Genomic DNA, 62240 nt, shown 5'->3' with positions numbered 1-62240 from the left:
TTATTACGGTTAATAATTTTCCGATACTGTTGATTGAGAGATAATAATGTTCTTACTGGCAAAAAGGGATAAAAAATTAGATTCTTAGCAGAATAAAAGCAACGTCAGGGTTTGATGACTGTATTTACCTAATTTCCAGACAAGAAACAGTCAAACAAACTGAAAGAAAGAACCACACGACTCCAAAAGAAACAAAGAGTTTCACATCAGCAGGCGTTTTTTGATAATAGTGTTGATTCTGAAGTTAAAAAAGCTGTTTTATAAAAGCATACATTTGGTTTCTTGAAGCTTAATAAGCCAAAGAGTTTCAAAAAGTTTTTCTTTGCATTAGGAGCTGCAGGCAGCGAATAACTCCTCAAGGCCGAGTGTTTTCTTTTGTACAGAGACAGACAGGCGTACAGGCAGCTCATATAAAATCCTGATTGAATTGGGTGTCCTCATTAATAAGTCTTTACAGTTTGTTTACTTTCACGTCATATCTACAGAGCAAGGGATTAATTGACTTGGTATTGACAAAAGCAAAACTTATTGATGCTTTTGTTTGTTATAGTGCAGGTGAAGTACAGTATGATAAGTGTAAATGGGCTAAAAGGACTGAAAAATCTATAACTTGACTCTGTCTGTGAGGCTGAAAGTTTAAGACAAGGTGCTGACTGGAACAGAAGGGACACAAATATGAAAAAAAAAACACAAAAATGTGAGTATGGAAAATGGGTCAGAAATAACTGAAAGGGTCACTACTGTAGTGTTTTCATTGTAAAGATTATTGTGAATGGACTGCAACATAGTATAGCAGGATAACCTGAAAATACACAAACATGGGGCACCGTTGGCATAGCAGTCTAAGCATGTGCCCCATGTACAGAGGGACACAGAGGTTGTAGGTTTGATTCCAGCTTCAACGATTTGCTGCATGTCCTCCCCCTCTCTCTGCTCCCCACATTTCTTGTCTGTCTTCAGCTGTCCTATACATTCAATTCAAAAATATAACTTAAAAAAAAAAAAATTCAAATCGTTCTCAAATTTGCACTTAAAAGTGAAGTTTTTTTTAAAGTTGGTCACTAATTTGGCCTTTCTCATTTGACATGTTTTGGATAATTCATTAAAGACATTAAAATATGACTTAAATAATCACATGTTTATCCGCCTTGCAACTATAACCCATTTCAATTTGCTATTGTTGATTATATTAATAAAATAAATCATATATTACCTGATATTAGAGGAAAAAGCCAAAAGCTGTTTGCTTATATTTGGATCAAAAACCCTGAAATATCAGACAAACTAATATTGATGACATTAGGAGGACAAGAGTTCTGTCTCAAAGGCTGGAAGAGTTCCTCTTAAATGTGATATCTTCAGTGTCCCACATTCTCATTTGTTAATGTGTTTTATTTCATGTACTTTTATTTTATTTTGACAGGCTGTCATTTACTAAGACGGCTCAATAAGCAGCAGAAGTGCGAGTGTGCATGTGTGGGGGAGTGACCTATTTTTTGTGAGCATCAACAAACAATAGCATAATGTCCATTGTTTGACTAGAAGCTGCGTCTATTCATTGAGGGACGCTCAAACATGAGGGTTTTATTATATCGTATTATGGCGTGGGTGTGAGTGAGCGGGTCGATACTTCCCTTCCTTAATTTGAGAGGATAATCTGAGTATTAAATGATTCCTAATGGATCCATTCCAACATAAATGAGGGCGATCGTTGTTAAAGCAAACGTTTTAAATTGAGGTTCGTCCTACATTAAAAAAAAAAATACATTAAAATGTGGATAATTTAAAAAAATGAATCCAGCTCCAACACCAGCATGAGATTTGTGTAGGCACATATTACAGTTTCCTGTCGTTGTGAAGCCTTCCTGAGATTGTGGGATTTTTTCTGAAACAAAAAAACATGAATGATTCCTCCTAAGGATAATGAATGGGCTGCTGAAATAAGGCAAAGGGAGCGACCGCAAAGCCATGAATGAACACGCATCCTGTAAATGAAAAAGAAGTAGGACGTTCTCCGTGCCATCACACGCCTGTCGTTCCTCCCCTATGCCAGCAGGCAGCAGTATTTCTCCCTCCAAAATAAAAACCGCTCGTCTCCGGACTGTTTGATCACATGCTGGGAAGGTTTGAAGTTGCGGCTTCATGTCACTCTCATGCGTACCGACAAAGTGAATGGCACACGGGCGCAGAAGTGACACCGAGAGAGGGAGAAGACTGTCTAACCAGAGCTGAAGCAGCGCACGGGGGAGAAGAAGAAGAAGGAGAAGAAGGAGAAGAAGCAGGAGGAGGAGAAGCGCGCGTGGGGAGGATGAAGATGAAAGCCGCGGGAGGCTGTGGTAGTATCCCACCACCGGCGTCTCCAAAACGCAGGCTTTAGGACGCACGGGGGAAGTCGTTGAATTTGGACCAGTTGAGAAAGTTTAGCGGCTGTATACAATGGTTATAAATGGGTCTCACCTGAACAGCTCGTCGGAGGACCCCAGTGACACCGTCCTGAACCGCCCGCCGTGGGTTACCACAACTTTGGGGTGCTTTCTCATCTTCACTATCGTGGTTGACATCCTGGGCAACCTCTTGGTCATCTTCTCCGTGTATCGGAACAAGAAGCTGAGGAACGCAGGTGAGTGAAAGAAAGAAAGCGTGCGCGTATGGAGACGGTGCGTGTGTGCGCGTAATAAAACTCAGCTGCGTTTAAAAGGAAAACAAAAACAAAAACTCATACATTTTCAAAGTGGTAATTGTCTTCAACTACAATAGCAGGACATGTGCTGTTGTTTGACATATTAAGCGCGTCACATGAATGGTGTTGAGTTTATTATAGGCGTGTTGTTATTGTGAGTGATGGAGACATTTTATTTTGGTAGTTTTAAGCGGCTGTCCATCTTTAACGCGAGCTCGTCATTACAAATCCGAGCCACGGCGAACATGCCAGTGCACGCGACATAATACAACGTCAGATCACAACAAAATCGAGGTTTCAGACGTTTTGTAGGTTCCTTTATATTATCCAGTACGATATTTCATTCTAATTTCATTATAAATACTATTTTTTTTCGTTTGAAATTGAGTTATATGTAATGTTTGTTTTTTTTCTGCGTGGCTGAACCGGCACCAGAAGCATTTCATTGATTTGATCTGTAGGATAACTGTGTACGTACCAAATACAAACTTGATTTGAATGTAACGGTGACATAATATTCTTATTAGTAGATTGTGATGAGCAGCTCAAATCGACCTCGACTTGCCTACTCGTGAAGCAGATATTTCTCTGATCTAACCTAAGTGCCCCAGAAGCAAAGCAGGCTCAAAGGAAAGAGAAACACTATAGCAATTATTGACACAGTCTGAAGCCACGGGGAAAGCCCAGCGCTGCTTACACTAATGCTTCCCAGGCTTTGCCACCATTGATGCTTCTTCAGCTGGAAGATTTAATTCAATAACAGTGATGACAACATCATTTTGAATGTATCACCGGTTTGATGTTGAAACTTGTGCCATGCATGAGTGTTTTTTATATTGCATTGCACACCACTTTAGTGTGGATTTAATTATGATATGGGCTGTGGATTAAAATTGCTTGCCCCTTCAGTTTGGACAACATTGACACAGTGGTGTGTTTGTCTTGCTTGGTGAAGGTGGTAAAACGCTCATAATTTAATAGTCAGAGAGCTGCCCAAACCCCCCCGAGGAGAGTCCCCTGACGTGCTGAGCTCTGCACACCAAACTGGCAGCTAAACATATCATGGCTGTCATCATTTGCAGGCTGTAGTTGGGCGATTTGCTAAACACACTCCTGACATTACCATTTCACTCAGCACAGAAATGTTAGGGTCAGAATAGATTTACATCATGTGGATAGAGAGCACAGAGAGCCTCCTGTGAGAAATATAAAGCACATCAAGCATGTACAGGGAAGTGATTGACTCGGAATGAGATTTCTGCAAGCTCCTATCGCTTTATAATAATCAGCATGCGATAGAGAGAGCATTTTATTCTGAAATACTTCCTGGATTTGAGTGTCTTAAAGCCAAGCTGTCTTGAAATCAAATTTGCCTGTGAAATGAGAATGTAAGCAAGATGTATGAAGTATTAATGTGCGATAAATTGAGTAACAAAGTATCGGACAAGAGGAGAGATACATTTAGGGAACTGCATCTTTGAAGTTGTTCCCTTAATTATTTCTAATCACATGTAAGGAGGTCATAATGCAGCAGCAGCAGGAATTTAATCAAGCATGCAGTTAACTTACATTATCTGCATATTCAAGCCTTTAATGTTGCGTATGAGCATTAAGCACTACCAACTCAGAATAACCACTTATTTATTCAGCTCATTGAACAATTCGATTTTCTCTTTTTTTTGCTACACTGAATTGCAACTGAGCATCCCGAGGAAAAGTCCACCGTTTGAGGATCAAAAGGGAGCTGATGAGCAAACCCTTGGCTTAATTGTGTTTTGCAAAACTGTCGGTGAATACTAACGAGTGCCTTCTTACGTAGATTGATGACGCTGGTCTCCAAGTTCATGACTTGAAGGCACTTTTTCTACTTTCCATTCAAGTTTTTTGAAGACATGCATGCCTAACTCGGGGCGCTTGCAATTTGCTTTTCAAAGAGCCATTGGCAAATTGTATGCAAATTGTCAGACATATTGATTGGTATAAAAACTCTTCCATTCATACTTTCCATTTCCATCACTGCTGGAATGTTTTGATGGTGAATTGGCTGTTGGTGCTGGCACTTGTCTGCTGGAATTTGATGCTACAGAGGGTTCATTGAAAAACAGCCACACATTTGACTTGGACAAAACACCAGACTAAAGTCTCAAGAGTAAGAGTTTTTTACTGCCTCACTTTCTGTCCACTAAGAATTCAATTTCCTGCTGAGCAGATCGAACGAAAAACAAGCAGGCACACATTTTCTTGGCGTGAACTTAAGGCTTTTGGAGACGGCACAGCAGTGGAACAACAAGGGGATAAATATAAATAATGAGAAATGAAATCTACTTGGTGGAGAGCCTGGCAGGCGGTGGGGCCACATATTGCAGGCGGTAGCAGCACTGCTGTCCCCCGCAAGACCAAACTCTCAGTCAGTGCACGATATGGCCAGTGAGTGAAGCCAACAACACATGGTGAGCAGTTTGAGCTGCATGGCTGGATACAGAGTCGGAGCTGTGAGCTCATCCCAATGCCAATAAATCATCTTACATGTACCTGTTCTGTTGAAGATAAAGGGAATTTTTCAATTCCTGCTGGAGGAAGGAACAAAAGATGCCAACAGGGAATAGCCACAATTGGCCGTTTGGCTAGCTGTTTGGCTGGAGGGAGACATTAACTCATAGAATATGATGTGAGATGGTTTAATGGAGCTTTTTAAAATAACATATTGCCTCTTCTGCAAAAAAAATATCTTTTTAAGAGTACAAAATCTGGTTTTCTTTATTCAATGCCTGTAGGTTTGTCAATTTTTATGTTTATTTGTTTGATTCAAACATTCAGATTCTCTGCCAAGTTTAAGAAACAGCCATGCATGTCTTGAATGCCAAAGAAAAAGGACAATGTGCTGTTGAGTCATACAGGAAAAAGAAGGTTAACATCTCATTTTTTTCGCAAAGTTCCTGGTGGATAATCTGAGTCATCCTCTTGGCCGCTGTAGCGACCCTTCAAGTTGAGGTGTCATCACTCCTCTTAGAATAACAATTGCATCGTGCCCTCTTCCACTCACATGTTATCAGATTAAACTTGTGAATGGGAACAAAACTGGTTCCTCATTTTTGTTAATTTTGTCACAGCGTCTCTGTTCCCTGTGAAAGGACCGCTCTGTGGCAGAAAACGTTGCCGATTTTGGAGCGAAGGAAGCTTTAAACAGTGGCTTACCTACTGTACCGCTCACAGTCTGAAGTGACAGACAAAGACTGACACCTCTGTGCTCTGAGCTCTGCTGTTGCAAAACAAACCAAAGGAGCTCCACACTGGAGCGCGTCTGTCTGTTTTTGAGTGTGACATAGAGTTTATCCTTTTTCAGCTCAGCATGCATGACTTGGCTGCGTGCCAGCAGGATGTTATTTGGGATTGTTCATTACACGTCTTTTACTATCTGTTACAAAATTATTGCTCTCAGTTGTAATGGAATATTTTCAGGCATTAATGCAGAATTAGAAGGTATTTACATGGGCCTCCAATTAGAATGAGCGTTTTAGGTTTCTAAATATCCATCGGCTTTGTTTAAAGATTCTGAACGGAAATTGGCTCAGCACTGTGGAGCTTAATAAAGAGATGATTGTGAAAAGAAAACAAATCCCCCTCGGTAGATGTTGCAGAGTAGATGCTGATTTTGCAGCATCCTGTTTTATTTTCATTATGAGGAGAGCCTTTTGAAAGACTTGTTTTGAGAATCTTTTAGAGCCGGCTTTATCACGGCCACACACATCCAAATTGATTCTGAAAGTACGATTACACTGCAGAATGAACCAGTTTCCTTGTTGAAGTTTATGATGACTGAACAGAGCTAAAGGAAGCATGCACAAATGTTTCCTTTGGATGCTAGGTTTTTGTCTCGGCTCAAACCTTGAGGCATCAACGGCTTATTTCATTGTAACATCATGCTATGGTCAGAGTCCATGTGTTTTAACTTCATTGGATTTTCCAAATCATAACAAAAATTGTATAAGCACACTTTACATATGAGCAGGTCCAGACTAGGGATGGGAATTGATAAGATTTTATCAATGTCAATGCTATTGTGGATTCTGCTTATCAATACAATTCCTTATCAATTCTCCTAACAATTCCTGAGTATTTTTTTGAGGGGAAAATAAGTAGTTCAACACACTCTTCCACACAAAAAGGAACCATTTTATTTTTTCCAAAATTATGCCTGCACAAGACTGAACATGAATATATTTAACTTGGACATACTGAACAATATTTTGACCTCATTCTCAGCCGCGTGAGTCTGGACGTGGCCCGTCAAGCCTGGATGAAAATACTTTGAATTTGGAGAGGAAAAACTCTCTTCCTCCAGGAGTCATCGCGGAGGTATTTTACCCGCTCTCGGTGCCTCATTTTCAGCCACGTGAGTCCGGACGTTGCCCCTGGAGGAAAATCATGTAAAATTCTTTGAATTTCCTCGTGGTTGAAGGAGTGTGTGACGTAAACATTTGAGGTGTACAATTCCAATGGAATTGATCAATTGGAACCGGTTCTAAGTTGGATCCGGTTTTCAATTCCCACCCCTAGTCCAGACTGCAACTTTCATTTTAGCAGGCAGAAACCTCGAGCAGAACCAGACTCATTTGTAGTAAGCCATCTGCCTCTAGCATGTTTGTTATACTTTCTGGAGCTGTGTGATCTTTGCAGTTTAGACAACTCTTATGTTTGGGGCCAGATTTAGAATTCAACAACAGGAAGAAGACCGGTGGATTCTAAAAGGTGAATCCACGCTGTCTCGCAACACTGCATAATGCATCCTCCGACAGGGGTGTCAATATCGTCTGGCTGTATCGTGTGTTCTTCCCCCTGATGACACGGCTGCCTCTCTGTGAAGCCTGCTGTGCCCCCTCTGGCTCGCACAGCTTCAGTTTCACCTACAGAGGCAGAGACGACTGTGATGAGTTGATGACAACTGTTGCCAGGAAGTCTAACAGTTTTCCTTTTATGAGAGCCAAATTGATTTCACTTCATGGATACTCATCACGTGTTGTTGGCACATTATCAAAGTGTTTCTTGCAAAAGATGGCAAACTCCATGAAATATCACAGATTTTATGAGTCCTCCTCCACTCAGTGATGTGTTTTATTTTTGCTGCCTCTCTTGAATTTTTGTAGCTTCACTGTGCAGACTAAGAGTTTGAGACTAGAAGGCAACTTTATTCCTTTTCAATCCATTATCTTCTGCTGAAGATGGAATATTTTCTGTGTAAATTGTACTTTGGTCACAATTCAAAAGATTTCAGGTTAGGTTGATTTGGTCCATCTTTTTTTTTTAAGTTGTATTTTTGGGCATTTTGGCCATTATTGATAAGATGGCTAAAGAGAAACAGGAGATTCAGGGAGCAGAGAGCGGGGGAAGACATGCTCAAATGGTTGAGGCCAGTAGTCAAACCTGCCACCACTGAAACAAGGACTATAGCCTCTGTATATGGGGCATGATCTTAGACCACTAGGCGAATGGCACCCCAATTTGGTCCAGCGTGAAGTTCAGTCAGACAACTCACGTTTACTTAAGATAAAGTTTATTGCAGCATACAGTATTGTGTTTGATGTATGGGCTCCGAACCTCATTACTCCTCGTAGATTATTCAAATGCAGACTTTGAGGAGTAATGAGATAGGACTAACCCCCTGAGCCTGGGAGGAGGTGGGTTCAAAGTTTGCACACAGCACTGAGCAGTACAGCAGGAGCACTTGCAAAGCAGAGGCAGAGACAGGGAGACTTGCAGCTTAAATGGACCTCCAAATGAGAGGATGTTGAGATCAGCTGATAGGGAGGATGATGACGTGTCAGTATGAATGAGTTGTCTGCCTGAACTAGATTGCAGGCGGCGCCCCATGAGTGGGAAGTTCTCGTTGCAATCACAACAACTTATCGCAACTCCAGCAAGTATGAAAAGAATGCAGCTAATGTCAGCGACATAAAATTACAAACATTGACACTTGGCTGCTTGCTTAGCCTTTTCGTGTGTATCTCATATAAAGCAATAGCGGACATCGCCACTTGATTAGAAATACCATATCAATCATTCAATCTGAATCCACTCATTGCCTATCTGTTGAAAGAAAAATCAAGATTCATGTCTCGGTTAACGAAAATCATAATGATTATAACTTTGAATCTGAGTTTGAAGAATGTACATACACATTCGTACATACGTAACTTTTAAACTGTTAAGTATTCATGTTTTTAAAGGTTCATTTTCAACAAGAAGAGATAGACTTTGAACCTTACTTTTTTGAAACACAATATAAGGTATGCATTCCAATTTAAAGCAGAGTATATATTCTTGTCTTCTAACTTCTTTGGAGAGGATCTTTTTTATTTTTTATTTTTCAGAGGTGCATATTCAGCATTTCTCTGAGGTATAAAAGAATTTAAGCAGGAGTTCAAGTGGGCCTCAAAGCTTACCCATGAAAGAGGCTCTCATAGACTGAAAAGGTCACAGGTTAGGGAGTTGGTCTGTATGTGAAAGTTGACATAAGAGGTACTGCGCTGTATCCACTGTATGTTTTTGGTCAATACAGTATCAGATTGTACTCCCTAAAAATAAACACTATTTCAGAGCAGCCACATATTTCATGCTCTCTCCGTCGTGATTGAAATATTTGATACCATCCCTGAGTGTTGTTTTTAGAGTTCATTAGACTCTAAGCGAAAAAACATAAGGAAACACAAACATCAACGTAATAAGACGGCTTTATTTAATTAAAGCTCTTATTCTGGCTGATGCTGTCCTATCATTCCTACTGTTCTCTCGCAGATATGTGAAGGCGCCGAAGTCACAGCTGCTCACTGGGTTTGTCAGTTTCTGTGGTGCTTGCTGTGATAAGCATCAGAGCGGCACAGTGTGGTGGAGCAGCTTAACGCTATCAGAAAGTGGAAGAAAAGGGCTCAGCGGTGAAAAACACGGACTAATTGGGGACCTACAACAGCCGGGAGGTCACGACTTTGCAATTAATTTATAGTTTGCCCGAGCTGAATAAATGAACATTGAGTGGCAGAGGATAAGGATCTCCTTCTTTTTCCTCATGAGGCACTTAACTCCCTGATATAGATTCGTTAATGCCCCCGCTGTCAGCCTGGACACGCAAAAAAAAAAAAAAAAAAATCACCTGCTGGCCTCCCCTGATGCTGCTTTGCACCTAATAACGTATAGTCAGCATTAACTGTAGCTGCCAGGGCACTTATGTGTCCTGGAACATGTAAAGTACTCTCCCTATAAGCATATCTGCTTTAGACGGATATCCTGTCAGAGGGCTTTTTGGCTCGCATAAGGATTAAAACTCGAACATTACGCGTAGATCTAATTACGTAGCAGATATATGCACGGCTGTGCTTTCTCTGCTGGGATTGTGTGTGTGATGATGTTATCATTTGTTTGTGTTGCATACCTTGTCCAGCTTGTTTTTTCTGCTGTCTTTTTCTCCCAGATGCAGCGAGTGCGAGAGTGAAGGGTTCACAGCAGTACATGATAGTGGAGATAAAGAGGAAAAACAGGGAAGAATACTCTGAAAGAGGCTTACTTTTTATTCTGAGAAAAACACTCAATCACTATGCCAGTCATTTCACTTTATTGCTTCCATTATGTGCAGCTGGTTTTATGTTTTCTGGGACACGAAAAGCAACAATCATACAGAAATTGTTCAATTTTTTGTGTTTGTCTGCTTTTTTTTACAGTCTTGGCAGGTGCAAGATTGTCCTGTTGGGTTCACGCCATCTTCCATGATCAGCTGAGAAAGATAACTTGACCCAGCAAGTGCTTATTTGACTTGGTTGACTCTTTATGAGGCACCTCAGTTTTTCCTCATTTCCATGAGTCTCTAATATTTGCCGGATTATCTGAACACACAAAGCCTGCACACAGTAATCCATTCTGTATATATGGGTTTTGTATCTGTCATATAAGATTCCCCCTCTGAGAAAACACCTGGCTCGTTCACATTCTGCATACATTCCACTCACAAAGTTTCGCGCCCGCAATCTCAGTCACCCATCTTTTTGTACTCCTCCTCCTCCTCCTCCTTTGCCTCCCCATGCTTTCTCGCCCTCACACACGCACACTGTTTTTTTTCTTCTTTTCACTTAAATTTGACCTTCCAGGCATCATATTCCATGACACCCTGTCTGCTCGCATCACTCTGATCCAGCACCCCCACCGTTCTCTGAGGACGTTATGTTGTCAGACCTCATACCTGTGGAGGGATTCCACCAATAGCGCTTTGCATCAAACCGGTCGGGCAACAAGACTGTTATCCCACAAACCTCAGTGCATTCTGGGTTGTAATTATGTAATGGCCGAGTGGACAAATCAATTACGCCTGTAAATTTTTATAAGTGTTAAACAATTACTAGTGTGACATGGTCGAATTTAACAAGCTGAGGCATCTGGCATCTGGTCTTCTCCACTGAACCACCCCGTCCATGTTTTCCATCTCCTGCTCTCATTCTGTCTCACACTGGAGATTGTGTTTTAACTTCTGAAGAACAACATAATGAGTCTATAAATACTTACACATACAAGAGAGCATATTTGCAGCTATTTAAGATTGCATCCCTCCCACTCCAGCTACCCCCTCTTCATCTTTCCATGCTTTCCTGTGCTATTTTTAATCATTTACAATATTATACAGCGCAAACTTGTTTCTGCATGAACAGAGCTCGTGATGACGCACATGGGAAGCTTAAGGCAGTGAGATCAAGTAAAACCTAATGCTCATCCAAGGGGAACTATGCATAACACATGCATGCCGCGGACTGCTCGGTGCAGAGTGGGAACTGTTTGATTACGCACACATACAAACATGAGGCAGGAGGAGCTCAGAGGTTAGAGATGCTGGTTGGCGATGAGAGGGGTGCCAGTTTGAATCCCGTTTGAGAAACTCACAACAGGGAACAGCGAGAAACGCTCTCTGCGTTCAAGGTGCCCTTCAATGAAGCACTTAGTCCACCATTGCTGCTCGTTGGAACAACAGAGGAAGACTGTGGTCGGACTCAGCAGCTTCCAGCTGTGAGTGCGTCAGATTGTGTGACTGTTAGAGGGAGGCGATGGTAGAAAAAAAAGGGAAAATATGCAGGGTCAGCTGATACTTCTTGGATACAATTTGTAAAATAAGAAAAATGAACATATGCAAAACACAACCTCCTTATGGGAAATTGCTATTTTGTTGTTATTGCAATACAAGCATCAGGAATAATCACATCAACAGATCTGAATTATCATGATGAATAAGATTTTTTTTTTTACATAAAAAAGCAATGCGCTCTCAATCAGCATACATACACTTAAATTCTTGGATGGAAGCCCTGAGATAATGGCCATGCTTTCACACGTTTTGAATGCAGTCACATGAAAGCTTCCCTCAGGTTAACAGATGCCAATTTAGCGGTGAAAAAGAAAAGACATCAAGGATTTATTTTGGGATTCAGGAAGTGCATTTTGCAAACCAAACTATTTTTTTCCCTGTATTTTTTTTTCTTTACTGGATAGGACAGCTGAATATAGGCAGAAAAGGAGGGGAGTAGTGAGTGGGGGATGATGCACAGTGAATGGTGTTGGCTAGGAATTGAATTAGCGACCGCTGCAGCAAGGATTGTATCCCCAGCACATGGGTCCTGCGCAAAAACTGCTAGGCGAACTGGTTCCCCAGGTATTGTGTAAAACATGAAGAACTGAGAAACATAGAAACTGTGACTTACAGCTGATACGCACTCTTTAATTCATGTTGTACAATGCAAATTCTTCTTTTAAGATTTGAAAACAAATAGGTCCAAAAAAGGGAATGGCAAACTACTCCATCAGAAAACCTCACCACTCTCTATAAGCCAACTCCATGATTCAGTAGAATGGCATGTAATGATGATTATTATGGCAGACACATGAATGGCATTTGATGTAGCCTTGTGAACATTCTCTCATTCAACCATATCGGTCCACTGTCTCTGGGGTCAGCGAAGTGTTTTATCACTCAGATGCACCACTGATCTGTTCACACACTCCAGATGACTGCACCGTGTTATAAAAATAACCAACTACAAAGCAAAGGAGTGAGGGCATAACATTCTAATTATAATCCTGGGTTTAGACATGTGCCTGTTGTCATTTTTTAAAAGCAGGAACCAGGTTGAAACATAGCATAGAAGAAGACAGCGAACAACTGCTCTCTTGTTTAATAGGATCACCTTATTGTGGAGCAGAGGTGTCAGCTTTTTGGGAACATGTATTAGCCCCAGGAGCAAAAGGAAACTAGATGCTTCAAAAATAAAGGAGGTTTTGTTATGTACAGATACAGAAAAATAACTGATTCCAACCACAGGAATCCTCTTTTTCCATGGACAGGCATTGAAAAGTATACTTGTTCCTTGAAGATTCATCTGCAGTTTCCTCCAAAACCTTCGCTGAACTCTTGTGTTATGTAATAACCAGAAGCAATAAAAATTTGCTATTGGATTCACTGCAACTGAAACCAGATACCAGCGCTATGGCTTATTAGAAACATGCTCTTTTGGGTCCACAAATAAAAAGACCAGCAGCTCAGGCAAATCCACCAAAATTGATTTGCAATTTTTATCTCATCTTCAAGCTAAAACATATCAGAGGGGCTAATAAAGTTACTGAGGTTTGAGTAGAAAGTAAAGGTTTTAGCTTGTGAATATTTATTTTGAGAATCCCAAGGAATGAGTTATTTAAGGTGCTCTATGTAACATATTATTATTAGCAGTTGATCAGATGGCTGTGTGGCCAGTGCAACCCTCGTCATCATAGTAGCCCATGGGTAAAACCATTGACTTTATAAAACATGCATGGAACGTCACCCATTGGTTTCTGGAGGGGCATAATTAAGCTTAACCGTGGCAGGTGCAATGTTAGAAATGCTGACTTAACCTGATTTTCAATCATTCCAAACACATGCCCAGAGGTAGAGCTGAGGCGGGCTTTTAGCCTCCTGGTAAACAACCCAGTGTCAAACTGCAGTGCTAAAAGCTGCAGTTCATCAAGTGTCTGCTTCAGGCCGGCTACAGAAACAACAGAAACCACACACATCTATTAAAAGAAAGACAATCTTTGCAGCAATAATAAACATGTTAAAGCTGCTGTTGGTAGTCGATTTTGAATGTCAACACTACCCCTCCCCTCTCTGCTGTCGTAACTCACCCACAAAATATCGTTGTGCGCGTTCTATGAGTAGTAAAGTAGTGGCTTCCCAGCCAATCAGGGCGACATAGTTGGGCCGCCACTCGACCAATCAGGACAGAGGGTTGGGGAGTAGCTCTGATTGGTCCATGATAACGGGTACGAGGGGAATAATAATATTGCTTGATACAAAGGCATTGGAAAACACAGAGATGTCGCAATAATCTGAAATTACTTCACTTACAGACGAGTACTGATGGGTATTATGACCTTTTCTCCAGACCCAGCAGAAAAAAAGTACAGTTTTTTGACACCATTCCTACCGCCTGGTTAAAAAAACGGTTCAGGTCTGAATAGCAAATGTCTCTATCAACACACACTTTACAGGGGGTGAATCGTTTTATAACTTGTTATTTGTGAAGAAATTAAACTTACAAGTTTTTTTCCCATTTAAAGACCTTGCTGACTTGATTGATAGGAGGGCACCCTGCGAAAAAGGCTAAAGGCCCCCCACCCCCTCAGTCTATGCAAGACAATGCATGCATCTGTCAGTCAACTCAGCTATGCCCCCTATTATGCAAATAAATGTGTAACTCTTACCCTTTAAATTACCCTAACAAATACATTATAAAAAGGACCTGTCCAGCACACATGAATGCATGAATGAGCCTCATACCAGTTTTTGAACCAGGCCGTACACATTTTGCACTTCCACTTTGGCTCAACATTAGAGGTTGCAGCTTGGTGAAAACCAACCTGCTGATTTTCACGTAAAACCAACCTGCTGATTTTCACGTATATTCAGACAGTCAGGAGACACATTGTCTTATCACAAGAGTCAACATAAAGAATGCAAGAACAACACAATTATTGGCTTCTCCTTCTTCACATTGACAATGTTCTCTCCTTCTGAAGAGAGCTATGTAACATTCAGTCATGAGTCAGAGTCAAAATACTCTAACTCGGATGGCCATGTAGTCTATAGGGTTGCAAAAGGGGTGGACAATTTCCGGTAAATTTCCATGGGAAGTTAAGCTGGGGAATTTTGGAAATAGTCCAAATTGGAAACTTTGCACTGGAATTATGGGAATGTATGGAAATTGAGGGTAATTTAATGGAAATGTATCATAACCAAGCATAAATATTTGTTTTGTTATTGCAGACATCCATCCAAATTAGAATTCATCTGTGCATGTGATGGAGGAATGCACAGTGCATGTAGGGGGCGTGGTCTCAATAGCCCTGCAGTTAGCAGTGTGCTATGTGCATGTGATTGAGGAATAGCGTAGATATTCAACTGTACTTGCATGAAATCTGGTTGTTTTAGTTAGGATTATGCTAAAATATATTTTTCCCAACTATATTTAAGTTCCCTATTAAGAGCCAACCTTAAATTTAGTAAATTCCTGTTAATTCCCATAAATTCCCTTGGAAAGTTTCCAACTTTAAAAAATTCCTAGAATTTTGCAACCCTAACATACCCTAGCACGCACGCAAATATTTTTAAGATGTGAAAGACCCCACACATGAAGACAAATAATGACAGGTTTGCTCTTATAGTGTGGTGTGCATGACCGACACAGATTATGACTACAGAGTAAAACACACATGGTGGACTACAGGGTGGTTGTTAAGCTAAACGTTACTACACTTGTTGCAACAAATCAACAAGTTAATTTCTAATGTCCATCTAACTTTATGGCTGTGTTTGTTGTGCTTCCTTCATCAGTCAGCTTGCTTCCTGATTGACAATTGTTTCATTCCACGTGACAATCCACAGAGTGCATGCTCAGCCATCATCAGGGTTTCCCCAAACAACAGGATTTCTGATCAGAAATATTTAACATGTTTAACAGTTAAAATTTCAAAATCGGGGCGGCACTGATTGCCTTCCGAGCAGATCGGGGAATGTAAAAACCACCTTTGATAAACTCCACAGCACGGGAGACTCTGATAAGATCATCCCAAGAAACATCTTTTAATCAGGCTTCTGCAAAATCAGCCTGATTATCTTGAAGTTTGCACCACGCTTTATAACATATCCGGTGTAACATCTAGCTTCCATGTCAGCCAGGCTGAGCATATTAATTTTGGCTCAAGCCAGATGATTCTGATTCAAATAGTGACGAAGACAAACTGTGAATATGAACAAAAATTGAGCATAGAGTGGCCGACATCTCTCTCCTCAAATGTGCTGTTCTGGACGGGCCGACATTTATAATCATTCATGTTTATGACATAAGTAGGGATAAGCTAAACCTGGCAATTACTACTGCAAACTGGTCAACTCTTTGAGCTCCACATTCCACATATTTAATATGGCTGGATAATGATTAGTTATTATCCAACAGCCGATCCCATCATTAACTGCTTGTTTGAGAAAACAGTCACTCATCCATTTAATTCAGTCTAATCACTGGTGAATATTTCCATTATTAGCTCTCCTTTAAGAAGCCGCCGTGCAATTTAGCTCCTCTTTGTCTCTGTTTTGTATCACTCAAGATCACTTAACTTAATATCCACTTTTATAACGGGCACCATTGTTGACACTAATGTTGTTAATTATTGCAGTGACTCCTGCACTCTGTTTCACCTGCAGTTGGGAGAGCGATTCTGAAATATTTTTTCTGCAGTCTTTTCGAATAGAAGTGTAATAAAAGTGGCAGTTAGCAGTGCAGAGGTGTGCACTAATTCTCAAGAGGCAGGTTATGACACATTCTTCGTGGCCTGTCACGTTTGTAAAGTCGTTAGAAGAGTCCTACACGTCCCTCTAATGAGCAAGAGCTTAGTGTGAAAGATTCTCATCACAGTATGCTTTCCTTTAATGACCCATAAACATGCTCGGTGTGATTATTGTCTAAATGAGTGTGTTTTGTCACACTTTCAGGCACATTCACTTGGTTTAAATCCAGCGTTCTTTGGGCTCCGTCCAACAGTAATAGGAAAAAATGATGCAGTAGGAAGTTGGATGTTCATGCTGTTCTCTGCTCGCTGACCTAGTCCAAGCTTCAATTTCTCTCAGAATATGAGAACGAACTCATGTGCCATGAAGTATTATGAAGAAATAATCTGATATATTTTATGGAAAATATTGCACTGTGATAAAACTGTAGATGTGAGTAGATATGTGTGATATCAGTGCTGCTCAGGGACGTTTATTAAACACTCTTTGCTGACTCGGCTGTCGGAGTCGACCCAATATCTTATAAAATCAAATTATAACTAGAACACTACACACAATGCAACAGATAAGACTTTTTTGTTTTGCTGCGGTTGCTTTTCACTGACTTAAGCGGTAGCAGATAATGGAAAGTTGAGGGTAAGTTAACTGATACGACAAAGTTGGTTAGCGGCAAAAGAATCACAAAGAGGATGACATAACACTGTGACATTTTCTTTAACTGCTCCCAATCTCTACCATTACACACATTCTGTTCTCTGAAGATCAGCCACTTCATACCCTCCAAGCAGAACTGATAGGGTGTAGGTTTTGTTGATTTTAGGGCAACAATAGTCAAAGATGAGGTCATCAGGCTTGGGATCCATTAAAAGCTGGTTCCTGATTGTTTGAATCCTCAGAGTTGTTTAGCTTTGATGATATCAGCTCTTTTATCAAGGCGTGCACACAGTTGAAAGTCATATGATTTGATTTGACGTTTTATGAATGGACTTTTGATTATTGTTCTGGCAGGCAACAACAGAAATAGATCTTAGAAACACAGAGCCTGAGCTAATCACGTTAGCATGCAGCTGCTTTTTTAGCTGAAACAGAGCAACGTTATCTCTTCATCTAACCAGCGCCTTGTTCCTCGAGGCGGTGTTTCCAAACGAGTAATTCCAAGGGTGGTTTTTACCATTGTTGAGTTTTGACATCGGATGACATGAAAAAAGAGTCTTGTTTTTATAGCAGCCGGTGAAATGTGATGTTTGAGGTCTGTGGGTTGTGCAAACTAGTAAAAGAACATCTCACACAGCTGGAAGGGGAAGTGAACGAAACGAAAGGAAGGGATTCATGTGTATCAAAGAAGTCATATGACTGTCGTCGATCTCTGGAGGCGATCCTGTCTCCCAGAATTTTTTTTTCTTTTGGTGTATCATATATAAACTCCTTTCATAATTATTCTGCAGTGATTATCACTGCAGGGATTGTGTTTACAAACAACGGTTCTCAGAGTGAATGAAGAGCACATTCATGTTTTGTGATGAAGTTGAAAGTGGTGGATACAAGGCGCACAAAGAGCATGATTGTCACACCAGACACTACTGTTTGTTCGCGTATTTGGCATGAGATTATTTTTCAGCCAAAAAATCAGCTGTTTGTGCTCCAATACAGAAAGCTTGACATGTGACCCAATGCTTCCAGATATGAGGCCACAGTTAGCCCTACAGTGTAGTTTCTACACTACACTGTAGAAACTACACTGTCCTCCAGCTTGTTGTTTTAATGTGGTGTTGAAAACAGTATGAAGATTGTACAAGCATGTTTTGGGTGGCAGTGAGTGATGGACAGGACGTTCCATTAGACAGAATCAGAATCAGAATCAGCTTTATTCGCCAAGTATGCTTGAACACACAAGGAATTTGACTTTAGTAAACTGTGCTCTCTTTGTACAAGGCATAAGAATAAGAATAAGAACTACAATAAAAAATAAAATAAAAATCCAATAACAATAACCTTAGCTATAAATACAAAGAAACAACAAATAGGCTTGACTAATATGTACAGGCTAAAATAATATGATAAAGTGCAGTGGTGAGTTGCAGAGGTAGTTTTTACATTATAAAAATAGAAGTTAAATAATACAAAAAATAGAAATATGGAATTATGCTTGGAGAAGTTTGACTTCCATAAGAAACAAAGCTGGAGTCGGCTTCTTTAAAGCCGTTGTCTTCTTTTAAAGTAAAATATGTGACATATGACGGTTATATATGTTATGCCACTTAGTTATAAGGTTTTGAAAATGTCCATTCTATCAATCTTTTCAATACCACTTTCTCGGGGGCGGCAGTAGCTCAGTCCATAGGGACTTGGCTTGGGAACTGAAGGGTCGCCGGTTTGAGCCCCAGTATGGATGAAGTTTGGCAAGTGGACTGGTGGCTGGTGAGGTGCTGGTTCACTTGCCTTGGCACTGCTGAGGTGCCCTTGAGCAAGGCACAGGGGGGGGGGCGCTAATGAGCCTTAAAGCTAGGGTTGGTAGTCTCGGTAAACCAGCATGAATTTGAATGTAGCGTTTCCTCATTACTCCGTCTAACTCCTCCCCTCCTCCAAAACGACGCCCCCCGGCTCACATGCATGAGCGCAGCTGATTCTCGACCATATGATCGTGACTGATTCAAAACCGGTCCTCACCAAAACATTATCATAGTGAAAGTTAAAAACACAAACAAACACGGCTGCTGTTAGTACTCACAAATATCATGCTAGCATTATCCAGTTGTACCAGTGACACGATATCAGGAGAAAAGTTATAATACATATAATACTGTAACAGCTCTCCTGTTTGTTAAACCTGTTCAGTGTAGATGTTCTTAATTCCTACAGTGTTGACGGTCAGTGAAGGCATCAGGAGAGGTGTAGAGTGTGTGAGAGGGAGAGAGGAGAGACAAGAGGAGAAGTTTTTCATTCATTCAAACATTGATTGTTGCTTTGTTGGTTGGCGTGATCACGGCCGACAGTGACCGGTTATTAAAACTCAACGTGTTCACAGATCGGCTCGTCATCCCTACAGCGTCCGAACGGACGCTACAATAAATATATATTTTCTGTAGGACTTACTGAACGTCATTAATTATTCTGCTTGTTGGTGAGAGCTTTTTAGACTCTGATCCGGACTACAGTCCTGAGCAAAGCACCTCATCAGGTCAGAGGGGACAGGCCCGAGGACGAGCAAGAGGGGCAGTAAATAGAGTCAGGGGAAGTAGAGGCAGGAGACGGGGACTCGGAGGAGTGAACGCTGGGGAAATGTACGCGCAGGAGGAGGGCAGAACGGCTAGACGGGATTTGATTGGTTTAAAATTTGGGGAGCCAAAAAACGGTGATTGGTTAGTGTTTTCCCAGGTTTACTCCGGCTGTGGATAGTAGTTTTTTTTTCACTCTTTTTTAGGAACACATCATGTATTGATTGCCATCAGGACATAAAGATCATTTTAACCAGTATGACAAAAAGTGTAACTAAATCTGATTACCAACCCCAGCTTTAAACGCTAGTTGCCGCCCAACATTTGACAGAAAAAGAAGAGGCATTGACCAGCCAATCATGTCGCGGGCTGAGAGGGGTGCGGGGCTTAAAGACGTTCGGAGCAGAATGTAAACACAGCTAATAAGAGGAACAGCCAGTGGTTACTGTCTGATACTGTGCTGACTCTGCTTTAACTATGAACTTAATACACTTCATTAAATAAACTTTCAGGATGTGGGCAAAGGAAGAGCACAAAGACAACTTCTGCTGTGCATTTCAAACACGTTTCAAATTATTTAATTATTATTAATCAAATTATGGAAATCACCTCAATCTGAGAAAAATAAGAATCTACAAACTAAAGCTTCACAAAAATCTAATTTAACACAAAATATCTGCTTCCTGCACCATCAGAAATGATGGATTCAAGAAGTGTATCAGATAACTAAATCCAGATACAAACTAACAAACTGTCTCAGGACAAAAAAACTGCATTCAAATTTAAATTTAAATGAAATAATGATTTAGTATTTATCGCGATAATTATCAATATTGACTGATATGAAATATTTTATTGTGATAACATAATTTTCCATATCGCCCAGCCCTAATTTTAAGTCCATTTCAGGTTTCGTACAGATGCTTACGTCTTTTTATGTCTGGTGCAGACAGATCGAAAGCAGAGGGGAGACACAGTGATGTCACCTGGTCCCTACATGTTTGCTACTGTTGGCAGGGAGCTTTACACCACTGATCCATGAATGACGGCCATAAATTGTCTACATTTGTCAGAAAATGAGAACATATGTAAAGAGAGCACACTCTCTACAGACACACAACACACTGCATCTGGATTATCAATGATAACTCAGAGGAAATATTTTACTTTGGTGGTACATCATTTTATATATGTATATTGATAGATTTCTACTAAAATCATATCGAAATTTAAAATCCTGATATCATGATAACTACTGCAAGCGTAGCCACTAAAAGTAATTACTGTGGCGCTCCCATTCCGATTATGAAGAAGCATACACTCGCCAATAAACTGCCTTGAGTTACTGAGCCAATCTTAGCTGTGACGGCAGCAGCACCACATGCTTCTTTACAGGCAGGTGAAATACAGACTCTAGCTTTACAGTGGTCAGATCACTCTGCTGTGGTGAAGGGCTGAACTAATGAGATCACAGACAGACTTTTTCTTTTAGATTAGTCATGGAAAACTAGAAACTGGGGTGAACTTAATTTGGCATCACGCAACAAAGGAGTATCTAGATGACGTGATCCACATCGCACACCTTGTGATGTGACAGGATGCAGCCTTAATTTAATGTGTTTGTGTAAGGTTTTTCGGAAGCTCTGTTGATCCAGTCAAGCCCCAGGTTAATGAATCCATAGGAGACTGATACAGCTCGTTCAATGTCTGTACGAGGTGTACCGTTTGAAATAGCAATAGCAATAGCAATTTTATTTATAAAGCACATTTCATTACACGTAAGTTCAATGTGCTTTACATGGGGAATTAAAAACATAAAAACATTTTTCCAAATAGAATAAATAAAAACAGATAAACAATAGATACACCCAACATACATCAGACACAGTAATCAAACAAACAGCAAGTGTTTCTGCACATGCATGCAGTCACAACAGTCATTATATCATTCATACGCTTGAGAAAATAAATAGGTTTTCAGTCTTTTTTAAAAGTGGAAACAGTTGTTATGGACCTGAGGTCAGCAGACAGTTTATTCCACAAAAGTGGACCAGATTAACTAAAGGCCCCTTCATTGGACCTAGATTTCGGACCTAAGGATCCTGGTCGGGTTATACACTGTGAGCAAGTCAGAGATGTACTGGGGAGCTGAACCATTGAGAGCTTTATGGACTAATAGTAGGATTTTGAAATGTATTCTGAAATGTTGGGTAAGGCCTATCTGTGATACTTGCATGTCAAATGACTCATAACATGTTCTGTTCTTTGCAACTATAAGTCCCCAAACTCTTTAGAATTGGTTGATGGATGAATGTCTGGAAAAGCAACTTTGGGAATCCTTAAAGGGAAAAAATAACGTTAAAGGCTTTTTAAAGTGAACCTGGATATTTTCTTGTAACTTAATCTTATTCATGAAGCTATCACACCATGAAATATTGTATTATAAAAAAACCTCCCTGTACCAGATTTGATGTAGCCAAAGTGGAGACTTCAATTACGCCTAACAGTTACATCAGAGCAGATTTTGGCCCACAGTGTTCTCTTGGGACGGAAAATAACATGAACCAGTGTGGAGAGATGTGTATTTGGTAATGGGCCACAGAGAGAGATGGTGATGTTGTTACCAGAGCACGTGAACATCTTTCCAGCTGAGGGTGATAAATGTTTGGAGAGCTGTGCGTCAAATTATTGTGAAAGCAGAATAAGAATCTGTCCTCCCCTCCTTTTGTAATTCAATTAGGCTTCAGAAAGGGACGCAGCAGATGCTGTCAACTATTCTGTGCAGAGGCTTAAATACAGTATCATTAGATCCCAAATGAGTAATTGATCATCCATTCATCATCTGTGTCCATTAATTCCACATAAGCTAAATCATCCTGTCAAGAGCCCAAATTACTGCCCAGTGCTGTAATTTTGGGCCAGTTTTGGGTGTGTGTGTGTGCATGTATGTGTGTGTATGTGTCGGTCTCTGTCCCTGTTTGGAACAATTTGAGAATCAGTCTAAGGACGTTTTTACAAAATAAGGTCATTGTGACCGAGCGTCACGTCTCCACAGTTGAGGTTAGATTAATGTAATAGAAATAGCGGATGGATTCAGGTTAAGTTTAGGTGAAGTTTGGAGGGCAGACATGTGAGGCCAAGGTTAAGTCCAAGGACATAGGATGGAACACCCAGTGTTACACCTACACCTACATACTGTCTACTGTTAACAGGGAATGCATGTGTCATTTAAAAAAGTTATTCTAAATGTATCAATATATTGGAAACATACATATTTTATCTAGCAGATAGCTTTTATATTATAAAATGAAACTTATGAAATTGGTACCGTATAACATGTTCATGAATGCAACTAACAACTAAAACATGCAGAGCATTGATTGCATCAACTTTAGTGACTCTGCAAGCAAGGATTCAATGGTCTCTGTGCTTTAAGTTCTGTTTTAGGACTGAATCGACTTCTAAAAAATAAAAGACAGCGGAACCCTCCAAGCATGGGAGACTGATAAATAAGTTGGACATCACTTTGTGACTTAAACATGTATTGGTTGCAACCATCGAATGTATAAAGTAAGGACCATGTCCCTTTATTTTCACCCCTTGAGAGGTGTTAAGCCAAAGGAAGCTGTGATGTTGGGCTGATGTAGCGCAGAAACGCCCTGGCTGTTTGAGCCGCACATGGCACTGTCATCACACCCTTTCTGCTTATTCAGACACATTTAACTTTACACTCTCCATCGATTTATATCAAGCAGCAACCTCAGGTCTTAAAATATTATGCTCATGCGGAAGTGCCTGTTGCTGGCTGCAGAAACATCAGAAACAACCATTCAAAAAAGACGATATTTGAAGCAATAAAAAACATGTTTACAGCCTGGTTCAAAAAACACTTAAGGTCTAAATAGCTCATTTCTCCATCAGCACATACTGTACGGGGTTAGATTATTTTATAATTTGGTATTTTTGAAGTTAGCAGAATCTTACAAGTTTCTACTAACTAAGGGAATGGCTGAGTTGGTTTGACAGGCGGGCAACCTGTAGTGGAAAGGCTAAAGGCTAGCCTCTTCACCTCACACAAGCTCGGACGAAGTTAGATTGAGTTTAGCATTTCCAATATGGCACCCGCCGACATTTGGCTTTAAAACAGCGCTTCAGGAACAGACTGGTGACGTCAAGGACACTACGTCCATTTTTATACAGTCTATGGTTTATATATATATATATATATATTTAAACCATATATATATATATATATATATATAAACCATATATATATATATATATGGTTTATATATATATATATATGGTTTATATATATATATATATATATATATTGGCACTGTACAGAACTTAACTCCATTCTAATATAATATAACATACAACCTACCAAAGTTAGGCTTGCATTTTGCTTATTTCCTCAAATGTATAAGCTTAGGTCCCTGAACAAACAATAGCAAACAGAATGATGTGTAGGTGAACATTTCTACTGGTCCCAAAGAAGAGGCATCTCCTATACATTTCCGACAAGAAGTGATAACACCTGATATCATCAGTTGTACTGTATTTGGGTCCCCCTCTCTACCACCAGCCTCGTGGATGTCATAGTGGCAGAATATTAAATGTGTTTCCGAGTCGTCACAGACTGTAAGAGAGAGGGTTTATATGACAAGCGTGGGCGGGTGATTGATGTCTGTCTCCCAGCTGCTCTGTGTGTTTACTCATGATGCTTATTTTTCTGTGTTTATCTCTGATGCATGAAGGTACTCTCCACACACAGATGCAGTTTCTACGTGCATATGATGGTGTGACTGTACACACACATGCACCGTATGTTTAGTAAACTCCTGATCCTGACATCGTGACGATGATGGGAGATGCAGCACAGGATGTGATGTGAGGTTGAGAGACGAATAAATGTTGAAAATATGACTGATGCAAAAAAGAGATAGTGGGTTTTAATATGGGGATTAGTGAGAATATGACATTCTGGCTGCTCTGTATGTGACTTTGAAGCAGAGCTGTTACACGCAGTAAATAGGAAATTAGAGACTGTGTCCAAAGCTTATGCTCTGAGTGACACTGTAGAGAAAAAATGGAAAGATAAGCCGTTAACCACAGCAATAAAATTCAGCTCATCTGATCACAGCCTTGAAATTTATGGAATGTAAGTCTGAAACACTGTGAAAGATGGCATTCAAAAAATGCAGAAAGATTCCCAACTATGGTATAAGGAGATTACATTGAGCTCTTTCAGGTCAATTGGGGTCAGATAGGCTGATGAAAATAACTGCTGCACAAACTAATCATATATAATAAAGCTCAACAGATGCTCATGCTCTGCTCTGACCTCAATTTTCCATGGGAACTGCAGGAATATGTCAAAATATACAAAGGATTGTTGGCTTCAGAGCAGTTACATAACGTATTACATTTCAGATTCATCACCTAAAGCCATAAAACACTCCTTCTTCTTTCCATTCACTAAAAAATGGCCATAACAAGAGCTGTCATAGATATCAGCTGTCCCTTAAATTGCACTGCCAGCTTGAATCTCATTAATAGCAAACTTTACAGCATTGTTTTCCTTCTCATGTTGAATTAGATCATATTTGCATGCTAAGACAATAAAAATGTGCTGTGAAACAAACAACCAAACAATAAAGGAATAGTTCAACATGGTATATAACCTGTATTTAAAAAGTTGGGTGCCAAACAGAAGGAAAGTAGAGGCTATGCAGGGCAGTTGAGTAACCTCTTTAATCACCTCAAAATGAAACAAGTCAGTGAGCACCAGGAATGTTTGAGTGAACTTCAGCCTAGACAAAAGCAGCTCTGCTACTTTTAGTGAACCTAGACGTCACCAGCTGCATTTGCATTGTGGCTCCTAGAGGGCAGCAGAACAAACTGAATGCACAAAACTGACTTTTTAAAATTAGAATAAAAGATACAAGCAACAGAAAAAGAATCAAAATGACAATTTAAAACATCAACCTAACGTCAGCAATATGTGCACCAATATTGCGTTCATATGGAATATTGTTTGAAAGTATAATTTACCTTACTTTTTAGCTGTGTTTTGGTCTCAACCACTTCTTGAGGAGGCTCTTAGGCTACGGAATGCTACATTATGTTCCCCATAGTCCTTTAGTTTGTCTTTAAAGGGCTTTTTAGGTTGAAACAGCTGACTTCTGCTGGAAACTGGGTTGTTGTGAAGAGTGAGGTTGATCAAAAATATATGGTGTCAGCTTGAGGAATAAAAAAAAAAAGAGCTGAAAGGTGCTAAAAGGCTCTTTTGAACCAGAGGAAACTGCAAGTTCAGACGCTAGTTCTCTGTTGGCTCATAGCAAAAAATAACAAAACCTTTGTTTCAGGAATATGTACAGTAAGGTGCAAAATAACTTTATTATACTATATTAAGCCTAAAAAATAAAGTGAGAATCAAAGATAGTCTTATATATCATGTATCATATCTACAAACATGGGGGTAATTGAAGCTGAGGCAGGTGAAGGCTTGAGGTACACGTGAAGACAGAATTCAGAGTCTGTAATACCAAGCTACAAATATATATTTAACCTTAAATGAGGTTCTGCAATTGGCCAGCAGCTGGTGGAGCACACACAAACACACATAGATACACACACAGCATCAGCTGTGCAGTGCGATAAGCCCTGAACTTCCAGCATGAACGAGACTGCCTCTATAATGACTTTAATGCATACATAGTTGAGTGAAAGAACCTGAACTCCAGGGGCCAGTATTTTCTTCTGAAGAGGCTTTTACCATGTTCAAATCACATTGTGTTTAAATCACGAGGGAAGAAATATATGTACGATGATATATTGTGTGTCATCATTCCAATATAAAGAATATATAGAGGTATAACTTTAAGGTCATCATACTCCCCAGACGTTTCATGAGCTACCTAGTACAAATGTTTTCCATTATGTAGCTGAGTTCACTGTCAGTTCAGGAAGTAATGTGAGGTTCAGGCGGCACAGGGAACAATAAGGGTGTGGAGGTCAGGGAGGCTGATGGGTGTTCATAAACTGTACAAATGTTTGGCCTTTGATATCATTGCATGTTCACTTCCTGTCTCTTACCAGCAGTTTATTTGATTGCAAATCAGGAAGCCTCCCTTTTATTTAATAGTTTCATTTTCTTTTTTGTTTAATCTTGTTCAAAACTCTGAGAAAACTTTCTCACTTTAACATACAAAGCAAATCTCCCACATACAAGGACTGAAAACATCTCACAGCTGGTGGTGTTTATTAATTTGGCAACATCTTTATGTAAAGAAACTCCTGTAAGACATAAATATGCGCACTGCATTTATTTACTGCAATTAAAAATAGTTCAAACAAACCTTCAGTTTCGGTGCAGTGCAAGTGAAATTCATGCACAAAAAACATTCTTCATATGTAAATATTAAACTGATTTTACCGCATCATATTGTCATTTCTGATTTTACAATAACCTCTGTAACCTTGAAGCATGATGAGTGTGCTCATTTCATAATGAGTGGCAGTAACTCCTCATTAAATACTTGCTTCCCAGGGACCTAAATGACATAAATGGGATCAATCCAATCTTCTGACAGGATCAAGCTGCTTGGTAATTGCAAATGGGAATCCAAGCCACCCTGTAATTGGTTGCTAAGAGTTTGTGTGTTTTGTGTTGGTGTATGTGTGTGTATGGATGACTCGGTGAAATGTGAGGGCTTGAAGGAGACTGTGTGAGTATGTAAACAGCGGCACTTGGTAAACTTGAGTTGTATTAAATCTAGTCAGGATTTGCTTGGTGGTTTTTGAACACTTTGCTCGGACGGACTGTTTGGGATTAATCCAATTCAGTGTTGTTTTGTTGTACCTGCATATTCTCACTGCTGGATACTAAGGTTGTTGATAGTGGCTGTTTAACACTTCAGCCTGTCCACACCATAGACTGTATAAACTAATGGACGTAGTATCAGTGAAGTCGCCCATCTGTTCCTGAAGCGCTGTTTTGAAGCCAATCGGCGGGAGCCATATTGGAAATGCTGAACTCCACCTAGCTGATGTCGAGCTAGTGTGACGTAAAGAGGTGGGCTTTGAGCCTCCTAGCTAACAGCTACATTCAGGGTTCCCACATGTCCTGGAAACCAGGAAAACAGTTGACCAGTTTTCCAGTCCTAGAAAACACCTGGAAAATGGGAGAAAAAGTAAATTGTCCTGGAAAATGATTCCAACATGACTGCGTGCGACCTGATAAGGTTAAAAAAAACACATCCCTATTCAACATTTGTGGCCATTTTTGTCATTAAATTCTATTTAGGTCAATTTATGCACTGATCTTCTGATTATTATTATTATTTATTTATTTCAGTAAGGCAGCTTCCAGATTCCTTTGCAGGCTCTTTTGTTTTTCACTTAACAAATCATATATTTTTTGAGAAAAGAGAAAACTGAGATGTTTCCCATCATTGTGACTTGGTTGCACTAATAAAGTGAAGTGCTGTACATCTGTGGTTGCATTATTCTATTATTAATTTGCCTTAATTTTTAAGCATGTAAGAGATGATTTCATGGATCGCCATAGACTGCACGTCATTCAATGTAGACTTCCACTGAGAGGAACATATTAAAATATTTAGGAACTAAATTAGGAACCAAATCTAGACAGTCATACCAGCTTGATCATCATTGGAAATGTCCTGGAAAATGATCTCTGGAAAAGAGTGGGAACATTGTTCCCGCCTGTCAATCAAGTCAGCTGTGCCTCTCACAATGGAAAACTTGTAATCTTGATATCTTCGAAATTGCTGCGTTATGAAAAATTCACCACCCGTACAGTGGGGGCCGATCGAGAAATTAGCTATCCAGACTACACTTGTTTCTTGTACCAGGCTGTAAACATGTTTATTTCTGCTGTAAAGATCGCTTTTTTAAAATTGGTGTGTATACGGTTTCCGGTACTTCCAGAGCCAGCCTGAAGCAGAAACTCGATGAACTGCCGTTTTTAACACTTCCACATTTGCTTCAATTCTCGCAACTGGAGCTTGCCCCTTGGTCCACACACTGTTTTAGTTGTTGTAACTTAAAAGATGCCACTGTAAAATATGTGATGGTAAAACACTGATCGCTTTGCCTCAGCTACGCTCTCAACTAGCACCCCTGATGTTTGCTATTGCCACATAATAAGCTACATTCTGTATCAAAGTTGCCTCTGGCAACTGCTTATTATATCATATATTATATCACATATTAGCGTGGCTACTGTTTTGGAGAAGAGGAAACATGCTGTTTTTAGGGTTGGCTTTTTAGTTACAGTATCAAGCCGGTGCTCTGTCAGTGTACTTGCTGACAGCATTTTAGGCCGGTATAAGTTTTAGGCCAACTCTAACCATACATGCATGACTCACAGACACTTGATCAGGGACTCAGTAACAGTGTGACACACTTCGGGTTGTCATTCCAGCTTTCAAGCGTGGCTCTATGTCATATCATAAAGACTGAACTCAATGGCATCGACCACTAACCTGCTGGAGTTTCAGGAAGAGAATCGGATGTTTCAACAGCCACCATGTGACCGTCAGCAGACAGTACCTATCTGTTCATGTATACAGTAGCCCTCTGTCTACAGAGCTGGTTGCACACACCCTTATATAACTGACGTGACTTTTGTTGTCTTTCTTATCAGTTTCCACTTTGTCTCAAGGAAGAAAACACAATATCAGGGTTTCCTTTTGGATTTTACTGGATGAGGAAAACATTCAAGAAAACACTTTTAGTGTGTTGTATGAACTGTTTATTAAATAGTCACAGCAAAGGAATCAATGTGGGTTATTAGAAAAACAGTTGGATTGCAATTAAGGCTTTGTGTTTGTGTTTGGATGTGTGTTTGAGAGACACAAAAGAGAGAGAGAGAGGCAGACAGAGGCAGTGGTCAACGTAGCACTGTACTCAAACCCATCCCATGTGTCCTGGTTGGACCTGTCTCCCCCTATCTGGGTCAACCCATCAACCCCCTGCCACGCTTGGCACTGGGCTGCCTTTCACAAACCGTCTCTACTACTCAGACTGGAATCACCTGTTGCACATTGAGGCAGGAGGAGGAGGAGGGGTGAAAAAGGTCTCTTCTTTGTTAGGAGGTGAGGTGGGGTAAGAACCGCCTCAAAAATCTGTTTTCAGCTGATAATTTGTCTGCATTGTGTTTGAATGTGCTGCGCTTTCACTGCCTCTTTGTATGTTTGAAGGGATTTTCACACAGTGTTTGTGTGCGTAGAGGTCTGTTTTTGCAACAATGCTGCTGTTAGAATTTAGTTTTTCGGGAATGGGGCTCTTTGGGGATTTGCGAAGAAAACGTGCCTTCAAAGCTAAGCTGGGCTTCTGAAAGCACGATAGTGACACTGGAAAATGAGGTCAATGTGCAAAAATACTGACATGAAAATGGAGATTGTTTAAAATAGCCAAGGATTTATTGCAGCGTGGTAAGAGTACAGCCTTTTTTTGGCATTCCAGATATACTCATAAGGTCCTGTAATCAGCTAACACAAGAAGGGCTACGATCAGCAAAATTCAAGTTCAAACTAGTTCGACCTTAAAACATAATTAGTTTGAACACTCTTAGCTTTATAATGGCGATGTTACCGTAAGGATACTTTTTATGAAGTCAGCAAACAGCTTCATATTTGTCTTGAATATTACCGGTGTGTGCAGTCCAAAAGGTTTAATCACATTATTTCCTCATTTGCTTAGTATTAAGATTATCTGGACAATACAATGCAACTCACTGGCTTTCTTCTTATTTCATTTAAACAAGACCACAATACACTTGGGGTGTTCTGAAGCGACTTGTTTCCATGTTGTTTAAATGTGAATTTAAATTCCGACTAACTGACTAATCTAAAGGTGAGAAACATTCAGATCATTCAACACAGCTAGACATTTAATCACAGTGTCCGTGGGTAAACAATGTCAATTTGGTTTGTCAAATGTGGCTACTGATAGCAGAGGTAGCACCACCAGCATTCGTTCCTCCTTGCAGTTTAACGTCCAAATGCGTGTGCTGGTAACTGTTGCTCTGGTTAAGTGGTTATAAGCAAGTTTAACCAGACAAAGTCTACATACAACTTCACCTCCAATCTTTGGATGAAATTATTGCCAAACCATGCCGTGCTACATGATGCTATCTGTCATATGCTCTTGTTTACATCCAGGTAGTACAGCATTACAGCATTATGGCAGTATAGGCTCTAACCATAGATTCAAGATTCAAGATTCCAGAAAGCTTTATTGCCAAGTGAGCTCGCACACATAAGGAATTTGATGTGGTGATTGGAACACTGGTACTTAACAACAAGAGAGTAAGGACACAACAAGACAGTAAGGATGATAAATATATAAACCTAAACACAAATACAAAAATTCTAAATAAAAATAAAAATACTATCTGTACGGGGGCTTGTGTCCTAGTGGTCTAAGCGCCCCACATACAGTGGCTACAGTCCTCATCGCAAGGGTCGCCGGTTCAATCCCCGACCAGTCGACCATTTCCTGCATGTCTTCCCCCACTCTCTACTCCCCGCATTTCCTGTCTCTCTTCAGCTGTCCTATAAAATAAGGCAAAAGGGCCAAAAATGTAAAGGGAAAAAATAAATAAATAAATAAATAAATAAATAAATAAATAAATAAATACTATCTGTACAAAGAAAGGTATAGAAGTACTTTTAAAGACATGAAATAAGTTAAATATAGCTAGCTATATGTTTATGTTTATGTTTATGTTTATATGACTAGTATTTCTGGTGTTAAAAGGCAACAACAATATAATATGAGTGCTTACTGTCAAAATCAAAGAAAATAAATGACCACCATTAACTCCAGAGCTAGAAAATATAGAAACATTCAGAGGGTGGGTTGATTTTTTTGTGTCTTCTTCAAGAGTTCCTTTAATAAACAGTGGACTGATTGAGTATTTTTCAGTGCTGAAAGAAATTGAAACCAGTGAGCAGGATTTAAATCAGAGTCAGAATCCATCCATCCATCCATACAGTTTACTGGATACCAGTAAGTGTTGACCAAAAAGGAGCCTGGAGTGTGGTTTTAGGTATCAGCCAGTATACCAATCAACACACTGATCCATTAACTCAACCAATTAGCCCCAAAAAATCTAATATTTTTAGCTTTATGATACGGTGGCAATAAAAAAAACAATGAAATTTAAAGCAAAAAAAAATACAATATTCATGTTTTTACACAAATAAAATGCTGTTTTTATTTTTATTGCCACTAGTATACGAGAAGTATTTTAATCCACCATATCTAGGTGGTTATTAGCATTACAAAGTAAAAGATAGTTTTGCACATCTTCATATAACTGTAAAACCAAGTGATTCCAGCCCCTCAGTTACACTCCAAACCAACAGAAGAAAGTAGAAACTGAACAGATTTTGTGCACAAAAGCTGTCAAACACATTTGGGTGATGGTCATCATCATAGTGCACAAGAATGGAGTGCAAGAATTTCTCATTTATTTGATCTGTATGGATTAGGACTTCAAACAGACATAGAGAAAAAAATAGCAATAGAGCTTCAGCTTTAAGGTTTAATTACGTAACCAAATCATCACAGTCTCTGAGCAGTGACGTGCAGGGATTAATCTGCTCCAGCAGACTCACAGAAATAGTGGAAACGTGACTTTAGAAGCCCCATGTCATTCACATGTCTGTGGTACAAAAGGGGTTAAATTCACTCTGTGGATACTAGCGTCAGCAAAAAAAAAAACCTGCACCTGCTGCCACATTAATGACAGTTTGCTGAGATGGGAACTCAGCAGAAATACCTTTATTCAAACAGTACTTAGCCTCAGATGGAGGTCTCCGCAGGCAATGTCCTACTTTTATATCCTCTATTTGTAACCATGGGTTGTAAAAAGAAGACAGAATGTGCAACAATGCAAAGAACTCATAAATGGTGTTTAGTTTTTCTCAGCTTTACAGCTGACTCCGTGGGTGAGCAAGACTGTGTGGCTCACTGGGGAGCAGCTGGAGTACTGTAAGTCTTAGCAGCACCGGCAGCTCCAAGAGCTGTGGCCACATGGCTCACCCAACCCACAGCTCCTTAGGGGATCTATACAGTAACCCCCGACACTGACCTGATCATCCTTTAGATCAGTGATGGAGGGTTTTATTTATTCATAATTAGGTTTTTTTCTCCACTTTATGGTGAAATAACATGACACCCCCCCCAAAAAGGGAGTAGGGAATGACCAAGCTTGTACAATGGCAGTTTTGATGCATGAAGACATCCCCACTTAACCTCAGTAAATTAAAGTGTAGGAAAATGTCATATAGTCAAGGAGTCAAATTGTAGGGGGAATCTGTTCAAAGATAATGCTTTAAAACAATATGCTATCCATTATTTCTACTTTCAAAAGTATTGAAAGGAAGCAGCTCTACAGTCTTTAATTTTCACCCAAAGCTGTCACAAGCAAAGGGGGTCTGGGGGCAGTGGTGGTCGATCGACAGAGAGATCGACCTCTGACTTATGAGACGTATAAACAGGTCCACATCTCTGCACAAAAATGTGAAGGAAGGTGCTGGAATTTGTTTGTTTGCTGCTGAAATTGTGCTTCTTCCTGCTTGCCTCTGTCACAGCCACTTCACTGCTAATTCTCCTCATTTACAGGTCAGCAAATACAGACGTTTTGTGAAGTCCCTTGGGTGTAATAAGAGTCATTGTTATGTTCAAGAGTCTGCTGCAGACTGAGGAGAGACGTGTTCTCTATTAGTCCTGACCTGCAGACTGTTGACAGTGAGATTCACACCACTGCATAATGACTGGTGCAAACAAAACATTTGTATGGTAACTTTGTAGTAATATATGAAACACATGAAATATGCAGGCACAATGGGAAGAGAGATAGTTGTGCACCTACAACTAGAGGCGCAGGTACAGGGGTTTTAAACAGACAAACATAGACAGATATTCCCATGTCTATATGACACACAGGTTAATGCTTCATATCCTGCGTTGCCACTAGTTCTTGACACATGAAGACAGTGTAATCAGATTGACAACTTGACATTGGACAACGTGTCTGGGGGGCTTTATCTGGAAGACGTGACTGGACCTGTCAGGCTGTGTCAGGCCACCAGCTGTGGGGGCCTGGCTGACATCCAGTGTGACACCACCCGTGGTGTTTTGTCAGCTCTGCTCCCTAAGTAGAGAAAGTAAGTGCGCCGGACAGGTATTTTCACAACACATGATCCTCAAAAATGGCATTGTTGGCTGTAAAAAAGAAAAAAAAGAAACAGAAACCGGCAATTTGTGACTGTTTGAGACTTATTTACTGTTTTCTTAGGTTGGATAAAGTTGGCTAGTTGGGCACTAAACCTCACTTCATCTGAGATGTTAAAATCTCACTCTAGCTTCGACACCCACAGGACATCATAACACTGCCAAGATAAACCAGTGCTCATTTATCCCTCTTTAAATAAAGACAAAATACTGACTTGAGATCTAAATTGTGTAGCTGTTAGCAAAATTCCTCTGTTATGAGGTAAAGAATGCACATCACTGTTTCAAAATTAGTGCTGGACAATGGGCACAGTGTGCTAACCTGAGAGTACCTCTGAGGAATCCTGAGCCTATTATGGAAACCTTTCTCCGTCTGATAAAGGAATTACACTGGAACACAATGTGATGAACATTGTTGGATTTCCCGAGTCAGGAAATAACCCTAAATTAAAACACTTCCTTTAGTAAATATCCTTCATTCCATCGTCTTGGTAAACATCTTCCAAACCCTGTTTTTGTTTGTGTTCCGATTAATACTTGATTCTGACATTTAAAGATTCTTCAGGCTACTTGTGCAAGGCTGTTGTATGAAAACAGCCGCGGTGCTTGACATGGACTAGAATCAGGCTGGCAGCAAATTATGCTGCTTCCACTCTGCTGTTTCTGTTTCTTGCAGGGAGGGCACTTGAGGTCAGTTTGTAAATCCCTTCTTTCCTTTTGCCACACCAGGGTAGGAATAAACAACTTCTTTCTAAATCCATGTCAAAAGTGCTTCCCTTTTTTTTACACCATCCTGTCTGCAGCTGAAAGAAAAGCTGTATGGAGTCATGAAGAGGGTTATTGACACATTTTGTCCCCAAGCGTCCATATTTTATTATTAACCTACTGTACGTTCGGTGTGGTTTTGTACTCTTGAAATAGCTTCAGATGGAGAAAGTAAGGAGGTTAAACCTGCAGAGAGTCTCATCACCCACGCCTGTCACCGGCTTCATTCATAAACACAATATCCGTAAATCCAATAGTGACCCCGAGACATAATCACTCTGCTTCTTCTGAGGGCTGCTTCAATCTTTCTCTGTTTATATTCTCCTCTACCTCCTCCTCCTCTCTCTCTGCTTCTCTTTCTCTCTGGATTAATATTAAGGAAGTTCAAGCAGACTTCCAGCATCACAGTTGTTGTTTTGTGTGCATTTTATCACATTTCTGTGTGCTGGGAGCTGCCATCCTAGTTCTGCCGGACAAAGTACCATGATTATCCCCCCCCCCCCCCCCCCCTTTCCTTTGTCATAGTGATAGCTGGGAGATATTTTCAGTGAATTCCTCACAAGACACACAGTCACAGACACGCACAAAAAACACATTATATTCTCTCATTCATCAAGGACTCATCTTTATTCAAGACTCCAGAATCTGTTGGCACAGTAACTGTTTGCTGAATCATGTATGAGCAGTCAGCCACTCGGAAACGGTGAAAGAAAAGTCACAAGCATGTAGATTTCTTAGAAGGAAAAAGGTAAATCATTGAGGGTTGTTTTTTAACGGCTGAATGAGAAAGACCGAGGAAGAGTACTCGGCTGTGGTGGCAAGGTCAATGAATGCGAATCCGAGTGCATCTACATTTGAATTGGGTTTTCACTAGCAGGGGCCTGGTTCACAGTTTATTCATTAAGAAAACTGAAGGAGGTCACTGAAAGAAAGCATACAGTTGAATGTATTTACTGCCTCTTTGATGCTGGTAGATAACTATAATAAAAGCACTGATTGTGTCTACAATAATTGCAGAACCACACTTTTTTTTATCTTAATGACTTAGTTCCAGATTGAAACATAGTGTTCTTATTTAACTATTCATTTCATGTGAGTGTGAAGCTTTACTTACTGACAGCCTGGGCAGTAACAGCCCTACAAAGAGCAGCATTAGGCTAGCCACACACTAGACGATTGTCAGCACGATTTAGGATTCAACTTACTATCCCCAATGGCAAATTACGAAACTGATAATTTTCTCAAATAATCCTCAAGTGTTTGGTGACAATATGACTACTTTACTGCTCCAGACCAAGTCGGAGCCAACCTCAGATCCTAAGTATTGAACATGTTTATAGGTGACATATGCTCTTTTTCATCAAAATATATTGGTCTAAGAGGTCCCCAAAACATGTCTTTAAAGTTTATTGCTCAAAAAAAACTTTGAAATCAGATTTTAGTATGCTTGTAAACCCCTCTTTTTCAGCCCTGCTCAGAACAGGCTGTTTTCTGTGTCTGTGCCTTTAAAGGTGACATATTATGCTCTTTTTCATCAAAATATTTGGTCTAAGAGGTCCCCAAAACATGTCTTTAAAGTTTATTGCTCAAAAAAAACTTTGAAATCAGATTTTAGTATGCCTGTAAACCCCTCTTTTTCAGCCCTGCTCAGAACAGGCTGTTTTCTGTGTCTGTGCCTTTAAATGTGAATGAGCTTTCTGACCACGCCCCCTCAGGAAGTGGATGTGGCCTCTGCTGTCCAGCATGTTGATCTAATGTTTAAATTTTGGCTGAATATACACGGCTGCTCACAGACCCGCATTACTTCAACCCTCTGAATTTGATCCAGAATCTGATCCTGACGGAGAGGCACCTACAGCAGGACCTTTCTGAAATATTGGTCACAGATTTTGTATTTCTTGTTGTTTTATTTGTCAGTATGTCGACATGTGTCTTGGTACACAGCTACAGCTGATAACATGTAGTTATGTGGCTATGCTAACTAGCGCTAGCATTTTTCCATGAAAAATGAAAATCATCCACTAGATCTTCAAATCTACAGACGTGGGGAGTAAAACCGACCTTTGTGTTTATTAAGACAGCCTACAACTAGCATGCCTCCCTCCTGAGGTCCTTGTTAGCACACATGTGTGCAGGTAATGAAAAACGGAGGAGGAGTTGAGTTGTATTTTATACAGTCTATGGGCTGAACAAGCTCCGAGTTCTGACTTCCGTTACAGACCGGATAGCGTTAGGGAAAACTGAAACGGCTCGTTTCAGCACACATTTACAGAAAGCTGGAGAAATCAGAACAGGGGCAGAATGGATTTTTTTCATTTTCGGGGCGTTTGTAGACATGCCAGGGAAACATATTTCAGGTAGAGAACCATTAAAAAGTCGATTTTGCATGATGGTCACCTTTAATATTTACGATCTGAGGTCAGACAGCCAGCATTTGGATCATCCTCCATGTTTGTTTATCTACTGAAGTCAAGTTTCTGTGAGATCTCGTCTGTGGAATCACCACTGTGAAATCGGTCGGGTGTGTCCTTGTGTGTTTGGACTCTCATGGTTTTAAAATTGACCATGCTCATCTAGTGTGAAACAAGTGTTAGCAGCTAACTACATTTTTCAGTATCTTGTAGTTGTTGTGGTCGCTGTTTTCTGAATCATGTAGCTTTTCAGAGGCTTTTTTAATGTGCAAGTAGTGAGGTAGCATCCTCTGCAACCCCACTGCCTGCGATCGATCCCCAGAGACTGGCATCATCTACCTCCAGTGTTCCCTAGTTGTTTTGAATGGAGCCTTTTCAATCAAAGCAGCACTCCACTTGATTTATTAACGACAGAGTATTCCACAGTTTTCACATATCTACATCAAGTAACACATCTTTTGTTCTTTCTTGCACTGCCATTAAATAAGAGACATCGGTTTAGAACATAAATGTATGATGTGGCACTATTCCTGTAGTGTCATAACTCCACACATTAATACATTCTTGACATGTTGTAATATATTCATATTCCTGGGGTGGTTTTTCACACATTAACATACATTAATATAACGATCTGATGCCAGCAGACTAAAGGCCTTTACGTGCTTTTACTGCACATTCACACTGTGACCTGAGTAACTTCCCCTGACAAGGTATGCACTTAGACTTGACTTTTGACCCCAGGCACTAAAAAGCCCACAGTGCATCATTAGAGCAGTGGGGGACTTAGGTCACAGCGTGCATAGGTATTCAGACCTGCTCCACCTTCAGCTAACCTGCACTACATACACATCAGGTAAAGGCTCCAAAAATCTCAATAAACCAAGCTCTGAGATTTCTCAATGTTATCAGAAGCTCTTTCTTCTATTTTAAGAGAGAAGCAGCATATTCATATTTAACATTAATCAGTGGTACAGCCTGTAACAGTTGGTAGACAGTTGTCTTCACAGACTGCCAGTAAGTTGTCTGATATTCTGCCAGAAATAAGCCAATAAGGAACTCATAGAAAGTTTAGTTAGGTCAGTAGCTGGGTTATAGTCGAAGTTTCAAAGAGATTCGAGTTGATTTTCATGTGATATATCTTTTTTTTCATTCACATTTTATTAGAAAATGTCCCTCAAACCATCACAGTGATTTAGGGGTGGCACATTGTAAAGATTTTATTTGATTTCTTCAGGCTTCTAACACATGTTCTGACTTTTTTTTATTCTCTGTAGGAAATTATGTGACAAGTACTATAAATATAAAGTACCATAAGACTCTGGAGCAGTACCAAACTTGTTCAAGAACTCATCTGATCAACATATCATCTGGGGAGAAGTTGTTCCGGTTGCTCTGGTTTATCTGAAAATAATTGTATTTCCTTTTTTTAAAAATGTGAAAAATAATACAAGTCAAATAAGTAAAGAGAAATTGAGACAGAAAATATCCTTCCCATTTTTCTCTAACTCTACAATACAGGATAAGAGCTTCACTATCCTTCAAACCAAATACATTTACGGAACAACAGATAAATATGCATGTAAAAACGAGGGCTGCAAAAATAACGCCTTTTTTTTCACACCGTGCAACTTTGTCCCCTTCAGCACACCATAGCTAAGCTACCACAGTGTCTTCCTGCTTCCTGCTACCATGATGTAAATAATAATTCAACTGTGCTTCTAAATGGCACATTTACTTTTAACCCTCCTGTTATGTTCGTTTCTCTGGAACAGCAACGGTTCCTGGGTCAATTTGACCCGGGGCATATTCAATTATTCAAAAGTGTCAGAACCCCAAAAAATCCCAATACACATTTTTTTTTTTTAATCTAAGTTTTAACTCCATTACTAACCATTTAAATCAAGATTTAGTCCATTGCTGTTCTTTAACTCTCACAGATCATGGTTCAATGAGGATAACTCACAAATTTTTCATTAAAATTAATGTTAAAACTTTTTTTAATGTACATTGGAAAGACCTAAATATAAATAAAATAGTTTTACATAACTTATATTTTTGTTATTTTATTTTACATTTTAATTTCTTATTTTTATGAAGTGATGTTGATAAATTAACACGACACCTCTTCTGTCACATGCTGCCCAGATTTCTATGCTACATTTAGCTGGTTGGGAGCGCATATATTGCCTAAAATAGACTTTAAAGGGTCAATTTGACCCGCAACATAACAGGAGGGTTAATATCTCCCATAGGGCTCAGTTTACAAGTCAAAAGTAACATGCACTTTGTGTCAAATGGAATCAAAGTATCACTGAAGTACTAGCATACAGAAACTAAGCACACAGGTGCAGCTAATGAGACTAATGACGGTAGGCAGCTGCATCACAAAAGCCAGCAGAGCACTGAAAGCAAAATCTGAAATTAAATCAGAGAAGGTAACCACAGAACTTAAAGATGACAGAAGACTGCACTCAGTTGATTCTTAAGTTAAGACACCTGTAAGAATGGTTTTACATTGTTAATATGGACTGGTTTGAAATGCTGAATAATGGAATTTTCATCCAAAATGTATGATCCCAAGAAAACACTTTGGTGTTCCCATGTCTTTGGATGAAAGTTTGGCATATTGAACCTTTCCCCCATGATTTTGTCTGCACTTTGTACAATGAATTTCCTGGATAGATCTAGAGTAGGATATATAAAAACCCTAATGTTGAGATTTCAAGAAAGCAGACTAATTCATTATTTATTTGCCTTTTCAAGTAAGAAAGACCAATAGAAGTTATCACAAGGTTAATATATTCTGTATCCCAGAGCAAGCTGTCTTACCAAACTGAATACTGTACAATGAGAGCCTCTGAGGGCGGTGAAGAAGAATTCAAGGACCAACGATAGAACTATAGAGCTTGCTGACAAAGCACATTTTGAGTGACAACAGACAGAGCAGCACTTGCTGGGCGTCATGTCAGAACACTGAAAGACGTCACTGCAGGAGGCACAGCACGACTCCGAGAGCAAAACACGGGTGTGATACAATGAAAAGCGTCACTCTTTTAGATGTAGTCCAAAGAAATCTGGAGGAGATAGTCAGCTCACCGTCAGTCTGACAACATGCCCACCGTCAAAACTTGGAGGTGGCAGTCTCGTGCTGAAGGTGCCAGGTGAGGGACAGAGGACTTGTGAGGAAAGTAATCCTGCTGAATGAGAATACTTATGTTGACGTGATAGTTTGCGTATCCACAAGAGGGATATCGAGCTCATTCCAGCAGAACGGACTTTGTTTACATATTCAAGTCAAACCAATTAATGTAGATCAGCACTTGGCTTAAACTTAATTTAGGGCTAATGACCAATTATGGGAAATAACCGTATAATTGGTCAGGCCTGTGGCTTGGCCAGTGTTTATGTTGCTGTCTGTTGGAGAAGTCAGCACTGTAAGACTGAAGTGCAGGAGCAGCTAATTGGGTTAGATAAAACACACTGATTGGAGAGTGGCTACTTGTTGGATTTATCAAGTTGCAGAGTTTTGAGCTTACATGATTGGATGATGTAAAATCATAGCTTCCCTGATTTTGATTCAAAGTACAAGTGGCATAATTTGTGAATGGAGAGAAGCCAAGAGGTGTGGCTTAAATAAGTCTGTGACAGTAGTCAATGAACAAGCAGAAGCAAAAGATTTAAGGATAAAATAGTCTCCCCTGCACTTACTGCACTCTAAGCTCTATATCAAATCGTAGTTCCTTTGTATCACTGCAGTGGCTCCGGGAGAGTAAAGTGACAGTCCTGGCATGACCCAGTAAAAGCCAGGTCTTAAATCCCTTTGGAAAATCTGTGGAAAGACCTCAGTATAGCTGCTCACAGACGCTTCTCTTTCAGGCTGACTGAACTGTGTGCAACTGTGCTCTGAAAAATGGGACAAAATCCTAACTCAGATGCTCCAGGCAGATACAGCCTCAGAGGTGTCATTGCTGCCAAGATTAATTTTCAAAGTATTGACTTGGACGGTTTACTAATTTGGACGTGATGCCTGCAGTTTTTTCTCGGTATGTCCAAAAAGTATTTTTTCCTTTTTTTTGGGGGGGGGGACGACAAGTCGCCCAAAAAATTAACACCACATTCCATTTTGAGATAATGCTGCAACACCATAAACTGTGAAAACTGGCTGGAAGGATAGTATCTAAATGCACTAAGCATCCACTGTCAGCTTTCCTGTGCGTGTCAAAATTCATTGCGAGCTACAGGGGTAAAAAAAAATCTCAAATGGGCTTCACTTGTACCTAAATCCTGACAGAAATTGGCTAAAAGTGTTGGATTGCAGAAACGGAAAAAAGGGACACGGCACCAGCCCCGTATCTTTCCTCAAGCCAAATGAAAACTCAGAGTGATGCGTCAATCACAGGACTGGTCACAGTGACAGAGACTGAGAGTGAGTGAGAGTCAAACAGCCAAAAGAGCCAGCAGCCTTTGGGCCTTTCATGACATGACCTTGTCAAGGTTAAGACAGTTAATGCTGAGTGACTTGGCTTTAAAACGCTTTAACAGGGTTATTACAGTGGAGAATAGCCACAGGAGGAAAAGGGAGCCCCTTAAAGATGACTGATGCAAGATGTCTTAACACTGTCTTTGAACTACAAAACCAGTTCTCCTTTGGCAGTATGCATGGAGCTTAACTAACTGCAGTGCTCTCTCTGCACACACACACTTTTTTTGTTACTGTTGCTTACGGGGGCTGTTTACTGGTTTACATTCATGTTTTTGGAGACCTTGTGTAACCTCAATTATAATGACTTCTCAACCCAACATGATACTTGACCAGTGATTACGCTCAAACCACAAAGTGTCAGCTGTGTCCACAATTGGAAGATGAGTCCACTGGTTATCACTTTTTTTTTTTTACATTTTTCCCACAATGTTCAGATAAGTAGACACACATAAACATATTTGCAATCGTCAACATTCTTGTGAGAAGCCTTATCTGCAAAAGATGATTAAGGGTGTAGCTGACTTGACTGACTGATATTAGGTTGAGTCAGCATTTCAAATATGGCATCCACCATGTTGGGCCTGAAAAACCTGATGCAGAAATCAGTGGGTGAAGTTACTGAGACTGTGTCCATGTTTCATAGTCTGTGGTCTTTAACTGATAAAGTGAACCAACATGCAGAAATTTGTTTTGAAAAATCTTCTAACTCTTGATTGTCTGTACTCTCAAAGTCCTCACAAAGACAGACATACGAGAGCCTAGGCATACACAGAAATAGAGCTAGAGACTTTCTCACACAAACACACACACACACACACACACACACACACACATATATATATACTAGGGATGCACCAAATTACATTTATCACCGAAACAACATGGCCGAAACAGAATGTTGTGATGACGCAATCAAAAACTGCAGCCAGACACGCTTGTCTGGATAAGGGCCAACATGTCTGCATCCGTTCTTCTTCTAATTGCAGCACTAAAGCGTCTTCTAAGCAGAGGTTCAGACGGACCACAGAGTGAAAACAATGAAAAGTACACTCTTAGAGTCTGTCAGCACATGTTTCACTGAGATCTATTCGGATCCTCTGCACTTCATCGCAACTGTACTTGATCCGCGTTATAAAGATCATTACTTGGATGTGGGAATAAAGCAGCGCGCACAAGAAATAATCCAGGCTGCGATGGATGCAGAGAACCCGCTTGCAGAAGGAGAACAGAGCGGCATAGGGGCAGGGCGTGTCCAGAGCTTGTTGACCGGGGTGGCCCAACTGAGGCTCTCACAAAGGCAGGGGTGGCCAGTGCATTTACAAATAAATAACATTTACCCTTTCTGTCTTCACAACCTACTTTCATTAAAGTATTAAACAGTTGTTATATTCCCTTTGACTTAAAAAAAAACCATGACAATGTGGCATACATTTTCTAAGCTTAATTTTTTAAGGATTTACAAAAGATGTTTTTTCAAAGTCACATTTGAGGATAAAGAGCCTAGAAAATGTCTGTGCAACACGAACAGAAAATGCATGGCTTAATCTCAAATCCAAGGAGTGAAATGTTACAACTGTCCCTGGTCTCCCTACTAATAATTGGCATAATAATTTATTTCGGTTTTCGGCCTTGGTTTCCTCATTTTCGGCCAAGAATTTTCATTTTGGTGCATCCCTAGCGTGCACCCTCGTTGTCTGATATGTTCAATGAGATCCTTGATTTTAGTGAGGCTAGTACACGGTCATAGCCATAAATGCAATGGTACTAATAATTGGCATAATAATTTATTTCGGTGTTTCTGTTTTCAGCCTTGGTTTCCTCATTTTTGGTTTTGTCCAAGAATTTTCATTTCGGTGCATCCCTAATATATACATGCATATAGTACAGCTCTCTAGCAGCCATGGGGTCTTGACAGCAGCAGGTGCACCTAATTCCCTACAGAGGGCAGCTGAATGACAGATAAAAAAGGAGACAATTTAATTAATAGCCACATGTGATCCCTGGCAGTAAAATGGTTGGTATGTTCAATGTGAGATAACAGGCCACCAGGCTGATCAGTAGTGTTCTTCTAAAGCTCAGGTGAGACTGACAGGTCTGCCTGTGGGTTGTGGGAGTGTGTCTGATACTGACAGACCAAACGTCAGCGCTGGAATGAAATTGCTCCGCAGTGATTGTGGAGATATACGATGCGCTTAGTTCCCATCTGACAACCAGTAAATGCCTCTTATCATCCGTGACAGGGTGTTGTCACATACGCAGAGCCGGATGTGGACTTGTCAATAGTCCTTGTAATATGGTGCTTACATATACATGGTGCACATTCCACTAATATGAAAGTGACAGCTGTGAAAATGCTGTGCGGCTAGATGCTACAATCCTCACACATCCTCCTGACAGGCCACTCAACGGTGAATAATGCTGGAATGCAGAGGTCAGCTTAATTAAGGGAGAGACAGCAGTGCGTGTGGCTGTTTCCACAGAGCGTAACTAAACATTTGCTCTTTTGTCTTTTTCAAGTGCACATCATGTATGGCACTTTTAAAGGGGGCCTGGGATCATAGTTGCTGTCTGTTGCCTTTTCTGAATGTAACAGTATGTTCTCCAACAAGCCATGTCTAATTTTCCCCATCAGTGCGGGGACAAAGAATGCTCCAGTGTGCCCCTGATTACCGCCCAGGCTGTAGATCAAGTTTGCATGTTCTCGCTGGTAATTAGAAAAAAAAATTATTAGGGGACAGGGACTCTCTCCTTTTCATTATGCACTTGCGTCAAAAGGTGACAATTGAATGCAAGTCGGAGTTCACACACGCCAAATCATCAGGGGAACCTCCAAAATGTGTTCATGCATTTTACACAAGCGCATGCACACACAGAGAATAGACTTGCAGAATGAATTCTCCCTCTAAATCAAGCCTGGCGGCCCTTTCCCTGTGGCTTATGTAACAAAGTAGCAACAAAAACAAATGGATGTCTCTGAAGGATTGTGCTTGTGTCTTAGCATATTTAAAAATGCTGTACACTTAAATTCCCTGCAGCCATTTTCCCAAGCATACTGTAGCATTCTGGATTGTCCATTTTTAGAAGCAGCTTCTTATAATGTCTTGTTTATTATTTGCAAAAGAAGAGCCTATAACCTGCGTCACAAGCTACAGGAGTTTGAAAATACCCACCAGTTAAAATTCATTTGACAGTATATGAGGAGATGTTCTTCTGTCTGAGATCAAACATTTGAACACTTCAGGACATGAAACATATCAAACACTTCAATATATTAGAAGTGTGTAAACTACAGTGAGCGACTTACCACCGCATATAATCTATAGTGATCTCTCAGGGAAGCATGATGTAAACAAAAGAGAGGCTGATACAGCCTACTGAAGAAATGCTTTGCAGTACGGATAAAATCAAAAGGGTTTAGATGTATGGAAAAGGAAAACGTTCTGGTCTGCAGTGTGTTCTGTCTTTGGAGAGGACTGGGGGATGAGATTTCACTTGTTTGCTTTTTTTGTCAACAGTTGCATTCTGGTTAATGTTGGCCTCCGGGGCTTATATGTGTTTATTGTCGTTAAAAATAAACAGACAGAAGCACCTTTCCCTGTTGTCCTCCTATATCTCATTTCAGCTGTTGTGGTCCACCATGCAGACTGTCTACGCTATCATTCAGGTTTTAAAGACAGGATGTCTAATCATGTATTTTAAAACTAATTGGGATGGCCCCCATGAGTCTGTGAGCTCTCGCTATGGGTTTAAGACTTGATCCACAGACCTCTCGTATTACCAGATCATTTCGACAAACATGGTTACCAACCAAGATCTCAAACCAGATTTGATCTTTTGTTCTCACAAATTGTTGTAAGATTCCTTTAGTCTTAGCTGCGTCTGGAGTAAAGGAGGAAAATGGCAGTAAAAAAATACAGCGTACCACACAGAAACTGCCTGTGAGACTTTCAGGATGTTTTATTTTTCATGCTGTTCATATTTTACTCCTATATATGTTGTAAGTTGACAAAAAAAGTTGTCCAGTCTTGTTTTTATCAGCTCAGAAATATATCTAAAGTCAAGTCCTTAATGTCAGCTAAAGATCTACAGAAACTCATTCCTGCTTTTATATCCTCCCGTCTCGATTATTGTAATTCACTGTACTCAAGTCTTAGTCAGAAATCAATCCACCATCTCCAATTAGTTCAAAATGAAGCAGCTCCTCTTTTAGCAGGAACTAAAAAATGTGCCCACATCACCCCCATTTTAGCTCATCTACACTGGCTGCCTGTTGATTTTAGGGTTGATTTTAAGATTATTTTACTGACTTTGAAGGCACTACATGGACTTGCCCCTCTCTATATCTCTGAGCTTTTATCCCCCTCCAAACCTGGTCGCAGTCTGAGATCCTCTGGCAGTGCTCTGTTAGCTGTTTCAAGGACCCAACTGAGAACCAAAGGGGACAGGGCGTTTTCAGTCAGGGTTCCTACACTCTGGAACAGCCTGCCAGAGGACATCAGACTTGCAGAGTCAGTCCCTTGTTTTGTCATTACTCAAGACACATTTTTACAGAAGAGCTTTTATTGTGTGATTGTATTTAATTTTAGCTCTGTTTTTAAGGGTCTGTTTTATAAGCTTGCATGCTTCTTAGTTTTTTTTCCTTTTATTTTTTTTATCGCTCCATTTTGCTTTGCACTTCTTCTTGTTTTTATTGCTCACTGTGAAGCACTTTGTTACCTGTATTGAAAAGTGCTTTATAAATAAAGTATTATTATTATTATTATTTTTACCTTTAGCTCTCTAACTATAACCTGGGTATGTTTTCAGCTGTTGGGATCACCATCCCAGGCGCCGTCGGCCTAGCAGGCTTAAGCGCACTCCCATATAGAGGCTGTTGTCCTCGTCACCGTGGTAGCTGGTTTGACTCCCGACCTTGACCATTAGCTGCATGTCTTCTTCTCTTCTCTGCTCCTAACATTTCTTGTCTTTCTTCAGCCATCTTATCCACTAAAGGCAAAAACACCAAAAGATATAGTAACAAAAAAAAAAAAAGATCTGCAATCAAAAATGTAAACATGTCTTTGCTCTCTGCCCCACACATCTGATAACCTGCAGTGCCTGACACGTGATCAGAAAGACAGAGAGAGGTCCTACAGTACATCCCTCCTGGTAATGCAGTGATTGAGGTGCGATGTCTTGTGTTCAATATGAACCTTCTCTTTAAAAGTTATGTGTATCTGGTTGCTGCCAATGTCAATCTGCACTGTCTTAGTTTTGGAATCGCTGAGAAACGCTACATATTTTACAAACCTCGTCCACACACGGATCACCTGTTGTGAGGCTGTAATTTTGAAAAGATTATCAATCAATCAATCAATCAATCAATCAATCAATCAATCAATCAATCAATCAATCAATCAATCAATCAATCAACCTTTATTTATACTCGAGAGATCATTGAGGGGCAATCCTCATTTACAATGATATCGAGTCATTTAAAGTAACATTTAAAAAACAGACACAAAGAAGCAACATAGCATTTTTGAATTGGATATAAAAACAATTAAAAGATCAAATAAAATAATAAAAGGAGGTGTTGGGGATTGACTATAAAAGCACTAAAATAAGATGGGCCGATGATACAAATGATACAGTAATATACACAGGTTAACCTAGCTAAAACAGTTGCAGAGCCGGGTTGAAAGGTTAAAAATTAAGATTCTGAATTGTCCGAAACTTAAAAGTGCATTTAATTCAAGACGCTGCTGCAACTTGTTCCAGGAGTCAGGAGCAGAGAAACAAAAGGCAGTTTTTCCCAGTTCTGACCAAACTCGAGGAACATGCAAAAGTAGCTGGTTTGAGGTGCGAGTCTGATAAAAACGGTCTGGGTATTTAAGAAGTTCAGTGAGGTATGGTGGTAATTGTCCTAAAACAGCTTTATAAATAAAAAGATTCCAATGGATATTGCATCTTTCATGGAGAGAGGGCCAGCCAACCTTATTGTACAGAATGCAATGATGTGTGTGAAAGGGGTCACTTGTAATAAACCGTAACGCAGAGTGATAAATGGAGTCAAGGCGTTTGAGGGTTGAGGATGGTGCATCATTGTAGATTATGTCCCCATAATCCAAGACTGACATAAAAACAGCCTCCACAACCCTCTTTCTACAAAACCTTGGAAGTATAGATCTGTTTCTATAGAAATGGCCGATTCTGTCTGCAAGATTTTTTTTTTTTTTTTTTAATTAAGTTGTGTTTTTTTGTTTGTCTTTCTAAATCTTGCTGCTGATGAATATTGTCAAAAGATCAGAAACATACAATACATTCAGAAAAGGGAAACAGTAGGAGGCGGGGCAGGACACTGCTGAGTGTATAAAGACAAGATAGCTGCAGGTTCAGTGTGTGTGTGTGTAGGAGGGGGACGTAACAGGAAAAAAAAAGTGAGCAAATGAAAGTTGTGACGTCCAGCGTCTTACAACAAGAATCACAGATACCCTTTCCGGGGCAGATATTTCCAAATGTTGGTGAATTAATAATTTCCTGGCTCCATCACTGATGCTCTCTTTGTCTCAATCATTTGAATGTCCAATCTGCTCTGCTTCTGTTGTCAATGACTCATGTGTCCTCTCTTGTCTGTCTCGTGGGTGTGTGTTTTGTCTGCAGGGAACATCTTCGTGGTCAGCTTGGCGGTGGCAGACCTTGTGGTGGCCATATACCCGTACCCTCTGGTCCTCACCTCCATCTTCCACAATGGCTGGAACCTGGGATACGCCCACTGCCAGATCAGCGGCTTCCTCATGGGCATCAGCGTCATCGGCTCCATCTTCAACATCACCGGCATTGCCATCAACAGATACTGTTACATCTGCCACAGCCTCAAGTATGATAAACTGTACAGTGACAAAAACTCGGTGTGCTATGTGATGCTCATCTGGGCGCTGACTGTGGTGGCCATCGTGCCAAATCTGTTTGTGGGTTCACTTCAGTATGACCCACGAGTTTACTCATGTACCTTTGAACAGTCTGCCAGCTCGGCCTACACGATCGCTGTGGTGTTCTTTCACTTTATCTTACCCATCATGATTGTCACATACTGCTACCTGCGCATTTGGATACTGGTCATACAGGTGAGGAGGCGGGTCAAGCCAGACAATCGTCCCAAGATAACGCCACATGACGTTCGAAACTTTGTCACCATGTTCGTGGTGTTTGTGCTCTTCGCCGTTTGCTGGGCGCCTCTCAACTTCATCGGCCTGGCCGTAGCGATCAAACCTGAGGTTGTGATCCCGCTCATCCCCGAGTGGTTGTTCGTAGCCAGCTACTTCATGGCCTACTTCAACAGCTGCCTTAATGCCATTGTGTATGGTGTGCTGAACCAGAACTTCAGGCGCGAGTACAAGCGCATCGTAGTGTCAGTGTGCACGGCACGCATCTTCTTCCAGGACAGCTCTAACGACGCGGGAGAGAGGCTCAAGAGTAAACCGTCACCGCTCATGACTAACAATAACCAGGTCAAGGTGGACTCTGTGTGAGCCAGAACCCTGAGGACACTGAGCGGACATTAATGGATATGCTGTGACGGAGCAAAAAAAAAGAAAAAATCAGAGTGAGAAAAATACCAAATATAAATATAAAGCTTCTATCCACTGAGCTGTCCGTAGACTGTCTTATGGTGCTAACTGACCTCTGAACAATCACAGTAAAAACAGGGGCGCATACTATCTTTGTCTTTTATCAAGCACTTTGGTTTGACTCTGCAGTACCTGTAGTACAGTAAATATATGATGTCCGTTTTGTTTTCATGTTTACAGTGATTATATAAATGTATCATGCATTATATAAGTATTTATTTTGTATGAAATGTCATGTAGTTCTATAGTAAAAATATATCAGGTTTCAGTTAAATGAAGACACATTTTATCAGGCCTATAAAACGTTTCTGCAAAACTTGGTTGAAAATATATCCAGAAGTTTATGACGAAGTCAACCAATTTTATTAACCTCATTTGTGACACTGTAACACTAATTGAGTGCAAGCGATGTGGGTTGCTGCTGTCTTATTATACCCTGCAATACATAAGGTGGAATATGTACTTTATTATCTCTCTCTCTCTCTCTCTCTCTCTCTCTCTCTCTCTCTCTCTCTCTCTCTCTCTCTGTCTCTCTCTCTCTCTCTCTCTCTCTCTCTCTCTCTCTCTCTTCTCTCTCTCTCTCTCTTCTCTTCTCTCTCTCTCTCCTCTCTCCTATATCTCTCTCTCTACCACCTCGTGAGCTCATTATACTGTATGCATGGATATCAGGAAATGTTCATATGCAAAATAAAATCTGATATTGATGGAAGATTTTCTTTTTTCCTAGGTTCAATTTACTTTCAGATGCAAGTTTAATGCGCTTCTGTCAATGCATTCAGCAAAGCGGGCTCATAACTTTAGTCTGTTTCATATATTTTGACCATCATCCTATTTATAAACATGAAAAAATGTATTCCAGAAAGCAATATCAGAGTTTTGGGTACACAGCCTAGGTAAACACAAGTCCAGAAATACCAACCGTTAAACGATTGAAGCAAGATGTCAGGAGCAATCCATCGTTGTTTATCAAAAGTGTGTGCGTGTGTGTGTGTGTGTGTGTGCTTGAGTGCGTGCATGCCTTTGTGTGTGTGTGCGACTGCAAGAAGTACAGAGGGTCAAGGTTCAGTCAGGAGGTCAGAGATAAACATGGCATGGACTTTATTTTCCTTTCAGCACATGTTGGGTTAATATTTGGGTTAGTTTAGAACCTGTGTTATTGTTTGACTGTTGGTGCTTCCTGTTCCTGTTCCCAGAGTTCAGCAGTTATGCCGGTGAGTTCAAGTATGAAGTAAGATCCAGGATGTAAAAAAACATGATTTATACTCAATGTGTCCTGTTTTTAATAAATGAATAAATGAATAAGATACGGTTTTGCATTATAACAGAGCATTAGGGCCATGTTGTAAACTGGAATGATGTAATGTTATAAGAATCAAGTCATAATTTTAGTCTGTTATTTTGGAGGGAAGGATCAGAAAAGCAGCCAGACTCCTGCATTAAATCAGGAACCTGGAGCATCTTTTGAAGTTATTCTTTAGGTTGTCAAAAGTAATTGAGTTCTCTTTTAGGACATCAGCACCACATCATCATAAGTATTAGGTTTCTGAATGGTTGATGCATGAAACTCAGTATATTCTAAGTAAGGGCAGACTGATTGGCGGCCTTCTACAACCTCTGGTGTCCTCAGCTGTTGAGTCTAACTTCATGAGATTATCAGCGTTACTCATGTCAGTGCAGGCAGCTGTCTGCCCTCCTAATACCTCTATGAATGTTACAACTTACAACTTCTTCCATAATATTACAGCTTTCAGCTGGTAGATTACAACTTCATTATTGCAAATTAACAAATCTAATTCATTCATTCATTCTAATTCAAGTTCATTCTTATTCATTTCTAACTTTTTCTCAAACATTTACTACTGAAATCTTGTTGAATTTCCAAGATTATTATAAATGTAATGACTTTTTCTAATGAATGTATCACCTTAATCTTTTTGATTTACAAACATAATCTTGTTAATTTATATGTTTAAACTTACATGTACATTTATGATTTTTTTCCTGTAAATTTTCGACTTTATTTTCTAATATTATGACTTCATTCTCAAAATCACATCATATTATTTTTGTGAATGTGGTCCTGATCCTCTGCCATATTGCGTAGATACTTTCGAAGCTGCCATGTTGTCTGGTATACATAGCATAAAAATAATTAAACACTAGATCCATGCAGGCCTTGCTTTTTTTTTAGATCTCATTATAAATAGAAAAGGAAGTTACAAAATTTGGTAAAGGAAGTACGTACTACAGCTGCTTAAATAACTAAATTATTATTAGCAGCAAACTAAAATAGTTGCCCCAAAAGTCATCATTATTATGTCAATAATAGAAGGTTCTATTGTTAAACAGTTGAGTTAAACTAACTAGATTAAAGCTCCTGTAAGGAACTTTCCATTTGAGTGAAGTTTGGCGCCCCCTGTGGACAAAGTGGTACCCCCTATCTTTTAGCTGATCTTGTCCTGTACGTGCCAAAGTAGTGTTTTCTGGCAATAAAAATGTCATCCTGCTTCTTTATACAGTCACCTGTACCTCACACTGGGAACATACACAGTGGAAAAAGTAACAGTAGGCTGTTTATCTAGTGTGCTGTCAATCGTCTGGCCCCCTCCCAGTGTTTAAAGGTAGTGAAAATGATAATGCAGAAATGATCAGACTTGTTACTGATGACCTGGTTTGCTTTTGAAGGTCATAAAAAGGCATCACTGGACATAACCAGATAAAGTCTCCTCACAGGATCTTTAAGCTAGTTGTTTCTAATAAACATGCTAATTCATGTGTTTGCATTACTTCCCTTTTTTCCTATTCAGTAGAGTGCACAAACACCTTTCAAATCATGTTCTTCCACATTTATATTTCCACAGCGATCGATTCTAACATAGTCTGCTTCAGTAATGTGATATTTTTATGTAATTATGTCAGAGCTTTATAATATTTGTCAGCAAGGCTTTTTCGCCTATATTGTCTGACTCAGACGAGAGGCAGCTCAACACACAAGCTATCAGATTCTGTCTGCAAACAAGTTTCAAGGTGAGCATATGAAAAGTGTAGGCTGGCAGTGTTGTCCTTCATGATGTGAAGGACTCTACTGTGCATAGGAAACAGGGACTGTATAGTCTGTGCATCAGCGATTGCATGTGTGTCAGATAGCGTGAATGGGCAGCCCAGTTAGCAGAGCACAGACAAAGGCATCATGCATCAAAGAGACGAACGGCTCAACTATGCATTTGAAATCCACTTGGCTTACATAACGGCCGCTGACCATCATCCTCAAAGCAAGAGCTGAAAGAGCCAGCTCCCAGCAGACTCCCTGCCCCCTTCTCTATCTGTTTAATCCCGAGAGCTGTGTGTGGTAGGAAAGGACTGAATGGGTTGCGGATGAGCAAATGTAAAAATCCCAGGGATTTACACTGCCCTCAAACAGAGTTATACTGTAATCTGGGCCCAAAGATTTTTATACCAGGGGATGTACAACAAAATGGAAGAGAAAGTCAGGTGTTACATGACCAATGGCACTGGTTTAGCCCCATCTTCCATTACTGATCCAATAGCAAGAGCAGAAAATAGAAAGTGTCCCTCACTGTGACAAGGCCATAGAGCAGAGCTCCAATGGAGCATATGCTCTGAAAAAAACATATTGGATCCAACACTTGTTTCAATAAAGATCTGAGATTTGAAAAAATGGAAGATTAATAAAAGATCATGTCTAAACTTTATACGTTACATTCTCAAGCATCTACAGGAGGCAATTTCCTGGAGTGGTTCTCTTTTGGAGAATTGAACAGTAGATAAAAGATGTAATTCCAAAGAATACTGACGGCAAATTCCACCAGATCGGTGTCCGGTCCATCCCTGATCCGTCACAGCACCGGATCTGATAGGTTTCTATTCTAGTCAATTTGTTAACCCCCACTGGATCTGCTCCGTTGCGTTCCGGCTGCGTCTCTGATCCAGCAGGTCAGAACGCAATGGATCAGATACGCAAGACTTCTATTTTTGCAGGAGGCCGGCGCATCAATCAGCACAGAGCAGATGGAGTGGGACAGGAAGTCAAGCACCAAAACAAAATGATAACATCCGGTTAATTTTCAGAATAAAACACTCTGTTATAGTTAGATCGTTTTTAACTTAAAGCTGCTGTGAGGAACATTTGATTTATATCAATTTTGGCGCCCCATTATGGACAAAGTGATACCTCATATCTCTTGTTCTGTACCTGCAAACGTAGTGTTTTCAACAAAAACCTCACCTTGCTGTCTTTTAACAGCCAGATGTATCACTCAATGTGATTATTTGCCATGAAAACAGCCAAAAAATTATGTTTTTAAAGACAAATGTCAATCATGTGGTCTGACACCTACCCCCTCTGAGTTATTCAAGGCATTAAAAATGACAACAGAGAAGGTATCAGTGTTGTTGTTTGTGCTTTCGTTTGCTTTTAAAGGTCATAAAGAGGCATCAGTGTTGGTTTCAGTCTGTTTCTCAGCTGGTGAAAAACTCCTCATAGTGCCTTTAACTATGACAACAAAATGTAATTTTGAGCGGAGCCAGGCCTGGAATTATCAAGTCAGAGGTTTTCAGAGGAGGAAAGACAACATGGATGGGGAGAGGAGCAGGATAATCCTTGATGAAGTGTTTGCTGCTGGAAAACCTCGGTCACATGACTCCAGTGGTCCTGCTCTGTGCTGCGTTACGAAAACGCAACTGGTGTGTGGTGGCGGACGAGAGAGCACAGAGCTGGACTGCAGCGGATCGGAGACGGACTGGACAGGGTTCTGGTGGCATTCAGTAACTGGGGATGACACATTTTTAATGCAAAGTTTACTTAAATGCTATGTACTACATGGGAACACAGTCTCCAGCTATAATAATAATAATAATAATAATAATAATAATAATAATAATAATAATATTAATAATAATAATAATAATAATAATAATAATAATAATAATAATAATAATAATGCATTTTATTTATAGGTGCCTTTCTTGACACTCAAGGTCACCTTACAACATTAAAACAAACAGAGTTTAAATAAGAAACAGTAATAAAATACAATTTTAAAAGTTTTAAGTGAATGAACTGTGGAGTTGTGGTCAGATGGAGTAAGCCAGTCTAAACAGATGAGTTTTGAGTTTGGATTTAAAATGTGGGAGTGAGTCAGGGTTATGGAGGTCAGGTGGGAGAGAGTTTCAGAGCTGGGGAGCAGAGTGGCTGAAGGCTCTGCTCCCCATGGTAACAAGGCGAGCAGGGGGGACAGTAAGGTGGATGGAGGAGGAGGATCTGAGGGTGCGGACGGGTGTGGCAGTATGGAGGAGCTGTTGCAGGATGGGTGTGATATGGTGGACAGAGGCGGTGCGTGTGATGATGCGGGCGGCTGTATTTTGAACCAGTTGTAGTTTATACAACTGAATAAACTGAAGTGTATACACCAGAGTCATCTGTGCAAGGGTACTCAACTAAGGAGACCGTGGTCTGTCATCTAAAGCAATGGAAAATCTAGTAGGTCATTATTTAAGAACTTCTCCTCTTCATGCCTCTTTCTCCAGCCTCTTGATTTCAAACTTAAATTATTTTCCTTATCATATTTGCAGCCATCTAGTATTCTTGTTCTCAATAAAAATGTAAAGGGATCCACTTTACCTTTATTGGTAAAGTTTACAAACTCCTGTTGTTGAGCTGTGTTTTGTTTTCATGAACGTCTGAGAGGAATACCGGACTCTTAGGAGATACACTTGCTGTTTAACCTTGCATTCGTGCACACATCCAGCTGTGCCACAAACGTTATAATACTCATACTTGACTATGCTCTAAGCGTCTTACTGGAGGATACCTCGAGAGAGCACGCCGGAGCACTCAGGCCGTATGCAACTACCAAGTTTTCAGGAAGGAAACATGAGTCATGTAAGAACTTATGGAGGATACTGTTGTGTTCATACTGGGTGTCAGTGTCCTGGTGAGTCAAACATTCTTTAGCCAGCTCAGACGACTGATGACTGATGGTGGACAGAACACACCGTCGGCATCATCAGTTTTCCAACATTTGCCTCTGTGCTCGGTCGTAACAGTCACAGACTTGTTTCCATTCAGTTTTGGAGGTTTCCACGTCAACTACTAAATCTGAACGTCTTTCTTCCTAGATATTTTGACAGGCATGTCCCCTCTTCCTCAACACTTCCCCCTACTACTTGTATGCATTTTGCATTGAGCGTACGTGTTGCATTAACCTTTTCGGACACACAAAGCCAACGTGCAAATCATACACAGGGAATGCACTGCAGCCATCATGCACAGGTGTAGGCACAGTTAAAAGCAAGTACATAGCTGTTTGGTGCTGCACAAGAGCTGTAGAGCAGCTTTGAGAGCTGTTGTTTTTTGTTTTTTTTTAGCTTCAAGCAGATGCCTGCTTCCGTTAGATACAAGGTTGATTTTGTATCAGAGGAACAGAAATAGTGTGGTTTAAAACAGCACATACAGTAAAAGGCCAATGAAACAAAAACAATAAGCTGAAAGACACTAACATAAAAGAAAATATTATAGATCCAAGGGAAAGTGCAGAGCTGACAACAATAACATTTATGGGTCTGTTTCACTTTTTCATTCATTATCAAAGAGAAAAAATAACTTAGTTAAAGCTAGGGTTGGTAGTCATGGAAAACTAGCATGAATTTGAATGTAGCATTTCCTCAGGACTCTGTCTAACCCCTCCCCCCCTCCCCTCGGAGCTCCTCCAAAACGACGCCCCCGCTCACATGCACAAGCCAGCTGATTCGCGACCATATGACCAGCCCTCACCAAAACATTATCATTGTGAAAGTTAAAAACACAAACAAACATGGCTGCTGTTAGTACTCACAACTGTCATGCTAGTATTATCCAGTTGTACCGGTGACACGATATCAGGAGAAAAGTTCTCACACCTATAAAACTGTAACAGCTCTACTGTTTGTTAAACGTGTTCAGTGTAGATGTTCTTAATTCCTACAGTGTTGACAGTTAGTGAAGGCATCAGGAGAGGTGTAGACTCAGAGTGTGCGAGTGGGAGAGAGGAGAGACAAGAGAAGTTCTTCATTCATTCAAACATTGATTGTTGCTTTGTTGGTTGGCATGGTCACAGCCGACAGTGACCTGTTAGTAAAGCTCAACGTGTTCACGAATCGGCTCGTCACCCCTACAATGTAAATTTTCTGTAGGACTTACTAAATGTCATTCATTCTTTTGCTTGTCAGAGCCCCTGTGGTGAGAGCTTTTTAGACTCTGATCCGGACTACAGTCCTGAGCAAAGCACCTCATCGGGTCAGAGGGGACAGGCCCGAGGTCCAGCGACAGGGGCAGTAAATAGAGGCAGGGGAAGCAGAGGCAGGGGACGGGACTCGGATTGCACGCTAGGGAAATGTACGCGCAGGAGGCGGGCAGAACGACAGGACGGGATTTGATTGGTTTCATGATTTTGGACCCAAAAAACAGGGATTGGTTGGTGTTTTCCCAGGTTTACTCTGGCTTTTTTTCGCTCTTTTTTAAGAACACATTATGTATTGATTGCCTTCAGAACATAAAGCCAGTATAAGACAGTATAAGAAAAAGTGTATCTACATCTGACTACCAACCCCAGCTTTAAACAAAATCCATTTATTGGTGGTTTATTGCCATGCCCACAAAAAGCTTCTATATTAAATTCATTAAGTATCCCTTTTGTTTTGCTTTTTGGTCACTGGTTAATTTAGCTCTCAGATCAGTGACTGTGACACTGTTATGGGTATTATATAAAGATACCCACTATCATCTCCCCTGGAAGCTGCCACTATGTCTCAGATATTTGTTTTGGTCGTCTCTCTGAGAGATGAATTAAATTGCTGCGATGCTAGATAATACAGCTCTGTCCTCTTATTTTTCTCTCACAGAGACATAATCCAGCAGGGATTCAGTGCGGCCACCTGGGCCCCTGAAATTTCAACAGAGCTGTTGAAGCCTAATATAGAAAAACACTGAACTCCATAGTCTGAGACAGACAGCAGAGAGAAGATCATTATGATTTCACCAACAATGGAGTTACATAAAATGATACGGGAGGTACGCACTGAAAAGAGATGGAGACTAACAGCAGACAAGTCCATACAATAATGTAACAACAGCTATGCAACATGTCAACATAAATTTCATACTGCACTTCCACAAAAGACAGCATATTTTACTTTGGTTCTAAATTACTTGAGTTCTTTGGAAATATACAGAAGCATGACAATAAGCTTCTTGTAATATGTGTGTCTTCTTGGAAAAATAACAAAAAGGCCTTTTCACTCCTTTTTGCTACCATATAATTATTCCATCCTTTGCTGCAGTGGCAGCCTCTTTGCTTACCACCTCATTCAGACATTTTCTCTCACGGGTTTTCTCCTGCTTTCTCCGGCTTTCATTCAATAAAGGAAGCTGATTTCATATACCTTTTACAACATTTCCCAGTGAAGCATGTCGGCCCTGGTTTCAGCCCATCCACAGAAGAGTGATACAGACTTCTTCAGAGCACACAGGGAGAATAAGAAGTCAATTGAGAGAATAATACCAACAGAAAACGAGAAAAGTCTGGTGGTAATGTAAGCCAGAGTTGCCGGCTGAAGATTAATGTAGAAACAAAAAACATAAGCCTGTTTTTCACTTCTCGGCAAATTAACTGATGTGCTGAAAGAGACGCACATTTCAGGTATCATTCCAACATATGTGCACATGAGTGAGTTATTATTTAAATTGTGTCTTGCTTCCATCAAAGTAACAACAAGCCAACATCAGAAGGTGGCCTCCTCACATCAATCAATCAATCAATCAGTCAATCTTTATTTGTATAGCGCCAAATCACAACAAACGTTATCTCAGGATGCTTTTACAAACATAGGAGGTCTAGACCACACTATGTCAAATTACGAACAGAGACCTTGAGTCCAGATCGTCCACAGCAAGAGGACGTCTACGGCAGCTCAGAGGAATCTATGAGACAATGGAGCTCAGGGACTCCAGAAAGGTCTATGGTTAGTAACTTTCAATGGGACAGGCAGAGTTAAAGTAAGTGATGGGGGGAAGGGGGTGAGCTAGGATCCCAGTGTGTCAGTGTGCCAGTTCCCCCGGCAGTCTAGGCCTATAGCAGCATAACAAAAGCTGGTCCAAGCATGATCCAGCTCTAACTAAGTGTAACCGGCTGATTAGCGCTCATGCCCCACAGCTGGGTGGGAACCAATCACCTGCGGTTACCTGGTTGTTTTGCGGGGATAAAATTGAGTGACGGAGCTCCCTTCAGTCTCTGCAGAGCTCCGGGTTGAGAGCAGGTACGAGTCGCGTGTGTTAAGTGTTTTCAATGTTCGTACATGTGAGTAACTTTCACTCTTATTCCAGGACGGTGTTCCTTTCGTGTTGGTGGATCGTGGATCGTTGTGTGCCGCCAGCGCATATAGTACGCGGTACGAGCGCGGGTAGTGACGTGATAGGGTCGCGGACGGCCGAGGTAAACCTCAACTGGGTTTTGTTTATCTTAATGTGCCGTTTTGTTGTAAGTGGTTAACGTTCATGTATTTTGTTGCAGATTGCCACTTTTGCCTTGTCTTTTTGGTGTCTTTTGTCTCTTTTTGCCTTTCTATTTAGCTTGTCTTTGTTTTGTTCTTTTTGCCTTGAGTTACAGGCTCTGCTCAGTAACAGTGTGAGTTAAAGACTCTGCTCAGTAACAGTGTGAGTTAAAGACTCTACTCAGTAACAGTGTGATTTAAAGACTCTGCTCAGTAACAATGTGATTTAAAGACTCTACTCAGTAACAGTGTTAAAGTGTCCCCGTCCAGGCTGTGTAAGCAGCCGTGGCTGTAGCTACAGTTTATTGTGTCAGGCTTTTTCTTGTTCTTTGCATCGTCTAATTTATCAACTAGATGTGTGTTATTGTAGTGAGTGTGCCGTGTTCATAAGCCCGATACTTATAACCTGGCTGCAGTTAGCGGTGTCCCAACACTGATTTCTAGTATGTGATTCATGTTGAAGTAATGATAATAATTGTGTTTTAAAACTATTTTTCTGCCAGTTAAATAAAGATCGTGTATATATTTTCCTAAACCATGCCTTTGTATTCATTTGTGAACTCACCTGCGTATTGTTAAAGGGGAAACCCTCTGTTAAAGGGTCGGTAACTAAAAAATAAGTATATTGTTAAAACTCTTTGGGTGAAAGTCCCAAGGTGGCGTTGTTGGTATTTTATCTTCTAATCCCAGAAATCCCTTTCCAGCCCTAGCTTGGTTACACTTTTCTGGCGTTGTCGGCAGGATTTAAACAATCAAAGGCATGTGTTGGTTTTAGAAATTTGTTGCTTTAATGCTAATTGGCGATATTTTTATTGTACTGTTGTGTAGTGAGCAGACTGTGGTGTAGTGAGCAGTGAGCAGACTGTTAGCATTTTTTTTTTCTTTCTCTCTTCCTCTTTCCATTTATTTAAAAAGACAAGGCAACTGTTGGCGCAGCGTGGGATCTGCTGTTTGTCCTGGGTGCAGACCACTGACCGACGACACGAGTGGCTGCTGCTGTAGTGTCCCACCACCATGGAGGACGAGCTGCAGGACCTCAGGGAGCAAGTGCGACAGCTACGGGCAGACAAGGAGCGGCTACAGGAAGAGGCTGGGCATCAGGCCGAAGCACAAGCGGGTCCGAGTGCCCCCAGGACAATGATGAACACTGCTGCCCCCGAACGCATCATCTACCTTCCACAAGAAAGGAAGTGCCCCATGTTTAGGGGTACTCATGGTATTGGGGTAGATGAATGGGTGGAGGAGGTACGAGCTAGCATGAGGGCTAGACATTTGGGTCCCAATGACCAGGCATGCTTTATTTTTGATCATTTAGAGGGCGAAGCCAGGGATGAAATAAAGTACAGGCCACGTTTAGACCGTGATGACCCAGAACGCGTTCTAGCCATTTTAGAGGAGCTCTATGGGTGCCCAAAGTCCTATGTGTCTCTACAGGAAGACTTCTTTTCTAGGAGACAGTTAGAGGGAGAGTCTCTGCAAGAATTTTCTCATGCTTTGTGTTTCTTGATGGAGAAAGTTGTTGCTAGTGCCCCTAACAGAATGACTAACTCTTTTATATTGCTGCGTGATCAGTTTGTAGAGAAGGTTAATGACTTTGATCTTCGTAGGGAATTGAAGAAGTCTGTTCGTAGTGATCCCACACTGTCCTTAGTTGATGTACGTGCTGAGGCTATCAGATGGGAACGAGAGGGTAGCCCAGCTAACAGTAAACACCGTTCTATTTCCCCTTTATGTGCTGTGCAGAGCTCTTGTGTCCAGCGTAATGTGGAGTGCCCACTTAGCAGTTCCAATTCGGAACAGCTCGCAGCTTTGACCGCGTTGGTATATAGGCAACAGGAGCAGCTTGGTCAGCTCACTGAGGCCATCAAAGCGATGCAGGCGGCGCCCCTCGTCCCCAGACCTAGTCGGCCCAGTAGCGTTGTGTGCAGACGGTGTCACCAGACAGGACACTACGCCCGTGAATGTGAGAATGAGCGTGTCCCACATTGCCCAAGTAACTCTTCATGTGCTCCTCGCACCGTAGCCGCTACTTCCCAGGCAGAATTGGCAAGGGTTAGGAAAAAGGGGTCAGTTCAGGTACCAGGAGGTGCTAATGAGGTGGTTGCTACTACCTGTTCGGTACAGGTTGGGTCTTCTGGGTTGTCTTCATTCAGATACTGTGATCGCCCAGCCCGTGTCAAAAAGAATCCTGAAGCCTTCTCGAGGCAGACAAGGGTCGATGCCCCAAACAAGCTCCAGAAAGTTCTCCCCGGAACGGCCGTACCTGATGCCCTGCAGAGGACAGCGAGAAGGGGTAAGCGGCAAATTGCAGTGCAGGCAGAGGTAACGGCCTTTCCCTCCCGCACCCCAGCGGACCTACAGGCACTCCAGCAGGCGGATCCAGCCATTGGAGCCTTTCTTCACTTCTGGCGCCAGCAGAGGGAGCCAAGTCAGGCTGAACGACAGGAGCTGAGTCCCCAGGTGCGTGGGTTGGTCCGGCAGTGGGACCGGATTGTGCAGACTGATGGCCTGCTGTATCGTCGGCTGTTTCGCCCAGATGGCGGGGAGGAGGTCTACCAACTCCTGCTTCCAGAGGGTCTCAAGGAGGAAGTGTTGACGCAGCTTCACCAGAATCACGGGCACCAAGGAATCGAGCGAACTACTGAGTTGGTGAGGCAGAGGTGCTACTGGCCAAAAATGGACCTCGAGATAAAGGAGTGGTGTCAGCGTTGTGAGCGGTGTGTCCTGGCCAAATGTACACAGCCAAGAGTTCGAGTGCCCATGGGTCATCTCTTAGCAGCTAAACCGAATCAAGTGCTTGCTATAGACTTCACCTTGTTGGAGCCTTCCCGGGACGGAAAGGAGCTTGTGCTGGTGATGACAGATGTCTTTTCAAAGTTCACTCAGGCCATTCCCACCCGGGACCAGAGAGCAGCTACGGTGGCAGAAGTGCTGGTGAAAGAGTGGTTTTATCGCTATGGAGTCCCAGCCCGCATTCACTCTGATCAAGGGAGAAGTTTTGAGAGTGCAGTGGTTCGACAGTTGTGTGAGCTGTATGGAGTGAAGAAGACACGCACCACACCCTATCACCCCCAGGGTAACGGTCAGTGCGAACGGTTTAATCGGACTCTGCATAACCTGCTACGCACTCTGCCTCTTGACCAGAAGAGCCACTGGCCTGAGCATCTCCCCCAGCTTGTTTTTAATTATAACTCCACCGCTCATCAGTCGACAGGTGAGTCCCCACACTTCCTCATGTTTGGCCAGGAACCGCACTTACCTGTAGACTTTTTGTTGGGTCACCTTCCAGAACCGACTGAGGGGAGAGTGTGTGACTGGGTGGCAGAGCATCGCTGGCGGCTGGATGTTGCTTTTGACTCTGCCCGGGACCAAATGGAGGCTGCGGCAAGGCGGCGAAAGGAGCG

The 62240-nt window shown here is 40.9% G+C and overlaps 2 protein-coding genes across 3 annotated transcripts in view; both read left to right on the top strand.

The window, feature by feature from the left end:
- The first annotated feature begins 2130 nt into the window (after positions 1 to 2130).
- On the top strand, positions 2131 to 49796 carry mtnr1aa (melatonin receptor 1A a). The gene is made up of 2 exons (XM_034688236.1): positions 2131 to 2620; positions 48323 to 49796. The coding sequence occupies exons 1-2, from the start codon at positions 2437 to 2439 to the stop codon at positions 49189 to 49191; spliced, it is 1053 nt and encodes a 350-aa protein (XP_034544127.1). The 5' UTR covers positions 2131 to 2436; the 3' UTR covers positions 49192 to 49796.
- Positions 49797 to 59067: 9271 nt separating this feature from the next.
- LOC117815297 overlaps positions 59068 to 62240 on the top strand; it is a 3951-nt gene continuing 778 nt past the window's right edge. The window contains exons 1-2 of one of the 2 annotated variants that reach the window (XM_034686929.1): positions 59068 to 62050; positions 62126 to 62240. The exon at positions 62126 to 62240 is cut by the window's right edge and continues 778 nt beyond it. In XM_034686929.1, coding sequence (XP_034542820.1) covers positions 59851 to 62050; positions 62126 to 62240 — 2315 coding nt within the window. In that variant the 5' untranslated portion in view covers positions 59068 to 59850. The other variant, XM_034686930.1, reaches the window with a different exon arrangement.

Source organism: Notolabrus celidotus, chromosome 7 (assembly GCF_009762535.1).
Source record: "Notolabrus celidotus isolate fNotCel1 chromosome 7, fNotCel1.pri, whole genome shotgun sequence".
Taxonomy (NCBI): domain Eukaryota; kingdom Metazoa; phylum Chordata; class Actinopteri; order Labriformes; family Labridae; genus Notolabrus; species Notolabrus celidotus.
The sequence above is the reverse complement of the archived record's forward strand: the minus strand, read 5'-3'. Positions and strand labels throughout refer to the sequence as shown.

What these genes read in the sequence shown, in the direction of transcription:
- mtnr1aa (XM_034688236.1), top strand. Translation starts at nt 2,437, where the DNA reads ATGGTTATAAATGGGTCTCACCTGAACAGCTCGTCGGAGGACCCCAGT. An exon ending in CAAGAAGCTGAGGAACGCAG is followed by an intron (nt 2,621 to 48,322) that starts GTGAGTGAAAGA and finishes TTTTGTCTGCAG; the next exon opens with GGAACATCTTCGTGGTCAGC.